The 72,089-nt window shown below is 25.1% G+C and overlaps 2 protein-coding genes across 2 annotated transcripts; one reads left to right on the forward strand and one right to left on the reverse strand.

Annotated features, from left to right (window-relative positions):
• Nucleotides 1-28,226: 28,226 nt before the first annotated feature.
• LOC145841198 (beta-2-glycoprotein 1-like) lies at nt 28,227-30,363 on the reverse strand. The gene is made up of 5 exons (XM_082948566.1): nt 30,126-30,363; nt 29,686-29,820; nt 29,150-29,323; nt 28,531-28,723; nt 28,227-28,302 (listed from the first exon to the last, which is right to left on the reverse strand). The coding sequence occupies exons 1-5, from the start codon at nt 30,361-30,363 to the stop codon at nt 28,227-28,229; spliced, it is 816 nt and encodes a 271-aa protein (XP_082804692.1).
• Nucleotides 30,364-39,978: 9,615 nt separating this feature from the next.
• LOC145841199 (beta-2-glycoprotein 1-like) lies at nt 39,979-44,500 on the forward strand. Its single transcript, XM_082948567.1, has 5 exons — nt 39,979-40,021; nt 42,548-42,682; nt 42,913-43,086; nt 43,987-44,170; nt 44,422-44,500. The coding sequence occupies exons 1-5, from the start codon at nt 39,979-39,981 to the stop codon at nt 44,498-44,500; spliced, it is 615 nt and encodes a 204-aa protein (XP_082804693.1).
• Nucleotides 44,501-72,089: the final 27,589 nt, after the last annotated feature.

The raw sequence follows: 72,089 nt of genomic DNA on the forward strand, positions 1-72,089 counted from the left end.
GTATAAAAGAACTGTTAAGCATATTAATTCTCAATATGAATTACTATACTTTTTTAGAAGTAATTATAAATTAAACATGGACAACTCGAGCAATTCATCTGAAGGAAATGAGAGCAAATATCGGTTATAAATTAGTTTTGATCATTTAAATCAGAAAAAGTTAAAATGAATATTGCGTGCTAACTGATGCAACGATTCGAGAGATGCATAACAAGACACGTGACCTAAGCAAACTCATTCGTAAAGCCGACAAGTGTTTGTCGAGCCCGCAGTTTAAACTGGAAAATAGAAGTAGCTATCGATTGCTATCGAAAGCTAATTTTCGTCTTTTTACTGTGCTTAAAATTGCTGAAGCTAGCAGTAAGATGTTACAAGAGAGAGAGTATGAAAATATACAGACAAAACTAAAGATACTAGTGTCCTTTAAATTTATTGACAGCAGGTTTATGTTTGGATTTTAGATATTAGAAAACACTGTATATAATATACATTAACAATCCTGTAGACTTAAACCTTGGCTTAAATGGCACTACAAAAATTGTTATTTAAAACAACTCAAATATAACTTCAAATTAGAACGGTAGTTAGTTGTTTTAACGTTATTTGATTTAATTTATCAAAAGTACAGAACTTGTACCTGCCATTAATTATTTATTTTAACACACACATTGTTAAATAAAGTTATATATAATGGTTGAATTTAAAAGAAACCTCTAAACTCATAAAGGCTATAAATGGGTTCTTTATTTGAGCTGTAATTACTACTTGAAAGTTTAATGTTTTAAATTTATAGTTAAATACATATGTTGTTTTTGATATAAAACGAAAACATTCCAAACGCTAAAAGAAAAAATAACATACTAAAAGAATGTGCGTAGCTACTCGTACATCAAACAAAAATCTAATTAGGTTCCTACCAGCATAAGGACGTGGCCTAAAGGACGGCTTTTGTTATTTGTGCAAAAGTCCTTCAAAAAATTTTTTTCATTATCTCAAAAATTTCCCAACAACTTTTCACTTTAGGGAAATACCCTAATGTATTTGCGTACATTAATGCGATCTTTATAATTTAAAGCGTACCTTATGCGGGTGCGTACTTCTTAAATCGTGTACCTTATAGAAATCCTGTTAATACATTGTTACAAACTAAATCATACTACTTCATGCAAATAACAAATCATTATTTGTTCAAAATTTGTTAACTACTTGTATTTAAGTAGTTCTAAGGTCCGGCTGCAGTTATAACGTCGCTTCTGATTGGCTAATATATTACAATTTTTATTAATTTTAAGTTTGGAGTAATTAGACTTGATTTAAATTTTATTTTTATGTATTTTAGTAATTGTTCTTAATATTATGCTGCATTTTCACTGCACCTCATAATGTTATGAATGAAAACATATATAAAGCCTTACAACTGCAGCCGACCCACTTAAAATATGGCTTAACTTACCTTATCTAATTACTAACATATTTAAATTTAAATAACCACTGTCTAAAAGTATATTGTTTAACTAATAAAATACAGTACCAATTGAGTTACTACACAGTCTTATGAAATATCCAAAAGGAATATTAGTGATTTTATTTTTTAAACAGTTTTTGACAGAGTTTATTTAAATAAAATAGTTAACATGCTTGTATAGTGTATTTATTAATTATCAAAATATTCTTTGTTTAAAGTCTTTATTGTGACACTATCTACAAGTATGATTGATGAAACTACCAAAAAACACTTGGAAATAATGCTGCACAATACATAGTATCAAGTTTGAGATAAAATAAACACCTATGTTAATTTATAATGTCACAATAGAAATTCCAGACAAAGGCTACTTTAAACTATTAGTAGTGTTCCAAAATAAAGTTTAGCATGTCTATATAACAATCATGTGTAATCAGATAAAAGTCTGGTTTTGTCAGCTAGTCACAGTTTATTTATCATAACTCTGATAAACACTATAGGGTTATCCACAATTGTTTCTAAATATTAATTCAATATATTTTTCGTTTTTTTAGCTTTTTAATACACTCTATGAAAATCGTCACCAACAAGTATGTCAGCGAAACCTCGTCCATTTTCATCGACACGAAAAAATTGAAATCGATCACTGGCGAGTAGTAACAAAACGAGATGGAAATAGCTGAAATCTTATCAAGGCTATTTACAAACGATGGAGATGATATTCAAAGAGCGTTTAAAAAGCTTTTGTGCAAAGTATTGGTGAAAGTCAGATCTCCTTATTTGGAATACAACAAAAGGATTGTTAAGCTGATGAAACTATGAAGGCGCACCGGCCGACACAAAAGAAGTGGACAAGATAATAAAATAAATTTAAAGATTCCAGAACGTTTAACAAAACTTTTATGAAAAAGCAAATCGTGGCAACGGTGTTCAGTCGAACAGTAGTGAACTCTCGTACATGGACTGCTGCTAAAAAAATTGACGCTAACCTTATACCTTCGGTTGTAAGTAAAGGCCTTAAAAGATTCTAACAGTTCTACCGAAAAACCGAAGAGAACAAAAGAGAAAAGCAGTTGTGGAGCTTTTTAACCAGCAATTAAATTCATTTTCGAATAGTTGTTGAACGAGACTAAGTTGTCGGTGAAGGATTTAACAAATTACTTCGTTCTCTAACACATAAGTAGTCCAAAGTTCTTTTGAACGCTCCGAGAAAATTTTTTCATTGATTTACAGCTTTGCAGTGAACTAAGGTTTCGATCAGGAATCAGACAAGAATAAGGTCCAAATGGCTCCGAAATCCTAAATTTAGCTGAAAGTATGTTTAGGATATTCAAGGTTTATTTAGTAATAGGTCAAATTACTTATGAATAAACTTCTTCATATTTATATAAATTATGTTTTTTATACATACATAACTTCTGTCAAAAAAGTATTTCGTAAGTATAGAAGTATATTAACTAACAACTTAAGTTATTTTCACTGTCGTGACACAAATATTTATAGTAGTAGCAAGTTTTTGAGAATACTATACTAACTTTATATATAATTTATTTGTAGTACTAAAAAAATTAATTTAGTTACTAACTTAAACTATCATCTTGTTAACAAGTAAAGAAATACTACAAAAAATAATTAAAAAGTAGACTATAATGTTAAACGCTAGAAACATTTTAAAACTATATAATTTTAGATTAATTAGTTCTAAGTTTATTTGTTTTTGTGGAAAAAACTTTTTTACTTGGTTAAAAATATCAAATCAGTTTATGTATATTTTTAGTATATAATATAACTTTTTTACATATAATATCTACTACTTTTTTGATTTTAAAACATTCATTTTTTACCTTTTTGATGAATCGTTTAAGTTTTTTTTTACAAATTAGATAAAATAATTTACACTTTGTTTGTTTTAGAATTTGTTAGCTTGAACTAACTAAATGCTCAATGAATTATAATCATACTGAGTGCATTTATTTTGCTACTTAAACACTAAATGCGTTGTAGATCTTATTACCGAACATTTCAACAAACAATTTTAATAGTAAACAAGTATAGCAGACTATAAAACTTTGAAGTAAACAAGTACTTTGTAGAAATAAGAGCAAAAATATTTTATTTATTTAATTCTAAGTACTAAGTTTGTATTATGTCTGTTTATTTCAGTAATGTGTTTAACAACTTTAATATTTTAAATTTTGTAGTAAAAAAATAACTTCAGCAGGGTTCGGCAAACGAAATTATATAAGTATTATTCGATATGTATTGATATAAAATTTTGTTTTAATATTGCTAAGAACACGTGCTGGACAAAATTCAAATGAAATAAATTACTTTTAGGTTTAAAATATTTTTAAACATTAATAATTTATCAATTCGTTTATTAAAACTGAAACTGAATGAAACAGAAAGTAAAGTTTTGCAACTAAAAGTGATGACCTCAAACATATTTTAGAAAACTTCACTACTGTATATTAATACATTTTACAGTTAAAAAAAAATTTCAAGATATTAGGTCAATATTATTGGCTTCATTGAATTTAAAACAAACAATTTACGTAATCGAATCTTATTTACTTTTTTTTTGAACAAGCTGTGTTAGAACTGTTTATTAATGGCTGAAGTTTTACAAAAATAAGTATTCTTTTTTTTTAATTCGCTTACAAGTTTTTAATTACGTCGAAAAACGCTTGCTAAATACATAAATAAAATTAAATACAACATTAAAACAAAATATTTAACTTTATATTGCTCCCAAAACATCTATTTCGGTTAAGTATTCTAACGGTTGAAATTTTTTTAACAAACCTAACTAAATATAACATTAAGTTTATGATTTGCAAAAGGCATTGACTTTTATTTTTGATGTTAACAGTTGGGTCTTGTAAAAATGTCAACTTTTTGTTTTTCCACTTAAATTAAAAGCTTAAGTTTAATAGTTACTTTTAGACTTACTATAGATGTTCTTGTTGAAAAACTTATATAAATAGTTTCTTTGTTTTTATTATAAGTTTACAACAGTTATCTTTTGTTTATTAGTAAAATATTAAACCTTTTTAATCATAGTAAATTAAAAATTAAGACAAAGTAGAAAATCATATTGATCATCAAAATATTTATCTAAAGTTTCTTTAAAAAAAACTGTTTTAAGCGTTAAGTTGTTTAAAATCTACAGAAAACATAAATGTAAAAATGTATAATAAATAAAAAATAGTATATTTATTATAATTGTTATGTAAGGACTTCTTATATAAATAGTTCAATTTCAAATAGTAAAATATAACTCAAAAATTAATGTTAAAACAAACTAATATTTATCTCGAGTATGCCCGATAAAGCCTAAAATATATCTTTTTATATGACGTCATTAATAAAAAAAAATTCTTAAGGTTTTTGTTCATATGTAGACAAACTACAAAGTAGTACTTATATTTTAATGCAAAATATAATAATATCTACTAATATTTTCACCACGTTTAATGCGTGGTTAAAAAACAAAGCTTAAAGGCTGATTAGTTTCGTTTACTTAGAACAAAGAATTAATGCTTTATGAAAAGTTATAATAAAAAGTAAACGATACCAAAAAGATAATGAAATTTGAAGATATGTCAATTAACACACTCAATTTCATTATTTAATACATTATAATATTTTTTTTAATTAGTCGCTGTGAAACAAAGGTTTATACGTTCTTAAATGGCAATCGATTAAAATTTTAAAACCTTTCGAGGCTGAAAGTTTTACTTATAGTCACGTTTTTTTTTTAGTTTTAATGACACTTTTACTTTTTTTTAGTTTTAGTTAAGGCTATGATTTTTTATAACTTTAGTTTTAGTTACACTAATAGTTTAATATGTTTTAGTAACAACGGTCTAATATAAAAATAATTAACATTTTAGTACAAAATTAACCTTGAATAAAATATTTATGTTTAACTTAACGTACTCTCCATCATTGTCTAACTTTTTTTAATCCATCACTTAAAGGTTATCATTTTAAAATAGAACCATATAAAACAAAAGTAGGTTTTAGCCTTTTTTTGAAATCAGCCCACATATTTTGTTAGTTTACAAAAATGTAATTATTTTTTTATTTTTTTTATAAAACTTGAGTAGGTTCATATAGGTACTTATGATAGTTCTTTGCTTTAAGTTTTTTTTTTTTAATTTCCAAATTTTACTAAATATTTTTTTAAACCTGTTAAAACTTGGGAAAAATTTGTAAAACTAGGCAGTACAGTTATCTGAAAAACTTAGAAAAGCTTTTACAAGTACTCTTGGTGACTTAGAAATACTATTTTGAAAAGAGTTACATAAAGAGCAGTTATACAATTGTATATCATAAATATGATACTAAAATAAACTACAACAGAAAAACATATAGAGTATACTATTTATGAAGTACGCACTTGCGTAAGTTAAGCACTAAATTTCTAAAATGAATTGATTTATACTAGTTTACTAGAAGAGCAATTATATAATTTTAATTAAATAATGATTATTGTAACTATAACATAACTATTATCGAACATATCAAGAACCTCTAAAATAGAGTGAAATAGACTGTAATTCAGTTTGTTATGACAGCGCCTTAAAGTATTAGGCTGCATTAGCAATAGAAGAAGCCAAAAAATATATAGTGAAATTGACATGTCTGACGAAATATTATTTTTAAGCAAATGTAATTTAAATTTTTAATTAAAATTTTTTGATAAAACCTAAAATAATATGACCCGTAAGTTTGTTAAATGAGTTAAGTTCCTAAAAGTATTGTTTTAAATTTTTATTAATTATTAGTTCAAACATTTAAATTATTTAAAATTTCAAATTTAATGTTTATTATTGAATTATTATAATAATAAGATAAGTTTTGCTGAATGATTTGTTTACAAAATGTTAGCATTTTTCCTTGTAAAAAATCAATCATAACTGTTATACCATTGCGGTGCACTACAACAGCTGCGTTCTTTTTGAGTCTAAATTCTTATGAAGTTTATGAATTTAAAAAAAGATTCTTATTGAGTTTTTCATCAAAGCCGGTACAAAATGATCTCTATGTACAGGAACCTGGCTATGTGTATTTGGTACTAAAAAATTTGTTTAAATTTTCGAATACTACATAAGCATAGTTTAAAAACAAACAAATTAAGCAAGGAAACTAAGTATTTAAAGTATAAAGATAATACATTCTTTGTTTCTTCTTCTTTTCTTTTTATTTCAGGTGGTACACATGCACCAGTGTTCCTCCCCAAGCTACAACCCTGGTTTTAACGATTGTATTTTGAGCACTATTTGAAGATATGAAAGAACAGAAGTGCAAAATATAATCTATTTTTAAAGTATTCTTTTTTAATTAAAACAATATTTGCCAACTTTTTATAAAATTCTCCACTAGTATGGTTTTAAAGTGTTAAAGTCACTAGCTTAGGTATAAAAAAAAGTTATCATTAGCTGTATTTTATTATATAAGTATTGATTTAAAATAATTTTGTTTATTTAAGCTAAGAACATGTGCTCGATAAAATCTAAATCAGAGAGCTTACTTATAGGTTAAATCTATTTTTGAGTTTGAAAAATTTTTCCATTGATTGTTAAACGTCCATTAATATACATAAAAACTCATTGAGTTTCTATGTTTCCTTATTTCATTAAATTTAAAAAATTACATCTTATTTTAATTAAAATAATAAAATTATTTTACCTATTGTAGACTAAAATACTGTAGTCAGTTGCAAAAAATTTAAAATCTATTTTTCATAATATGTATCTTAATCTTAACCTGATTGTTAATGAATTTTATTTATAGGATTATTAATGTTTGTTCCTTCACAATAGCAGAAATAGTAAATAATGAAACATTTTTTGTAACATATTTTCTGAATAAAAGTTAAAATACAGTGATTTACATAAATCAAGAATCTAGTTGTAATTTTCCGCGTTAAAAAAATTAATGTAGATAAACAAAAATAACTTTATTGTAAATTAACTAAAATAATTAAGCAATTTAAATTATTCAATGTTTGTAACTACTTGGTTATTTGAATAAAAAATAAATCAAAATATACTATTTTTATCTGAAGGCTCTTAATAAAATCAGTTGTATCTAGAAGAGCTATTAGTAAGAGATTAGAATTAATTTGTATTTAGGGTAGAGTGTTGTTTTTACTTCAAAAAAGATTTAAGTTTTAACTAAATGTTTTGATCTTAATTTCTAGTAATTTTGTATCAACTTTGTCAAGTATATTAAGGTGACTAAAGGAGAACTTAATTAATATCACTGTTTAGTATTATTTTTTTATAAACTTTCTACAAAATTGTTTTTATGTTTAAGATTTGACACTGAAGAAATTTGTCAAAAGTTATTATAAAATACATGGTTAAACTTTTGCTTTCTAATAGCTCAGAATCTAAATAGTAAAGCCTTTTTATAGTAATTATGTGCTTAAAAAATGTTGAACTTTAATATACTTAATAAAATAAAATGGGATGAAGGTATACTGCCTCTTTTGATTACAAAAACCAGACATGATTTGACTAAACCGAAATTGTAAAACGGTTTAAACTACCAAAAAAATAAATCTCAGTCTTTTACTATAGTCTTTATTTTATTGAATAAAAATTGAAAATGTTTGATTTTTTAATAAACCAGAGATCTTTTTGAAGTGTTTGTAAAATACTGAGACTAACTTTTTTTATGGTTCTTACTGTTTTTTATATTTGTTTATTTAATATACTTTATATTTTGAATTTTACTTTAACGCAGGCTAACAAATATATCGTTTTAGCATTAAATAGTGTAAATTTTGTTCAGATGTAATAAAGTTTTTACTAATACAGTCAAGCAAGTTTACGATTTTAGTAGTTAGAACTCGTTAAGAATCAGAAATAATCTGAAAATGAACATTAGCTGTATACTATTAGTGATATCAGTTTTATCTAAATTAGATTTGTACAAGCTGTTGGTTAAAATATATTAGGTTTGCCCCTCCCATGGATTCAAAATGCGTTTCATAATTTCAAATTTTAATGTTTGTATTTTAAGTATGTTAGGAAAATATATATGTAAAGCAGATCTGTGTTCAGTTGGCAATTTTTTTTTTTTGAAATTCAATGTATTAAAACAATTTTATTATATATTTTTTTTAATAACTTATTTCTACCTATACCAAATTCAAGTCTTAAAATCTGTTGTAAAGACTAAAAAAGTTCATTGAAATCATCAGCTTTATTTTTGTAGTCTAATGCTTGTTAAAAATTTTGCTTTATTATAGGTAAAATTCAATGCTATAAATATACAATAATGAATAAAACTTTTTTTTATAAAAACTAATGAGAAAAATAATTGCCTCATTATAGGGTAAAATTCAATGCTATAAATATACAATAGTGAATGAAAATCTTTTTAATAACAACTAATGTGGAAAATAAAAAATATACTATTTTTATATTATGCTAGTTTGAGTCAGTTCTTTTCTTGTTCTCAATTAAAACGAGAGACAAAAAAAGGTGAGAGAACATTTTTATCACTAGTGGGCGCTCTTATTTTTTTCTAGCCGAGGTTCGTAACTTTAGGATATAATGAGACACATCTTCAAAATGTTATTCATAGACAGTGGCAGCATCCAAAGGTAGCTAGAAAGTAGTAAAGGACGTCCCAGCTAACATAGCTAAAGAAAAGTGCAAGCTTCATTGTAAGGAAAGCTTAAGAATCTACGTGTACAAAGTATTCAAGCAAGTACACCCTGATACTGGAATCCTAGGCAAAGCCATGAACACCATAGATTATTTAGAGGTAGGAGCTGATATTAATGTGAAGCAGAATTGTGTTTATTAAGCAAAGATTTTCTTTATTTAGTGAGTTTATGAATTTTTATTAAATATTTGTTTTATAGTTTTACACCTGTATTAAATTTTTGGACTAAAATATTTTGTAAAGATAGAAAAAGTTTATTTCATCATTAGTTCTATTTTATTTATTTTGTGGAGTTGGCATTTTTTTTTTAAATCAATGTATTAGAAAAATTTTATTACATTTTTTTTAATAAGTTTATTATTTAAACATATTAATGCTGAAGCTTTCCTATATAAAATTTTTGTACTAAAGTCTTTTGTAATAAACAAAAAAGTTCATTCTAACCATTAGCTTAAACTTAGTAGTCTAATACTTAATAAACTGGTATCAGTTATTTTCTAGTTTTGACTTAAAACGAGAGAAAATTGAAGATGAGAGAACATTTTTATCACTAGAAGGCGCTCTTATTTTGTTCTAGCCGAGGTTCGTAACTTTAGAATATATTGAGACACATCTTCAAAATCTTATTCATAGACAATAGCAGCATCCAAGGGTAGCAAGAAAGTAGTAAATGACGTCCGAGCAAAGGTAGCTAAAAAAAGTGCAGGTTTCATTGTAAGGGAAGCTTCAGCATCTAGGTGTACAAAGTGCTCAAGCAAGTACACCCTGATACTAAATTTCAGCAAAGTCATGAGCACCATAGAATATTTTGAGATAGGAGCTGAAGATTAAAAATATTTAGAGCAGCACTGTGTGTTAAATTAGCAAAGATCTATTTTATTTAGTGAGTTAATGAATGTTTATTAAACTTTTTTATAACTGTTTTTCATCTATATCAAATTTAGGTACTAAAATTTGTCGTCAAGATAGAATAAAATCATTTTCATCATTAGCTTTATTTTATACAGTTTTTAATTTAAAAAAATTGCCCCTTTGTAACTAAACATAGTACAATAAATATTTAAAAAAATTTTTAATTATAACTAAAGTAGTTTAAGCCATATTTTAACGAGACAACAAATTTTATCACTTGTGGGCGTTCTTATTTTTATCAGCTGAGGTTCGTAAATATTTAATATAATGAGACAAATCTTGCAAAACTTGTTCATTTACAATGGCAGCATCCAAAGGTAGCAAGAAAGTAGTTAAGGACGTCCCAGCTTAAGGTAACTAAAACAAAATGTAGGTCTCATTGTAAGAAAAGCTTCAGCATCTACGTGTACAACTTAATTACTTGAATTTCAAGGAAGGCCTTGAACATCATAGAGTCTTTTGTCAACGATATCTTCGAGCGCATTGCCACCAAAGCTACGCATTTGGCTCACTACAACAAGCGTTCAACCATCAGCAGTCGTAAAAATTAAATCTGGTGTTCGTCTAAGAAAGCTGTGTGTTTTTTACCTGATTCAAAAATTCAAAACTTTAGGGTGTCATTTTTCCATTCAAAAATAGGTTACTTTGATAAAACAGGATAAATGAATTTTAAGTTAAATAACCAATGATATTTGCTGTAGGCAGTTGGTAATATCAATTGGTTGTAGATGAGCTAGCAATAAGAACCTAGTTTTAATTAACTATTAAGGGTAGATTTTTATTTATTTAAAGTCAAGTTAGACAGTTTAAAATGTTTTACCTCCTATGCCTTTTTTTTCATTGTTAAGTTTTTGTCAAACGACTAAAATCCTATGTTTTAACTGCTATTTAATTAAATTTTCTTCTATATCTTATTGCATTTAGTGTTTATTTGTATTGTAACTAGTTTAATATTTCAGATACTTAAATAAAACAAAATATGGAAAACGTTTTGAGACTAACCATTGGAAAGAATAACATTGATGAAGGTTTATTAAAGGCACTTCTAATAAGCATGTGGCCTAAAATCGAAAAAGTTCACATTACTCAAAAAGCCAGTTATGTGGTATTCTCAACTGTTGAAGAAGCAAAACTAATGCTGGAGTCAAAATCAATGAATCTTGAGGGTTACTTTATAAAAGTGGAGAAGCTGGATAGAAAGACAAAAAAACATTTTAAAATTTTAAGTAATGTTGCCCCTTCTAACAATAAATGTGACACGCTATCAAATGAACTTACCTGTTTACAAACGCAGAATGAAACAGAGACTGCTCCTGACAAAAGTAACCAAAAAAATAATAAAAAGAAACGTACGTACTCATCGGTAAGCATTTATATGATAAATTAAAGTATAACAAAGTAAGATAAAACATCATAAAATTGTTTGTAATCTTAATTCTTTACAGTTTTTTAAGTCTATATAGTCTATGACTTTGGTTAAAATATTAGAAACAGACTAAAATATTATAATATTATATTTAGCATTTAGTAACGCTTAACACTGTCTTATATACAATAGAAATAAAAGTATAATTAACTTTAATTTATTAAACTATTTATCTTTACAGATGTTACAAAACAATACTAAAATAATGACAACACCAAAAATAAAGAATAGACGTATAAGTAAAAACTATACTCAGTTGTTTTCAAAATTAAAAACAAACAAGTACCTTGAAGAAATCGAAACATCAAAATGGTTGAAATGTTTAAACAACTCAATGAAACAACATACTTGGCACCAAAATGTTATGCAAAGTTTTGTTAAAAAAGACCAATTTGCTTCGATTCAAATGAGTTGCAGTGATCTTTGGTCAATAGCAAACGAACAAAGCTACATAGAAGATCCTGTTTTAGACGCAGTCCTCAACGAAAGTTTTAAGGATCACAAACAAATAGGGTTTATTGAAACAAGTGTTTTCAATGCAATTGAAAACCCTTACTTCAGTGAAACGACTGTGACTCCTTTCAAAAATGATAAAGACGCGTACGTTGCCGTCAAGAACATAAACAACAATCACTGGATATTTGTTTTCCTCAACTTTTTAAACAAAACACTTTATGTTGTGGATCCAAGGCGGAGTGATGAGCAGATAGAAACAGCAAGAAAAGTTATAAAAGCTTTTAAACAAGTGCACCATAACGAAATCAATGCAAGTGAAACATCGAAATGGAACTTTATGAGCGATGAATGGAACTTTGATTGTATTCAGCACAATATTCAGAAAGATTTTGTTAACTGCGGTATTTATTGCATGGAATACGCTTTGAAAGTTAAAAATGATTTTCCTATTAAACCTTCGTACTTACTCGTTGAAAGTAACTTTAATGATAAAAGGCAGTTTTATACCGCAATGTTACTAAACGTTTCAAAACCAAAGCTTAAAGTCGATAATGAAACAATAAAAGAAGAAGAAAAAGATTTTATTGAACATCCTTATTATGTGAGTAAAAGTTTAGATGAAGACGGATTAGGATTGGTTATAACATTAAGAAGAAAAAAAACTTGAAAAAAGAAAGTAGAATCTGAAAGAGATATTTTTTAACTGGTTTATTTTGTTATGTTTTATGAAACTTAATTTTTACTCATTTTGGCTACAATAAACAAAACAATTTACCAAAATAAACAATACTTGTTTTTTTATACTTGTATAGTTTTTTACAGTAAGACAAAGAATTGCACGACATAAAGTTTTTTGTTTGGGTTTATTAAACGGGTAGTCAAATTTTTTAGAAAAAAAAAGAGATTAAACTTAAAACTAGAGCTATAGCTATACTTAATCTAGCTAATTTTTAAATGTACTAGATACCAGTAGCGACGCGGGGTAGTTTTGATAGGGTCGCGGAAATACTTTCAAAGAAAAGTTATAACAAAAGCTAGAAGTTCAACAGCTTTAAAAATGATTGGCCCTCAGAAGTGTCCAGTATACTTAAAACTTCCTTACCTTGGAAATATTTCTGAGAGGTTTTCTAAGAAAAATTCAGTAAAAATAAGCCAAGTTTTCAGCTCTGTCCATTTTTGAACAGTTTTTATACTGATCGACCTCTAAATGGAACTTACAAAGATGTTTCTCCCACCCATTATAAAAGTAACATCATCTATAAATTAAGATTTCACTGTGGTAGTGACTACGTGGGAAAAACATCTCAAAGGTTTCATGTAAGAATTGATCAACATGTTCCGAAAGTCTTGAAAAAGTGGTTTGATGGCCGTTCTGAGAAACCAAGTAAAAAATACTTTTCGGCGATTGGGCAAAATTTGTTGGACAATCCTGAGTGTGTTAAAAATTATAAAAAGGACAATTTTTCAGTTTTAGTGAGAGCGGAGAACTCTTTTCAATTGCATATTCTGGAAGCCTTGTGTATTCAATCTTTAAGGCCCAGTTTATGTAAGCAGAAAATGTTTGTTTACCAAACTAGACTTTTTAAATCCTTATATTAGTAATTTCAAAGTAATTAGTCTCTTGTTAAACTTTATTCTTAAGCATAGTTTTAATCTAAAATTTTTATCGCTTCTTTATTTAGATTGTTTTAATTCTACTGAGTTTTATTAGTATACCAAATATGTTTAGCATTAGCACTTATTTAATTTTTAACATTTAATTATTACGTCATTCTATATCTTAAAACTTTAAACTGCAGTATAATTTTATTTGAATTTTTATTCATTCCAATTCAGTAGGAAACTATTTCTGACGTGTCCTACTTGAAAGTACTTAAATAAAATTTAAGAAAATGAAATGTATTTTGTTATATATTTTTAGTAAGTTACTGAACAAAAAATAATGTTTAAAAAATATGCAAAAAATTGTTTTCTAAAAATTCCTACGTATTGCATGTAAGATACTGTTGGCTCCTGTTGTATTATTTTTTATTAATTTTTGAAATTTAATATTTAGTCCAAATAATTCGACGTATTTAAAAGTTTAGATTTTAAATTCATCAGCAGACAATTTCTTAGAAAAGTTTATTTTAAGTGCTTTTTTGTTAGTAAAATTTAAAATCAGAAAGCCATATCTAAAAAAAGAAACAATAAAATAAACTTGAAAAAAGTATAGAAATAATAGTTTTATAAGAAAATAAAGTTAAGTAGTAGCTTTTAAGAAGATTATAGTGTTTCAATATCTTTAGTGTATTAAAATTCGTCAAAATAAAAAACTCTAGTTATATTTGATACTAAAATTAAATATAAAAATCAAAGAAACAAAAGCACTCAATAGCTTTAAAATAACTAAGTAACTTACATAGTAGTTAATGACTAACTAAAATATTTACAGTTTTGTTTTCAAGTTGACTCATATACTTTCTAAAAATTTCTAAAACAAAACAAAAACTAAATTATCACGGTATTGCGTTTTATAATAGTAAAGAAAAAAAAAAGTTTTGCAAAATGGTTTAAATTTCAGTTATTTTACAATAAACAACTCAAAGTCAAATAAGAAGAAGTTTTTAGTTCAAATTTTATTTATAAAACTTAAGGAATCTTATTAAATAACATAATCTGTTATAAATTAAAAAAAATTTGGTTAAAAACAATTTAAGCTAGCAGAATATATTTAAGTATACATTTAGGCAACTGTCTGTCATTACTATTTAGTGTTGCTTATTGGTGTGATTTTTCAAGGACAAAGTTAGTGAAGAAGTAAGTACTAACTAGTCTAGTTAGTGTAATCTAACAAAATTATAATTTTTTATAATAATATTTTAAACCTCCGGACCTTTCAAACTTTTCACAGGCCTCTTTGAGCTTACCAGCGAGATATGCGTCCATTTTCATCAATTTGTTCATTGGAAGCGTTTAACAACAGTAAAGTGCTTTTTAAAAATTATTGGTTAATTACCATTTGAAAGTTGTACCAAAATAAAAACTAATAATTATTGAGACTAAAAGTGAAATGATTTAATGCTTCAGTAGTCGTGTATTAATAAATAGTATACTGTTTAAGTCAATATAAAGTTATTGTATATTTTAACTCACATTTTAAAGATACCATTTAAACTAATATCAAACATTAATTAACCTAAAAATAATAATTTAATCAGACTAAAAACACACAATAAAAATTGAGTTTGAAAAGTAGCCAGTTTACACAACTAGCTAGTTTTTATTTTGTTTTTTAATAAGAAGACTACATTTAGTAAAATTTTTAGTTTTATTAAACGTGCATTTTTTTCAACTTTCGCCCAACCAGTATTTTAAAAACTCATAAAAATTTCTTGCCATTATACTTTGAAGAAACTTTTTTTTTTTCACAAACTTGATATTTAAAACATATAAATAAAACTGATGAGAATAATTTTTAATCAACAAGAATAACATTTTGAAACTAAATAATCTTTTAAAAGAGATAAGACTAAAGCAAACTAAGAAATAGCATACAATGGTATTTAGACTGTTGTTTTAGAGACTAAGGTGATTCGGTACTAATATTATTTTAGAATACAACTACATTCAACCTTAAACTATTAAATATAATGTTGGAATAACAAAAAAATCCTGATAGTTAAAGTTTAGAAGGCGTCATTTTACTTCACTCTAGCTTTTGTTTTTAGCAGGGCTTTCCAAGTTCGTCAAATTAGTCGATGAAATCGCCCATTTAAAAAACTTCATTTTTAATCGAATGTATACTTAACTATATATTTCAAAAACTTTGTATAAATATTTAAAATTATCTTTTTTTTATCACTTTAAAAACACACAAACAAAATTAAGTATACTGAATTTCGTTCGTGACTTAAAAAAAAAACAAAATATGATGTTTCACTATATATATATATATATATATATATATATATATAAACACGGGTAATACCCGTTCACTTAAAAAAACCGTTGATTTAGTGACCAGGACTTCATAAATAAGCTGCCAACAATACAGTAAAAAATATAAAGCATTCACCCATAATGGTCGAACTTGAATTTAACTTATGTTTTAAATGTAACTTGCTTCTTACACTTGTCTAGTTGAAATGTTATAAACGTTAGTAGTAACATTAAATTATAATGCTCAATTCTACAGCTAGTAGAAAGTTATTGAAAATATAAGACTGAAAGCTTAATGAAATTTAGAATAAAAAGTATAAGTAAACTTCAATTATTTCCTTTGAAAAAATAAAAGTTTTCTATGCAGAATACTGAATTAGAGTAAATAATATTAATTACAAGAATATCTGGATAGATAAAAGTACCTTATAAGGATTAAATTATTTAAAATAAGTTATCCATAAAAAAAATATCAAAAAATTTTTATATAAAACTTGTTACAGATGTATTGATTTCCATTTTTAAATCAGCATTTTTTAAAGTACTTGCAAACTAATTAATTTTATGTGTCTTAGTAGTGAATCATCTTTTTGTAATGCCCTATTTGTGGTACCCTGTGACAAACCCTGCTTTATACCTGCTTGCAAACTTCTTTTACTAAAGTAGATTTTATGTCTTGTTTATTGGTTAGGCTTAAATAATAAAAAAGTAAATTTTTAAGATAACTTCTATAAAAGTGTTTCTTTCAAGTTTTACACATTTTCAAACTAAATTCTAAAAAATAAAACGTTTATTATTCTACAATAATGCCTATTCGTGGCTAAGCAAAAAGTAGTTGTTTCTTTTTAGTTTAAAAATAACACCATCCGCTAAGTGGAGCATGCAAATAAAAAAAGTTTTCAATTTTCTCACTTTTTTAAAGCGTTGAAGTTGTTATAACTCAAATATTTTGTTGTCTATTTTAAATGATAACATTTTTAGTTTTATAAATAGCAAAAAAGTCATAGCACAATCATTAAACAAAAGATATTTTATTTGTTTAGCTAAAATTTTACAATTTTGTAGGAAGTTTTGAATTGTTATTTCCTAGTATCTTTCATTTGTTGTTCTGTTTTTGAAAACTTTACATACTTTTGTATTAATAATATATTTTTCATAAATTATGCAAGTTTACAGCTAAACATTACAGGGAAAAACACAATTTCATTTAATTTCAATATAGCTATAAAATGAGGTTTAAACCGAAAACCAATTGTTATTTAATGATTCATATCAGGTATCAGCAGCTATTTATAAGTCGCAAGCCAATTTATATATAAAAAAATCCTTTCGGGCTACAATATATATGACATATTCTTTCGTTGGCCAAATTTGTTTGAAATAGTTTTACTAATCTATATAAAAGCAATATTAAAAACCAAAAATGTGATAAAATAAGCAATAAAACTGGTTGTAATTAATGATAATTGGTAAGGATCCGGCAGGTACAGTGCACGTTTTGAAAACTACTGATAAAAGCAACCAAATTTACCCAAGTAATATTAAAGTTTATGCTGTTGTTGTGGTGTTTAATAAATTGTAACGCACAATGAAATAGTTAAGTTTAAGTCAAATAAGAACCGTTATTGTCAAAAAACTTTTTTTTTTAGAACAAATAACTTTTCAATTTGGGAGATATATAAATATTTCTATATGTACTGTACTTAAACTCAAGCAAAATATTTTGCAATAAGTCTAATGTCGACCAGCTTGATTCACATGCGCGCGAGCTGCAGTTAAACCTTTAGTGTGCTGGATTCTACTAGTAAACATTATACGCTACCCAATCTTATTTTAAGCATACAGAGCATTTATCTTCAGTTAGAATTTAAATACACGGAAGCCATAACATGCCAATTTCTATTTTCTAGCAGTTAAACAAATTTTAATTGACTAGATAAATATAAATTGGTTTCTAAAATTTAAAAGTTTTGTTTCTACAATAAAAAAACCAATGTGTCGTGTTTTGGTGTATTGGATCTATGCCTAGCCGGGATTTTTATGATTTTTATTTATAGCTCGACTCGATCCCAATCTTTGCAAAAAAAATGGCCGGATCCTGGACCCGGTAGGTAACTGGTGTAACAAAGCTTTATTTAAATTTTTATTGAAAGTAATGAAAGAATCTAAAATACTTAAAGTAAGTTATACTTTATTAAAAAACCGAAATTAAAAATTACATGTGTTCGTGTCATTTAAATCAAAAAGTGAAAAAATAAATCTAGTCTAAATTTTTATGTTTAGCATAAGTTATCAAGTTTCTAAAGTAACAAAAATATTTTTTTTTATCATAACTTTAAAAATAACTCGTTAAATACAGAATTTAAAAGAGTGGAATTTAATAGATATATATAAACTATAAATTTTGTTAAACATAGTTTCATAAACCTAAAATAAAAAAAAAAGAAGTGAAAATTTAAACTTTTGTGAGAAAAACAGCAACAAGAAGTTGCAACATTAAAACAATCATAATCTAAATTTAGTTGCTGTTTAAAAAAGTGTACACACTAAACAAGTACGAATAAAACAGAGTTGTAGTACTGATAAAAAACAACTACACAAATCATATGCTGTTAAGTAAGTTACTCAACAAAGTTGTAGTACATTTACATACTCTATTCGTAAAATAGTTCAAAATCTATTTACACAAGTTTGTAGTACTGACAGATAAAGTATGCTGACTTCTTGTAATCGTACACTGTTCCGTACTGCGAACAGTTCTTCTTGCAGCTCATCTGCATCCACAGGTAACTCTTAGGGTATCCCTTGTACCAATCATAAATGAACTTTGTGGACATTGGCAGGTCGTCCGCCCTGGTCCACGCGGATTGCGGGTTGTCACGTGAGAACCCGATCCACACGTAAGAGTTGGATATTCCCACAAGTTCGCACATTATTCTGTTATAATGAGATTTGTAGTGGTGTTAACTTACTTAGTAGGTTATAAAATTGCAAACTGTTACATCTAAAAGTATACTGCGATAAATTTTTATAGTTTAAAAACAGTATTTATTTATGCTAGTATTAAACAGTATTTAATAATAGTAAATAACAAACAGTTTTTAAAGTATTTCATTGCTTCCTTATAAAAGTAGTCAATCAATTGAAAAGTTCTTAAAACAAATTGAATATATTAAACTTTTTATGTAATATTATCTTTTAAACAACTTAAACCCATTATACAAACAAAAAGTTTAAATCAGTTTAAGAAGTAAAATTTACAAACGCTTTTTATAGGTTAATATAGGTTATATAAGAGTTGGGCTAAAACAAAGTTATCAGAGATATTTATTTATTTAAGATAATAAAACATCTACATTATTGTCATATTTACATTCTGAACAAAAGAAAACTAAAACTAAGAACAAACAAGGCGAAACAAAACATAACTTAACTTTTATAAAAGTTGTTTTATTAAGATTAGGTAACTAAAATCATTTAAATTTCTTTGACCCGTCATAATGTGTTTTTTTTTGGTTCTTTAAGATTATTTTGCTGTTTGCTTTATTATTGTTTTGATGTAACGAGTGACGCTTAGAAACTATTATAAACAATACTAACATTAGTTGTTTTTTGTATTATTAATACATTATATTTACATTTGTCCCTTTAAAAATTTATATAGTTTTTAAAACCCGTTTTGTGGTGAAACCGATTGAATAACAAGACATTTGTATATAGTTTTTATAGTTTTAAATAATTAATATGGTTAATTTTTTCTACTTACTTTCTATCAACCCTTGTACTTATTCCGTCCATGACCAGGTTCCCATTATACGTGGACACACAATACGCCTGGGCCGCGTTCCAATTCGTCCATTTCTTAACAAACACGTAACTCAACTGTTCTGAAAATAATAGTTTGATCGTTTTATAATGCAGAAATAAAGATAAAACTGAAAGTATACGATGTAAAACATTTTTAACAATATATTTGAAAAGATACAAACTGTTTTTTATCCAATAATTTTCAAACACATGATGTTTGTTAACTTACTGTACAGTAGAAAATTAAAAATGTATATTTTCAAATACTTTTTAATAAAAATCGTCTAACATAAGAGGTTAATCATACTAATTCGATCATTAGACCGCGAGCTTTCGATAGACTGATTCCGTTCCTAATTATCGTCAGTCGGCTGGAAGTTTTAATGAGGACAAAAACCGAGTCTACGTTTACCTAAAGCTTGTGGTCTGATAATCGAATTGGTATGATCAAATTATTTATGTAAGCTCAAGCTTTTCTCACAACATACAAAGTTTTAGGCTTGGGCTGTTCAGACTTTCGCTAATTTTTCTTTGAAAAAGATCTAATTAAATTTGTTGTATATTTAGAAGACTTAACTTATTAAGTAAACAGTTTAAACAGACTATTTTAGTACTAAACAAAAGCTTAAAAAAACTAATAAAACGTATTTTTAAAAGTTATAGTTGTAAAAATAATTTGTTTCTTTGAATAAGATTTAAATGCGAACGAAACTATTTTGAGTAAAAGAGTATTGTATTTAAAAAGTTTGTATTTTTTCTGTGTGGAACTACATTACAGTTAAACATTATAAATGTTTTTGTGGTTTTTTGTTGTATACTACCAAAAAATATTTTTAACTTTTGTTTTTAATCTAATAAAATTTAAATTAGACTAATAAATAAAAATTAAGCTCCAGAAAAATTTAAAAAGATTTGTTACTAAATCACCAAGAAAATATTCTTTTGTAAAATAGTTCAATTAAAAAGTATGCATAGAAAACTAACGGCTTCTACACACAAAAGGACTTGCAATCAAACTGGGTGTCAATTGTCCAAGCAAACATTGCCTTACAGCAACACCTTGTGGTTGAAGTAAACCGTCACAAGTGAACATTACAAACTCATTATTACGTAACAATAAACTGGTGTTAGTACTCACATTTTCGATCACTGGTATTCTACAACCTTAAATAAAGAAAATCTTAAAACTTTTGAACCAAAAGTAGTTAAAAAACTTACAACTAAACACCCTTAGTGAGTTTAATTTTTAAAACAATTATAACAACTCTAGTTTTATAGCGATTTTATCAGTAATTAACTTGAATATCTTTAAAATAGACATTTTAAATACTTTATATAAATAAAAATTTTGCATAGAAAAAAATGATAATATTTTGATAAAATACAAAATAGATAATAATAAATATTTTGTTGTGCTTATCTTCTTGTACAAGACTTTGCAAAATTTAAACTAGTTTTTAAAATAAAATGTTTAGCGCAAATATACTAAAATTCAAATTTTAAAACGTTTTACTAATTTTTTACAGACATTAAAGTCTATGAAAAAAATTCGTTTATCAAAGTACATTATTATGTTTAGCTATTTTTTTTACTTTACATAAGTCAAATAGTTGTATTTTTATGTTAAAATTACTGTAACAGCTTTTGTCTCTACTTTAACTAAGACAATATATTCAAGAATTTATAGTTTCTAAATTAATGAGAATTTTTAAAAGTTTGTTTAAAAGTTTGTTGAAATCGTTCTTACCTGTTAGAAGCGCAATGATTCTTTCCAGTTGTTCGATTCTGGCTATCAGTTGAGCGGTTGTGACTGTCGATGTACCAGGTATGATTTTACTGCTTATAACTACGTCCTGACCATTTATTTGTACCGTACGTGTTAGAACGAACACTAGTAGGATGAACAAAACTGCAAACTTTGTCATAATGACTTTCTATTTGTTAAATTATAAACAAGGCTGTTGAAAAAGTTGTTTGATTAGTTTTTTTTTTTTTTTTTATGAAATTTAAATTTTGGGCCAAAGCTATAATACTGTAAAACACAAGTAAATCCAACAATCAAGCAATGAACAATGTTTTAAAATATCTTGAAAAATAAAGCTTTTGAAAGAACTTTCTTTAATAGAAAAGTATTTACAACAATAAGGTAACCTAACAGTATTAAAAAAAAATAAAAAAAGAAAGTAAAAAAAATGCTTTTGATTAATTAAAATTAAAATAATTTACAAAAATAAATTAAGCCACAGATTCTTTACATTATATTGTAATTTTTCACTTTTATATGATAAATTAGCTAACTCATCTTTTTTAAATATAACTTTACAAGAAGACACAATACTTTTTATTACAACCTTTAGTAAAATATTATTAATGGAAAACTTATCGAATTTAATGAATATATAAAAGTACATTTTTACTTTAAAAACTCTTTCAATTTAATTTAATTGAATACATGGAAAACAACAGAGAAAAAAAAGTTTGTATGTAACAATTTAGCAATTTACAATAAAGTTTATTGAGTTGCATACTTTGATTACAAAATGAAAATAACTGATAATGTTTATTGTACGGTTTTACTCGACAGCAGCAATATTTTTGTTTAATATGTAAATGAGTACTTTTTTGAAACTAGTTATACTGAACGATAAATAGTCAATAATCTTCAAAAACGTAAGAAAAATATCTAGTGGTCAATCTAAAAAATGAAAAAAAAGTGACAATTTAGAAGTAAACAGTACAACAAAGACTAAATACAAAAATACTACTTTAAAGTTTTATTTGTGAAAAGTGTCATAAACTATAAGTACTTAAATATATTCAGGTTTAGTAATAAATCAGTCAACATAAAGCATAAATGTGGTATTGACAGATTAAGTATTCAACTTTCTAATATTTATAAACAGTGCCGTTTTAAATTTACAAGTTAACAGTACAGCAAAGATTAAACCACACACTAGTACCTACCATACTATACAATACATACACATTATCTTACAATAAATCAACATTATTCATAGTCCTGATATTGGCAGATAAAATATTTAGCTTTCTCGTAATCGTAAACAGTCCCATACGAGTCCCACTTCTTGCAACTCAACTGCAGGTACTTGTACTTTTTAGGGTAGTTTTGGTACCAGTCAAATTCGAAATTGCTCATGTCCCCATTGTCGATTCTCTTCCACTCGAATGATGGGTTGTCTCTTGATATTCCGATGTGAACGTACGACCTCGATATTCCAACTTGTTTGCAAATTTTTCTGGTAGTAAATTAGATAAAGCTTACTTTTTTTAATGTTTTGTTTCCTAAAAAAAACATATAATAGAAATTATACATAAAGTTGTTGATAAAATAAATTAATGAAATTATAAATCAGAACAATTTTTTGTATTATAATGCTTATTTTCTGAAAATTGAAATCGAAACAACGTTTATAAGTCTTATTTCATGTCCTTCTATGTGACGAAGCGGTTAAACTGCTACAGATTAAAATAAAAGTATTAATTTTTTTGTAGTCAATATCGTTTGTAATGCAACTAGAAAAATATAAACTTAAGATAAAAAAAACTCTTCTTAAAGTATCTTTTAACTTGTCTGCATTAATGATAGTTTAAAATTAAGCTTTATGTGTTATAAAACAAGATCAAAACGTATGTTTGGCACATTTTTTGTGTTTTTAGTTAAGATACGAAAATATCAGATTTAAAAATAAATCTGTTAAGTCCTGGAAAATAACTGTATCCAAGTGATGTACGACTCGAAAACCGATACGTTATTCGTACACCAGATCCTTAGACCAAGTTTTTTGAGCGCTTTTTTGTTATTCAAAAACAAAAAAGTAGGTTTTAAATTTTAAAACTTAGATTTTACATTGTAGTCAGCTGAGTTTATTTAGTAATTTTTTGTTTCCTGTTAAGGTGTCTACTGTTAACGTGTTGTTTTAAAAAGTGATTAATTATTTTTCTTTCAGTTTATATAAAAACAAGATATTCGTGATCATACTAATAAAAACGTACGAAACTAAACTACTACAGACTAAGAATGTTTAGTGTCTATAAAGGCTTTAAGCTGCTTGTGGTTCAGACTAATGTCTGTAAAATTTGATTGTTAAAAAGTCTTTAACTTTAATTTATATACACAAAGTTGTCTAAAGCTACTAAATATTTTTTTAAAGCAAACAAAAAAGGAACTAACATTTTCAAAAAAAGTATTGTAAAGTCCGTCATAAAGTTTTTTTCAGTTTTTAAAAAACTCGTCTGGTTTAATACATACAATTTTAATGAAAAAGTATTATCTTAAAAAAAACTTTATTCTTGTTAATGAAAAACTAAAATTATAACATACCATTTTACATTAAATTTCGAGGCAAAAAAATTCAACTTTTTCATTTTTGATATGTTAAAAATATATTAATACAATGTCACTTACTTTCTGCCTTCTTTCGTGTCTATTCCGTCCATGAGTAAATTTCCATTATATTCAGAAACACAGTAGGCCTGAGCGTCATTCCAATTCAACCATTTTTTGACAAACACATAGTTCAGTTGTTCTGAAAAAAAATATTGTATAACAAGACTTCAATATAAAAATTTATACAAATAGAAAGTTAAAAAAATTGCTCGACTAATGTAATATAAAATACTAATTAATTTTAAACTAAAATTTTGATAAGCTCTATTAATTGTAATACGTTATACGTATAGTAACAAAAATAATATAATATTTTCTAATAATTACAATAAGTCTTACATATGTTTAAAAGGAGTATCAAAATTAATTTTCCTTGATTCAAGTTATTAATGTTTACAAGTTTATTTTTGCTAGAAAAATTTGAATCGTTTAAAAATTTTTGTAAAAACACTTTGTGACCTACGAAAACACTACAAAAAACAAGAAAAAAATTAAGTAAAATGTTTTAATAACTATAAGTTTATATCTTAGCCTTGACCTTAAAACAATCTACAATTTTATTTTATGGGTTATAATTGTAAATAATTTTTGAGGTTTTTTAAGAATTTAACATTTTTTTTTGTGTAATATCGCGATGCCTCCTTGAAAAACAAAGTAGAATATTTACTTTTAATCAACATGAAAACCACGAAGACTAAATTCATAATAACAAGTGCTAAATTATTCTATTTTTAAAAATAATTTCACAACAAAAAGTCGTAACATCAATTTTTCTTTAAGAGCCTTTTACATTTTTTAAGAAAAATCTATACAATTTAATATCAAATTTTCAAAACAATATTAATTAACAAACTAACGGCTTCTACACACAAAAGGACTTGCAATCAAACTGGGTGTCAATTGTCCAAGTAAACATTGTCTTATAGCGACACCTTGTGGTTGAAGTAAACCGTCACAAGTGAACATTACAAACTCGTTGTTACGTAATAACAAGCTGGTGTTTGTACTTACATTTTCGATCACTGGTATTCTACAACCTTGAATTGAAAAAATATTTTAATGATTAATCGTGAATGAATAATGATAATGAATTTTGTGTAAAGGTTAAATATTACAGTACACTTAATCATAAGTTGATTTATCACAATACACGAACTTAACAAAACTAAAAAAACCTGAGTGTAATTATAATTAACGTTTTTAAGTATTTCCGTATGGTATAGGTCAAAAACCTTAGTTGAATAATTAAGTTTTGTTTGTTTTCTTACTAATCACAAAATATTTCATTTTAATATGTTAAAAGCTCAAATAAAACTGAAAATATTGCTTGTTTTTTAACTTACCTGTAAGTAGCCTAACAGTTCTTTCCATCTCTCCGACCCTAGCAACTAAACTGTTACTTACAAACTGACCATAACTCGGTACTATACTTATTTGAAAGCAAATGGTAAAAATAAACAGTATAGAATGTTTTGTCATTTAACTTCTTCTGGTTAATGAATATGGAAACGTTGACAAAATGGTCTAGCTGTAGTTGTTAAACTAAAATATTATTAAACTAAAAAATTTAAACATTTTTTTTTAATTTAAAAACTCTACTTTATAATGAGTAGTTAGAAAAAAGAAGTTTATTTTTAAGTCTTATCATTTGTTTGATTGAAACAAAGCTGCAATAAACAAAATAAAACTTTAAGTTTACGGTAGCTTAAAAGTTAAAAATACTTATAATATTTAGTTATTTATCTTAATTCCTAATTTAAAAACTCTAATTCGTATTTTAAATCTTTACTGTATAATTTTTACACAGTGACTTCGTACAAAATCAAAAATAATATTATAAAATTTATTTTGGTTACTTAAGTATGTTAAAAAATTAAAAAAATATATATTTTAGTCAATACTCTTCAAGACACTAGCTACAAATTAATGAACTAAGTTCTTATATTTTGCAAACCTACTAGACCGCCAAGGGCTATATCAAAGTGCTGTTGTGCTGATTGATTTCTAAACCTAAGTTATTTAAGTTATAAAACATATTGCAGTTGAAACTTTAATCTCTAAATTTAAACTATATAATGTCAACGGGTTTTTAATTTCTTTTCAAAATAAAAAATGTCCAATGAGCTCATTAAAAAAACTTTATTCAGGAAAACCTTTCGTTTATTTAAAGTTATTTTTTAGTTTTACATACTTATTCATATGATTAACTTTATGTATTAGAATTTTTTTAAATTAAACATAACTAACTTTATTCCAGAATTTGATAGTTTAAAGCTATGTCAACATTTATATAGCAAAACGGTTTGTGGCTACTAAAATCTTATAGCAAAACTTATAGCACTTAATGTTTAAGCTACTTTCAAATCAGCTACCAGCTACCGTTTGAATATACCATCTTCATTTGAACGTTAATCCGTATTGATTAAACACAAGCCCAAATTAAAGCTGATTTATATTTGCAAGCCAGCGTACTAAGTGACACAGCTACCTTAAACATCATTAGTGTATGTTATGCGTTATAAATATATTATGTAAAATATTTTCTAATGTTGATTAAAGAGAGGATTGTTTGCGTTTTATGTAAACTCGAATACAACATCTTCATATACTATTTTTCACATAAGTTTATCATGAGTTGTTTGATTTGCATGTTAGTTTTCGATAAACGTTAGTTTAAATTATTTTAGAAGTACTACTAGTTTATTTAATTTTTGTACATAGTTAAGTTAAACTAGCAATGTTCTATTCAAAGGTATTTTTTAGCCTAACATATTTTTTTTCACTTCTGTTAAACCTTTTTTTTTTGTATACATGTTGGTACTTACACTTGTTTATAGATTTATAGTTTATTATCTTTATTAATTATATTAACTATATACTTTGTAACACTTCAACAGTGTTTTTTTTTTCTTTCTTTTCTCTTAAAGTATTCAAACCACTTAAATTCAGTAACGTGCTTGTTTTGATGAGTTAGTTTTTAGTGTCTTAGTGATAACGCTATTGCTTGTAAGTGTTGTGTTCGCATCGTACACTTGTACGATGGCGACTGTTTTTTATATGAACTTTTGAATTGAACTAGTTTATTTATACATCTTGTTATTGTGTTTATCGCATTTTCTATTCATCGTAATACAGCTTTTTGTTTCTAAGACTTGATTTCTTTATATACTATTAGTTTAAGCATTCTAACAATCTTATTACTTAATTAGGCTAAGCTTATATGATAGTTTAAGTTTAAATTCGCGTTTTATTAATCGACTTAGCTAAGTCAACTCTAAACATTTAGATAACCGTCACCGATATTGTTATAACGCGTTAAGTCATTTAATATCCAGGTTCGTGTAACTAAATAACAACTAAGCATCGTGTGATCGGCAAACGGTGACCCGGATGTGATTCAAACTTCAAAGCTTTAATTGTAAAGCGCTATTTTGATAACAGATACAATAATGTAAACATTTTTGGCAAAATGCTAAATATAATAAAATTATCAATTGAGTTAAGCTAAATTTTAAAATATTTGTGAAAATAATAATTTTGAAATTGTTACTTCATAAGATAATGACAACTATTTATTATTTTCGAAATTAATTCCATATTTTTCGTCTCATTCACAAAAGTTTATTCATAAAACTTAACGTGTAAACCTTGTATTTGTTCAAGATTTTTTTTTGCGTTAAAAATATTTTTTATAACTTTTGACAATTAAGTTTAGAAACTAAAACAATAATTTAAAAAGGTTTAGTCAAAAAGATTTTAACCTTAACATAAGGAAACCTTAATACTTGCTCTACGATTAAGAACTTAGTAAAGTAATACTTGTAGTAAGTATATTATTGTTTTATAACAAATACGAAATTATTACTGTAAAAATATATCAAAATTATTTTAAAAATGTAAGTTAACTCAAACTTCAAATTTTTTTTTACTTAATTTTACTACACTTTTTAGCACATGAGATTCTAGATAATTTTCTACAGTTTATGAGTTTTATACTTTTTTTATACTTTAACATTTAACATTCAAATTTAATTCTATCTAGTTAGGTGAAATAACTACTTTAGCCATCAATATTAAGAACACATAAAGTTTATTCTAAAAATGACAAAAACAAAAAAAGACAAATAAAACTAATTAATCTATTATAATTCCTCAACACATTTCGGCATTGCAGACCACTTTCCATCAGATTGACATTTAATCACCTGAGGGCCGGCTCTGTTTGAAATAGATGTTATTGCTTTTTTGTAAAATAAAAAGATAAATCTTTGATTTCTAAAGAATTTACGTTTTAGTTGATACTTTGTAAAGTTTGAAAGTATTCGAAAACCCTTTAAACCAAACTTTCTATTAACTAAACAAGATAGGTAGATGTAATTGCGCACAATAAACGCGTAACTAAAAGCCAATTTAATAACAATCATAAGTTTAACACTTAAAAAAAACCTTTTAAATCCCGACTTGCAGAACACAGTGAGTTCCTCATTGTATCGGTAGGGTCTCGGCTCTTCGAGTATTGGCTGGTAGGGTCCCTCTAAAATCATGGTCTTCACGTTAAGGATGTCGTGGGGTTCTTGGCTGCATACTATCGGTTTGCATTCGGGTATTTCACCTACCCATTGACCATTTTCGCCGCAAACTGTTGTTTTGAGTTTTGCTTTGTTGATTTGTTATTTTTTGATAAATAAAACTATAGACTGTTTTATGATAATCTCCAAAATAGTCTTTTTAAAACTAAAACTTGTGCTTTACATATATAAACTAAAATAAATTAACTAATGAATGTTGTTTAATAATATAGGGATTGCAAGAACATTTGACGGTAAATTTTAAAACAATCTTTTTTTATACTTCAATTTCACAGGTTTAAAAAGAAGTAAACTTTAAGACTTAAGTTTTTGAACAACTTAATTAAACTATTTTGGTGTATTTGTAACAAATTTATCAGATTTTTAAAATAATTTTTAGGATGGCTTTTTCCAAACTTAACTTTTGAGTTGTATAGTATAATAACTGTAATTTAATTTCAATATTCAAAATAAACATCTACTTTTTTTTTACTAACCAACAGTGTTTGTTTCGCTAATAATTTCGAACCCACTCTCACAAGAGTAAGTGGCAACGCTGCCTATCTTTTTTTCATCTGAATTGCCAACATTCACTTTTCCGTATTTTGGCAAAACTGGGGAATTTTTGCATTTTATCTCTTCGCATGTAGGTGTGGGATTTGACCACTTTCCTGCAATAAAATTATAATGAACATTAATTTTTTAGCTTTATCAAAAAATTGATACCTATGTTTTTTTGGTTGAAAATGAAGACTTATTTGAAACTATATATAAGTGTGTCTATTGTCAAAGCATTTATATGTGTTTAAAATGAGTATCTTTACAACATTCTTTGAGCATTCAGGCTCTATTTACAAAGATGAAAAACTAAGTAGTTTTTATTGTGGAAGAGACAGTGTTAACACAGAAAATTACTAATTAGTCATGCTTTTGTGAATTTTTTAGAATTTGGTATATAAAAAGATAAAAAAAAGCAACTTATTGCATAAAACGATTAATTTTATCAAGTGTTTTCGAATTATTGAAAACTAACCATATTTCAAACAAGTTGCTTCGCTTTCGCCATTCAACTTGAATCCTTTTTCGCAGGAATACTTCATAACACCTCCTTGTTTAAAGCTCTGACCTTCTATCGTTCCATCCACTATGTAACCAGGTGAAGGGCAATCTTTTAAAATAAAGTTTTAGTGAATAGCTGTAAGTTATGTTTGTTGTAAAAAGAAACATTGTAACTAAGTTTATAACGTATTACTACGTATGGATATTTAATTAAAATCTTCTTTTGGTAGTCATTTCAACTTTTCAGTGTTGATAAATAGTTTCAACAACTGTTAATAAATAGTTATTGGTAGTAGGTATTGTCTGTTATTCATTAAAACTAGTTAATTAAAGACTGTTCTTCATAAGATATAAATCAATAACTAAAAAAATACATTATTAATTTTTTTTTAAATTCACGTATATAACTCAAACCTTTATTCATTAAACGCTTATCTTCTTCTAACTTTCTACAGTTTTCTCTCCTTTGAATTTTTCTGCATCCTGTAGTAAAAAAACCAAGGGCCGCACAAGACTGCAGTTGTTTTTTGAATCTCGGCTTGTCGGTTCCTATTAAGTCTTTCGCAGTGCATTGCTTCTCACGTACAGCACTGACCGAACTCAACAGAACGAAGAAAAGAATAATACTCAACAAACAAAAATTTACTCGCATTTTTTATTCCAAAATATTAATACTTTTTTAAATCTAAAAGAGTAGTTTTTATATAAAAGAATTTTTATATTAGAAATACTTATTTTTATAGGTATTAAGTAGGTTAAACAGCAGTTTAAGAGCTTAAGTACTTATAACATAATTCAAAGTTTATCAAGTTTATTGAGACATAGCTTTATTACCATTAAAAGTAATTAGCTTCTACAAAACTTAGTTATATTGACACTATATACTAATTTCAATACATATGCCTAGTACAACTATTCTTTTATTAAGTAATTAAGATCATCAAGCTCATTGTGAAGTAGAGTACTATGGATATGACATAATAAACTGTTTTTAGTACACTAAAGACAGAAAAGTTGTTTAAAAACAATACTAAATATTCATTGAATGTTTTCAAAATTATATAACTCCAATTAATACGTTTTACTGTCGTTGTTAATATTTTTAACTAAGCTTACTTAAAATTATGATCTTAACATATTAGTGAGAGTAGTTTGCTAAAAACGTAGTTATAGTTTTAGAAGTCAATAGAGTAACAAACTTCACTATGAAAATAATTCAAATTTAAAATTAAACAATAAAAATTTTTTCCAGGTGTGTAAGTCAAAAAAATATTGTTCAGGTATTGTAGTTTACTTAAAATATTTACGTCCGATTCTCACTGTAAATATTTTTACATGCAAACGTTGTCAGCGATTACAAATATGATGTGCTCACTAACCTGGATTCTAATGGTAAATGTTAAGGTATATATAAAACTAGCATGACAATAAAAGGACATGTTGTATTAAAGTTGCAAACACTAACAAATAAATAAAGAACATCAAATTTAAAAATTACTCTAAATGAGGTCAAAAATTTTACACAAGAATTAAATCTAACAGTAATTATACTTTGAGAATGTTTCAATTAGAATGACAACTAACTGTTTAAAACTAAAACTATAAAAAAATATGAGAAGAAAACAATGTTAAATAAAAACTTTACACAAAACAATCAAACAATATAAATGTCTACCCTTGAATATGCATGGTTGCCACTGATCAAGCTGAGAAAAATTTCCTGACTTTTTCTTGACTTTTTACCAACATTTTCTAAATCAGTTATACTTATATAAATTGTTCACTTAGTTTAATAAAGTACTACCCAAACTATTTAATATAAAATCCTTAAATTAAAAATCAATTAAAAAATAATATACTTAAGTAACTATGAAAAAAAGATTTGAAAAAGTAAGCTATATATCTGTTGTATAAAATATTTCCTCTTATCATTTAGTAAAAATTTGTAACAAATAATATACTCTTATTTACTTTAAAAACCTAGTTACTTTACAAAAAATACAAATAATAAGTAAACTTAATCTTAGCATATACCTCTCTTATAACTTAATTTATAAATTTAAACAGCTTTGAAAAAATTATAAAGATGTAAAGTATACACATTAACTTGTTACATAAAATACTAAACTAGCTGCTTAGTTATAAAGAACTCAATTATTTAAACAAAAACATTTTGATTCTAAAATTATGCTAGATAAACTTTTGTGTATACATCACAGTTTCACTATGGAAGTGTTCTTGCTACAGATCATCAATACTAAAAAGCTTACAAAATCTAATTGTTCAAGTAATGTACTTGTTCAATATGTTAATAGAAAATTTTTGCAGTTTTTTAAAGGATATTTTACTAATTTATACTAGGTGAAAGCATTGAAAATAAAATTAAATATTTTTGTAAATTTCTAGGAAAATTTTGGAATTTTTTTTCTTACTTTAAAGGACTTTTAATTAATTTTTACCATTTGAAGGCTTTGGAAAACAAAGAATTTTGTAAATTTAAACTGAAAAAATCTGACTTTTTTTTTTAATTTTATCAAATTTCATGACTTTTCCTGACTTTTTTTCAAAACCCCCAATTTTTCCTGACTTTTCCTGACTTTTGTCATTTAAAAAAATTTTTCTGACTTTTCCTGATTTCCTGACTTTTTCTGACCGAGTAGCAACCCTAAACATGTTTACTGCAGCAGGCTGTGGCTAGAATGCCCTGACCAACTCTATGGCTGGTTTATATAACAATGTTCTTAACTCTATTCTATATAACATCAGGAATTTCTTATCTGCTCTTTATTTTCTCCTTATCTTAACTTGCATCAGTAAAACACTTGACCTTGCGAGCTTTCTCTTAAACGCTTGGATGGACAAGGATTTTAGCTAAAAATTTTTCATACGTTTGAACAGTTATTAAGTACATTTTGATATCCTCTTACAAAGTAAATTTAAATTTCTATAAGTAAATTTTTCCTAATAAAAAAAAAAACATATACTTTGATATGATTAATCTTATTTTCTAATGTAGAACTTTTTTTAGCCTATCAGCAAACACCAGACAAGTATTTTTCGCCTTGAACTCATACTTTTAAGTGCCCAAAGTGCGTACTAAACTCAAACTGTTACACTTTCTCATCTTTCACTTTTTAAATAAAATATTCACTCTGCATTTTTTCTGCATTTTTTATGAAAACAAACACTAACCTTCCTTCATAAACTAGAAAAAAATGAATCATTTCAAAAAAGTTATTTGTGTCAAAATTACTATTAAGATTTAAAAAAAAAGGCTAAAAAAAAAATTAAATTAAACATTTATTTTACAAAAGGCTACTAGCTCTAAACAGTTTTCAATTACTAATAATCCAAAAAAAAGATGTGTTTACCAAGCTTTAACAATTCACTTTAACTTTTAAGTAATGTTAAACATGTGTCACAACCCACTTTATAAATTAGAGAAATTGAAAAACAGATACAAAATAAAAACACAAAAAAGTCAGTCAAATGTCATACCTATGCAAAATCCTATGATATAAATTCCTAAACATTATAGCAAGTTACTGGTCTTTGCTGCCTTAGTTACTTATAGTTGTTGTCTTGTTCTATTAAGATTTAAGAGCCTCACATAAATTTAATATTATTCACTTTTAGGACTAAATTTTGTCAGATCTACTTTGAATTTATGGACTAAACTTTGTCAGTTCTACTGTGAGTTTTTGGACTAAATTTTTACAGTTCAATTTTGACTTTGTGGACTTTAAATTTTCCAGTCCCTCTTTGACTTTTTTGAGTAATTTTGTCAGATCTATTTTGACTATGTGGTCTAAAACTGGGGCAAATTCTTTGTAATTTATTTGACCTAAACTTTGTCACTTACTTTCTGTTGCTTAAGGACTTATATTGTGTCTTTGTACCTTTTTGGTTTAATTGTCACCTACTTGTGTGACTTGAATACTTAAACTGAGTCAATACCCTTTGTGGTTTACCTTTTAATTTTACTGTGGCATGTTTACCAATATGACCCATTATTGCCTGATGTTATTTTCAAGCCCCTATGTTTTTATAGTTATGGTTAAACCTAAAGGGCTTCTAACAGAGCAGATAATAAATGTAAGTATAGTTTCTTAAAAATTAAATTCATGCTTTATTGTAATTTTCTCCTCTACTGTTAAATAAATTGCACTGAATAGTAAAAAAAGACAAAATATAATAAACATGTGATGAATACTACCTTAAAATTAAAGCTTATACACTAGTAAACTTTAATTGGGTAAAATTTGTCTTGGTCTTTTTTAACTCTTACCTGAAAAGTAATTATTTACCTGATGACGCCAATTGTAACCCATAGGTGTAGATTATTTAATTATTCAACTTGCACTATTATGCTAGATGCTTATATTAAACAATACATAGGGCTACTTTATATAAACTATAAGTGACATGAAAGAGCATATCGTAGTAAAGAACAATTGCAAACACTAACAAATATACAAAGAACTTAAAGTTTAGAAAGTACTTTAAATGTGGTTAAAACTTTTTCACAAGAATTAAATCTTACAGTAATTATACTTTGAAAATGTTTAAATTAAACGAGAACTAACTGCTTGAAACTAAAACTATAAAAAAAATTATGAGAAGAAAACAATGTTAAGTAAATACTTTACACAAAACAATCAAACAATATAAATGTCTATTCTTGATTAACATGTTTATGGCCGCAGGCTGTGGCTAGAATGCCCCAACCACTCTAAGTGGATGGTTTATATGTTCTTAACTTTATTCAATATTTCATCAGTAATTTCTTATCTGCTCTTTATTTTCTCCTTATCTTTACTTGCATCAGTATAGCACATGACCTAGCGAGCTTTCTACTAAATGCTTGGATCAACAAGGATTTTAGCTAAAAACTTTCCATAACATTTAAACAGTTATTAAGTGCAATTTGATATCCTCTTAAAATTAAATTTAAATTTACAAAAGTAAATTTTTCCTTATAAAAATTAAAAAAAAGAAATATTTTGATATGATTAATCTTATTTTCTAATTTAGAACTTTTTTAGCGTATCAGCAAACACCAGACAAGTATTTTTCGCCTTGAACTCATACTTTAAGTGCCTAAAGTGCATACTAAATAACCCTGTATTGCGATTACTAAATTGAGTTCAATTATAAACATTTTATTTAGTATAATCAACATTATTTTGAAGTTTATAAACTAAAATATGTTGATTGGGTGTAGGTAAAGCTGCATGCAAAAGTCAAACTCCGTGTTAAAGCGTCGCTGTACAATTTTAAGACACACCCGAAATTTCACTTCCAGTTTTGGATCTTACTAGACGTTTGTACAACTCTAAGAATCAAATACTGTGTATGAATTTTCATATTTGTCAGTTAACATATCCTTTTTTTCAAGTTTCATGGGGCCCGGTAAACCCAAAATAAATAATAATTGTATGACATTCTAGTATGATTAAAAACTATGTGTATATTTCATAACTATATACTGTACTAATAACTATATACTGTTGTACCTTTACTAAAAACAAATCTATAGGTATAAGACATACGTAGGCATAAAGGTACAAGGATTACATTATTTCCAAACAAAATTATTATTTACATTTGCTAAACAGTTTAAAGCAAGATACCAGTTGTAAATTAAACGGTTTCACAGCTATTGAAAAAAACATTAGCTTGACATTTAATGTAAATCAAAAAAAAATTGTAGTACTCAGAAGTCAGCTAACACAGCAACACTGGCATTCTGACGACCTTGGTTTGAAGTACATGATATAAGAAACCTTTTATAAGAATAAAAATTCGAGTTAGATTTATAGTTAAAGTCAATTTTCTAGAAACATATATTAAAGTACAAACATATTGATCTACTTTTTTTCTTTATCAAATCTATTAGTAAGTAAAAAAAAATCATTAAACTTTAGTCTAAGTATTTTTTTAGCGAGAGACCTTTAGTTTTTAAAAAATATTTTTATCAGTATTTTTAATTAAAACAAAAGTACTTTAAACTTAAAAAAATTCTAAAGGTGTTAAGCGTATCTAAGAGATTTTTTTTGTTTTATTAAAGGAAGGTATCGCTTTTTTAAATACTTAAAAGGGTGTTATACACATTTTTAGGAAACCCTGATACAGTGTAACCCAGTTTCCTTTAAAAAAAAGTTACATAAGCGACAGATTTAAAAGTAATTTTTTACTTATATTTCATTGATATTCTACAATTCAAATTAACTTGCTAAAATAAGATATTTTACTTCGTTTAAAAGCTCTTTTTTTCATTGATAAAAAAGTTAAAAATCTTAATTGTAAAATTTTGCATCAATTATAAATATTAATTTTAGAATTCTTTAACTCAAAAGCTGTAAATTTAGACTTACATAAGTAAAAAATGTCAGTTCAGTTTTTGTTAATAAAAAGTAAAACTAGACAACTAAACTTAGTCTTAGATTAAGCTTAAACTATATATTCTATTATTAGTTAGAACATAGTACGGGATTTAAAGTGATTATTAAATTTTAAACAAATATTACTTAAAAAATTCAAAAAATGTTATATTTGCGAATAACTTCATTCATTAAATAAAATGTCACATAAATTGCATTAAAGTATCTTCCTTTAGATCCCAAAAATTTTTGTGTTGCTTACCTAACGTTGATGCGTACATTATATGTAACTACCAGTTAAGTTTACAAAATTATAACTTTACACTAACTTTGACAAAATAACTGTTAAAAGTTTACTAACAAAGTTAATTTATTAAGCCATTTTTGTTGCAAAAATTAAAATTATTAATTTTTTTTTTGCAAAACAAAACATATTCTAACGTTAAAAAACTTTGTTCTATAAAGTAAATTAAAAACTTCTAATAATGGGTTTTACACTTTTGTACACTTTTTTACATTAATATACACAAAAAATAACTATTTTAAGTTATTACTTAAATTTCCTTATCAAAGTAGTTCAAATTTATTTTACAATTATGCTTTAAAAGTTTAAAGATGTTTAAGTTTTGTGAACATAGACTCATTTAATCTATTATATATATATTTTTTGTAACACAATTTATTACATTATATAAAGAGTAAAACTTACAAACAACTTTAAGTAGTTTATTCGGATAACTCCATTAACTTTTAAATTTCTAAACAGTTTATTATTATGATTTTCAATCGCTTCTTAGGTTTTGCAAATTGAGTATTTTACAACTGGGCTGCTTTTTATGGAGCAAGCCACAACTTTGAGTTGATTTTTCTTTTATCTGGTTGTTTTATAATAGTTAATAAAAAAACTGTAATAAAAAAGTACAGTTTATTATAAAAAAAAATATTGATAAAATCATTTATAAGATTAGTTTTAGCAACAAGACATTTTTAAGCATATAAACAATGAGTTTTTGTTTGATTTGTGCAAAAATTAGGAAGTACATTTAAGGGTGAAATATTTCTTAATAAATATTATTATTATTATTATTATATCGTTTATTGTGCAATGTTGGACTCAGGCATCAAAACCTGAGCCACTTAAACAGGCCACACAAAAAGAGAAAAAGAAAATAAACTTATATTGAAAACTTTAAGATAAATTATATATATATATATATATAATTTATTCAAATGGCGATTTTAAAAATTCTGGAACATATGTTTCACAAAGCTTTATGAAAAATTAAAGCTTTGTGAAACATATGTTCCAGAATTTTTAAAATCGCCATTTGAATAAATTATTTAAAAGCCCTTCAAGTGGGCTCAGTTGAAAGTGTTTACGTTTAAACATTAACCTTATTTTATATATATATATATATATATATATAAACATAATTTAAATAAAAACACAAAGTTAAACACAATATGATATACAAATGAACTAAATTAAATATTCAATTCAAAAAATTCAAACTTATATATTACTTAGTACATACAATAAAAAAGTTTGTCTAAATCATCGCTTATAAAACAAAATTCATAATTACAAAATAAATAAGTAAACTCAAAGTTTGTAGGGGGGAGGCGTAGGGAAACGAATATTTTTTCTTTTTTTTTTATAGTGGAAAATTAGAGAATTTTACTAGTATTTATTGTATTTAAATCAAATCTTCTTAGCTTTAAACAAAATTGTTCTACCCTCTAACAAGATGGTATATCCTGAGGTAGTCTGTTCCACATAGCTTTTGCTCTGTGAAAAAATGCGCCTTGCCACTGACTGTTTTTAAAATCGTGTTAACATTTTATTTTAAAAATATTTCCTCTTAGTTGATATTTATTTTGGAAAAAATTAAAAAACTGGTTAAAAAAACTTTTATATTTGCCATTAATAATTTTGTAAAGAGTTAATAAATCAAATTCCCATCTTCTATATTCCATTGATTTCAAGCCAAATTTAATCATTCTTACATTATATGATGTGTAAGATATGTTGCAACGACTACAAATATGACGGGTAAAACTCCTTTGCACAGATTCAATTTTGTTAATAACCTTTTTTAAATGGGGTGACCAAATTTGGGTACTAAACTCAAGTTTAGGGCGAACGTATGTTTTAAGTAGTTTTGTCAGAATTGAAGCAGAATTAGTTTTAAAACTTTTTAATATTTGATAACATGTAGTTTTTGCAATCTTATATAAATAGTTTATATGTTCATTCCATTTCAAATCTTTGGAAATATAAATTCCCAAACCTTTAAAAACTTTAATTTCTGGTAACTTGATGTTATTGATTAAGAGGTCAGTTGGAGAAGATTTTTTTTGTTAATGGTTAGAATTTTACATTTGCTAGGATTTAAGTTTAGTTTTCTTGTTTTTAACCATATGTAAATATTATCTAAAGACAGTTGTAATGAAGTATTTGACTGACTAAAGATTTTGGCATCATCTGCAAATAAGCTTAACTCACTTTTAATATCAATGTTTGAACAAATATCATTAATATAAATTAAAAAGAGAAGGGGACCAACTACACCACCTTGTGGTACTCCACTGTAGATTGTTAAAGAGTCAGAAAGCGTATTATTGATGAGTACTCTTTGTGATCTGTTATTTAAAAAGTTATCAAACCAATCAATCAAGCTTTCATGTAGCCCATACTGATTTAAAATTTTTAATAATCTTTTGTGTGATACTGAGTCAAAGGCTTTTTGAATATCCGTATAAACTACTTTAGTAAATTTATTTTTGAGATAAGGAACTAACCAAGAATGTAAGCATGTTAACAGTTGAATGGTTGATGAACGGTTTGGGACAAAACCAAACTGTTTGTTAGTTAATAGTTTGTTATCAAAGAGGTGATTGAGAATTTTAACAGATACAACGTGTTCATAAATTCTTGAGAAGCCACTTGTGAGAGACATTGGTCTGTAATTTAATGCATCGTGTATATTACCTTTCTTGTGCACAGGAATGATAAAAGATGTTTTCCATTGTTTAGGAACATCAGATAGTTCTAGAGAGCAATTAAATATTAATGATAGTGGAAAAATTGTTGATTGGATAACATGCTTGATATAAAAAGGAGTAATGTTTTCAGGCGTTCTTATGATTTTATCTTTTAAGTAGTTAATTGAACTTATAATGTCTTCATAGGTTATGAAAAAATTTTGCATTTTACTACAATTCTTTTGGGGTAGCTTAAAAGACTGGTGACTCTCGTCTTTTTTAAAAACTTTTTGAAAATTTATGTTAAAAAGTGTGGCTATTTCAAAATCTGAGGTTACTGTTTTGTTTTTATCATTATTATATAAGAGATGTATAGAATTATTTAAGTTAAGTTTAGATTTCACGTAGCTATAAAACTTTTTTAAATTTTGGTTTTTGCAGAATTTGTTTTCATATTTAAAGTTGTATTTTTTAACAGCTAATTGATATTCTTTAGACTTGTTTTTGTATTTTATCAAAAGTGATTTATTTGTCTTTCTTTTTTTGTATAGATTCGCTTTTTTTTTTAATAACTTTTTAATATGAGATGGATATTTTTTACTTTTGTTATTTTTAGAATAAATTGGAACAAAACTTTTGATTGAGATTTGGATTAAGCTAATAAATTGATCGTAGAAATGCTGGAGATTTTCTGCATTTTTAGATAAAGAGGTCCAATTACTTTTTGACAGGAAATTATTGATGCTTTCAAAATCTGCTTTTTTATAGTCATATGAGACTTTTATAGCAATAGGTACTATTTTATTTTTAATTTTAATTTTTAGTGAAAGCAAGTTATGGTCACAAGTGTTTGATAATGGAAAATTAGTTGAGTGTGATATGATTCTATTTAGACCAAAATGATTTCATATTATGAGGTCGAGAATGTTACCATTCTGATGGGTTGGATTTTCAATTACTTGGGTTAAAAAATTGTCTGTACAAAAGTTAAGAAAACACTCATGGGGTTTATTGAAATCTGTACTAGGAATCCTCCAATCTATATTTGGCATATTAAAATCACCAAGAACATAAAAAAACATTCCTTTGGAAAAACCATTTTAATCATTTTAATTACATTTTGAACAGTCAGTGTAAATCTCGCAGACTATGGAGGAAGGTAGACACAACAAAATCTTAATTCATCTTTTTTAAAATTACATCTACACATAGGTATTCAAAATTGATGTTGCTAGTAGAGATAGAATCGTTTAACTTTAAAAACTTTAAGCGAATTTTTGAAAAGGATAGCAACACCTCCACCCCTACTACACCTATCACTTCGGTAAATGTTGTAGGTAAAAGGTAAATGTTATATTACAACTTTTTTTTCCTAACGATTTTGTCTAACAATATTATATGTTATTATAACTTTTGTTAGTTTTTTCAACCAAATAAATTTAGTTTTAAAAGAGTTTTCTAAGAAATATATTTTGAAAATGTTCAAAACTATCAAAGAAACTGTCTGAACCTTAGATATATTATTGTGCTGTTCCTTACAGTACTGTTAGTTTAATTAAGTTAATACGATTTACAACTTAAAGTTCAATACTTTCAAAAAGTTGATAGTACCATAGAAACATTCTTATGAAATTAAAATTAAAAACAAATAATTTGTGTTCTATTACTAAGCAACTACTTTGTTTTGATAAGTCAAACTTAAAATATATATGTTAAGTTTTATTTTGTTTTCATCAATAATTTTAAAAATAAATTACTAGTATGATTAGGTCAAAAGCCCTCTGAGAGAAATTCTAGTTGTAAAGTAATTTGTTGTTTTAATTGGTTTAAAAATTTTCTAAAGCCTGTATTTCAAAAGTTTTTTAACTATTATAAAAAGTCTTAAAAATTAACAATATTTAGGCATCATGTAATTTTAAGGTTGAAAGGCCTTGATAAAAATGAAAGCTTATACTGCATTGTCTTTTAATTATATACAACTTTTTAAGCAATACACCTCCTTTAATCTAAAAAGATTATAATTTAAACAAAGCGTACTTTTAAGTAAAAATCATACAGTAGTACTAATTAAATAAAGTTTATTTAATTACTTAATTGCTATTACAACATTAAAAACTCGAAACAGTTAGCCATTTATTTCTTATTTTCATTATACAGCTTATCTAATTTTTAGTGCTATGTATAATGTTTTATTAATCTTTCACGTGCTTTTAATGTACTCAATCAGTTGAACCACTTTATAAAGTTGTGCTGTGCTATATAACATTTGTATAAAACTGTATTTATTATAATTACTATTAGTATAATAAATTTACTAACCAGGTTACCACTTTTACTAAGCTAGAAAGAAATCAGCGTTTTACACGACTGTTATTTGATTAAAAAAAGCTCATTTTTGATATAACAATACAGATTTTTAAGTAAGTTTTGAATAAATTTCATAAGTCCATAAGTTTATGAACTGCTTATAAGCTTGCACAGAGCAAAGTAAGATAATAGTTTCATAACAAACTTTGGTTATACACTTAAAATTAGTTTTTTTTTTACTACAGACATAATTTTATTATTATACAAAAATGCGAGTGAAATTTTATTTATTGAATATTATTCTTGTGTTGGTTCTTTTGAATTTAGTTAGTGCTAGACGAAAGAAACAATGCACTGTAAAAGACTTAAAAGGAACCAACAAAAAGAGATTCAGAAACAGACTGCATGCCTGTTTTGTAGTTGACTTTATAAGTAAAAAATGCAGGAGAATTCAAAGGAAAGAAAACTGTAGAAAACTGTTAAAAGGTGAACGTTTAATGAACTAAGATTTGTGTTTTTATATATAAGATACAACGTTAAAAGACGTTAAATCCTGGAGATCCTGATTAAATAAGCTTATCGGAATACATACCACAGATGTTTTTGTGTCAAAACTTTATTCCGACTAACGACGTTTCAATGCTCTCAAATAAATTTAAGAACAGATCTACGGAGTCTATAAAGTATTAACACACATTAGAAAAAAAACATGTATATTTATGTATAATTTTTATGTGAGTAGTAACTATAAACGAACTTTATGGTTAAAAACACAGTTTGGAATAAAAACATAGAAAAAAAAAGTTGTCTACAAAAATTACAAATTTAATAAAATCATATACTAACCTCAAAACAGCTCTGAGAATAGGCAAGTTTATAAAAGTGAAAATAAAATTATTCTGTTTTACGTAACTTGTTTAATTTGTTTTTATTTGTTTTTATTTAGAAAAAAAAGTTCTACGGAGGCCGCGTGCCAAGGTTCAGCTTTTAAATCAAACGATCCGGGTTTAATTCCCCGTAAAAAATAAAGTGGTGTAAAACTCGATAACCGAAAGGTTTTTCGTATACCAGGCCCTTAAGTCAAACATTTTAAGCGTTTTTTTGTTCAAAAAACAATGTATATGTTACAAGCGATTTCTAGTTAACATTTAATTTTTAAAGATTGTCCTTCACCTGGTTACATAGTGAATGGAATTATAGAAGGTCAGAGCTTTAAACAGGGAGGTGTTATGAAATATTCTTGCGAAAAAGGACTTAAGTTGAGTGGTGAAAGCGGAGCCGTTTGTCTGAAATATGGTTGGTTTTAGTAAATTTTTTTGAACAAGTTTTGAACAATCACTTAGTCAGAATACTAAATAAATGTTGTTTAGAATATGATGTGTATAAATATGTACATAAACATTAAGTGTAACCGATTCAAAAAATTAAACTGTTTTAAAAAAATCTAGTTTTTCAACTAAAATATTCAAATACACTGAATTATCGATGAAATTGATAACTTAAATAAAACTCTACTCTTTATTAAGGTAAATGGTCGAATCCCACGCCAACATGTGAAGAGATAAAGTGCAAGGGTATGCCAGTTATACCAGAACATGCAACTGCGAATCTTCGGAACTTAGTTGAGAACAAAGTTGGTAGTGTTGCTACTTACTCATGTCATAGTGGGTACGAAATTAGAGGTGAAACAAACACTGTTGGTTAGTTAAAAAAATTGGATGTTCTATTGCTAAGATTAGTGTTGAGAAAGGCATTTAAAGTTTACAAGTGTCAAAGATGAAATGCTCTTTAGTTTTTGATATGCATAGGGGTAAGAAAAAAAGAAAAACAATTTCAACTTTAATTAACTTTTAATATGTTTTTGAAATTATTGTAAACTGATTTTTTTTCTAACAGCTTATATAAATTTTGTTTGTTACTTTAAACATCAAAAAAGTTTATAAAAGTAACTTTATCACTACATGCCTTAGAATAAGTAAAAATAGTTTTTTAGATAAAAATAGTAAACTAGAAATCGATAATTCGTAGTAAAGCATTAGTTTTAAGTTTTAGGTTGGTTAAAAATGAAGTATAACAAAATAGTTTTCAAACAAAGAATAACTTTCCTATAGTTATTTTTTCTTCTTTACTTAGCATTTGTATGATAATTTAAAAAAAAGAAACTTACTTTAACTAAAAAATATTTATTTAGAAAATTTTTTATATAAATAGTCGTTGTTTTTTATCACGTTTTACAAGTAGACCAAAGTTAACAACAAAACAAACAAACGTGCAACCTTTAAAGTCTCTTATATTTTTATATAATTACCATTAAACAAAGGAAGTAGCCTAATTACTATTTATTATTTGTTAAATTTATATCTTACACCTCAGAAATGAAGCTTGGAATGTTAACGTTCATAAAAATAGTCTTGATAGTCTTTTTACTAGTACATAAAAATATAGTTTTTCTATAAACTGCGAAACAAAACATACTGAAACCAACAACTTTATATCTTTAACATAGAAATTAGTTTAACTCTTTTTTATTGCACATCATTCTTGCAACCCTTGTATTAACTAAATAAACTAAACAAAATAATTGAAAAATCTGTAAACAGTTTGCGGTGATAGCGGAGAGTGGGTAGGTGAAGTCCCTGAATGCAAACCAATAAGATGCAGCGGTGAACCCAGCGACATCGAAAACCTGGGATTCATAAGTCTTGAGACCCTGTACGAGCCAATAATTCACGGGCCGATTCCCTTCCGCTACAAGGATAAACTAAACTTGTTCTGTGAAAGAGGGTTTGAAAGGTTGCAGTTGTTATTTGACTGTTTAGTTTTAAGCTAAGTATTATAACAGTTTTGTTTGTATTGCATGGAGCACTTAAACTTGACTTGTGCCACTGTTTTAACTAACTTTTAAAACTGTAATAGAGATTTTTTTCCAAAGTATTTTGTTAGGCTTTCAAGTTTCTAAAACTTTTAAATAGTAAACAATGAATAATATGTTAACTATTAAACTTTTAATAATTATAAAAAATTTGTTTTAACAGAGTCGGACCTCAAGTAATTAAATGTCAATCTGATGGAAAATGGTCTGCAATGCCGAAATGTGTTCCAAAGCTAGTATAGATACTTCTCAGCGTCTTTATATTTAATAAACTATCATTTTCGAGATAAAGTATTTAAAGTTTGTGCTAAAGTAAAAAGGAAGTTTCTTAAAATAATTAACGATAAAATTGGTGTGTTAGAGCACAAATAACAAAAAAAAAATAAAGAAGAAAATAAAATGACGTTAAAAAGTAGTACCCACATAAAATTCATTAGACATTTTTAAAGCTGGCTTATAGTATTTTAAGGGTTAAAATAAGTATAACGTTGTTTTATTTTTGTTATAGTTTAGTATAATAATGTTGTTCTAAGTATTACAAAACTACTTAAAACAACTATCTCAGATTTACTTACAGTATTTTTATACATTTTACTAAATATTTTGCTGTTTTAAAATTGAAGTATTTTTCATTTTTGTGAATGTATAATATAACTATTAAAAATAGCTTTAAAAAACATAATTCATTATACGTTTTAGTCTAAACCTATATACATACAAGTTCTTATAATTCAGTTTCATAAGAAGTACACTTTTATAGAAAGGTATGAAACTTGAATATTTTATTGTAAAACGTTGGTGTGAAAAAGTAAGTTTTGTAATGTCTTGTGATAGTTTAGTACCATTAAATTGTTAAGAAAATAAGCTTCGCAAATATTTGATTCATTTTACATTTTATTTTACTCTTAAATTTTCTCTAAATATTTTGTTTTAATTTTCATTTAGCAACATTTTGAGAGTTGTGATTTTTATTCTTGAAATAAACTAGAACTATACTAAACTTTATTGGTAAAAAACTTAAAATAAAATATTACAAAATTGTAAGCACTTATCTAAGTTTAGTCAAATACCCTGCAGAATTATTAGCTTTAGCGGGAAATCTCTTATAACAAATGTATATTTATTCTTATAAAAAATTATAAGTTACTCCATAACATTAGTGACTTATGGAAGTCTATATTTTTTCGAAGATAACTAGACTAGGACATCATGATTTATCCATAACTGTTAAAGTTGGCTGAAAAAGAGTGCAAAGAGGAAGATTTCTTTACTTTAATCTTACTTTAGATATTTGTAATTAAAGTACAAACTTCCTTGTACTAAATGTTACTTTCTTTTCTGCTAAAAAAATTTAACGATAGTTGATCTTGAATATTTTATATTCTACTAGATAATACACTTATTTGTCTTTGTGTTTAAATCCGTTCCATTATAATTAAAAAAGGCAATAAGCATTATTAAAAAAATTAAAAGGAGAGTTTATTATTTCTGTTTATTGTTCCTAATATTGTATAGCAAAACTTTATAAACAGGGATTTCTTTAAGTATGCGATATCGCCCCTTTGGAGTGATTACTAGTAATTTCGCGATAAACTAAACAGTTATTTAATTAGAAAAAAATTTTATTTCAAATATCCGTCAGTGGGCGGTATTAAGAAGGAGCTTGAAGTTGAAATTCTTGCTATAAGCAAACGTGGGCATTGGGTAAAATTATTAATAAAAAAAAAAATGCAGTTACCTTCTGGTCTTATAAATGAATAAAACAATTAAAACCTTCATTTTAAAAGTTTACAGAACAAAACTTAAAATATTGTTGTTTTATCTTACAACGAATTAAAAAATTACTTAGTTGTTACATTTGAAAATAAAAGCATACAAGATCTTTTTTAGCAGCGTAAAACCATATTGAGCCAAGTTTCACCTTACAAGGTAAAGTTAACGGCAAACTAAAAGTTAGTTAAGTTATCCACAATATTCATAAACTTTAATAATTAAAAAACGTGAACCAGTTTTATATTTAAAAATGTTTTTAATAAAGATTTCCAAAAGTATTTTGTTTAAAAATTCGGTTATTAGAAACATATTTAAATTGATACTCTAATTCCAGCTTACACTTATTACTTTTTTGATATCTTAGAATTATTTTTGAGTTTAATGACTAATCAAGCTCTGTTCTAACAAAGTATGTTAGTTCAGTAATAATCTAGCGTTTCTGACTGTTTATTCTTTCGTAGATGTTGGGTCTTTTAAAAGAATCCTTTATAAACTTTAAAAAAATTGAAACTGTTTACCATAAAATATAAGATTTAAACTTCATTTAAATTAAGTAAACTAGAGAGTAACACTTTAAGCCTTTGTTTTTTTGCTAAACTTACTGCTTTAAGTATGCCATATTAAAGTTGGCTTTGATTTTATATACAAGTCAGACTTGTAATAATAATCATAATGTTATATTTGCACATAGAGCTTAATTAGGTTTTATCAGTTGTAGCTTAATAGACAAAGTGTTTACTAAAAAAAAACAGGCATCAGTTATAAATGATAAATTTCAAATCCCAAAAAATAAAACAAAACAATTTTTTTTAATTTTAGATTTTTTTCTTTGACTTGCTAGCGTCTTCAAAGCTTTTTTTTGAATCAGACTAGTATATTCTGCAAAAATAATTAAATAAATGTTTTATTTTCAGTTTTAATTTTATTCGACTTTATATTCATACAATGGAAGTTTGTTTCGGAGTCACTCCAATGGAGACTTTTCCTATTTTCACTCCCAACGAAGAAGATTTTGAAGAGATGCTGGAAATCTTTCGCCAGATGAGGATAACTGAAGACAAACAAATGGAAGTCAGCGAAGATTCTGATGAGGTGAAATCAACTTTGCTGAACAGGAAAGTTTGTATCAAAGTGACGGCATCAGCTAGAAAAAGGTTGAGTGAGTTTTCACGTCTCACCACGTGCAAAAAACACAAAAAGGATCCTGCAGACAAAATGCTTCAAGATGCACGAAACAAAATGATTAGTTTTGCGCCGAGGAAAAAGGTGGTACGAAAATTGAAGATGTAAGAAATATGACTAATAATTACATTTCTTTAAGTTTTTTGTAAACTATATTTCGTTTTTATGTTCGTACTTTGTTTTCTCATTTTCAGGCTTTGTGTTCAGTTGACAACTTTGTTTATTACTTAAATTATTATTATTCTAAAGGTCTTTAGCAAAGCTCGTATTCAATATTCAACCTTTAAAAACCTTTTTACATATTTTTCAATAAATGATAAAACGTAAATGCAATATCTTGTATTTGTTTTGATTTATAACTTTGTTAGATTAAAAAAAAACAGTACTAGAATAGAAGATCATTGCTAAGATAAAAATTTACAGCCATGAAATTCTAAATCTACTCATCTGATTATTTTTTTAAAGATTTCAAACCTAATCATATTTAAACCACAAAGTCTCCAATTTCTGCTTTAATTTTTATTCAGATCTAACATAAAACATAGTATTAGTTTAGACTAAATTTCAAAAGTATTGAAACAATTAAGGCTCATAAGCATTAAGCAAGCAATTCTGAACTTATCAAAAAAACTGCTGTTGAACTCTTATTGTTAAGAGCTATACTTTATTTGATTGTGGCGATATATAATGTTCTATAAGTAAAAAACTCCTGACGTTATAAACAGTTATGTGATAAATTTTCAAAAATTATACTATGCATCATGTATTGTTATATAATAACATTGAATTCTGTTCTGTATTAAATCATTTTACAATTTGAATTGCAGAATAAAATTACTTTCAAATTCTAAGACACTTGTTTTAGAACAAAGTCGATAGTTAGCATAAGCATGTTACAACGAGTTTCTAACAACTTCCAAAACTACTTCAGCTGTATGAAAATAGTTTTGTGTAACAAAAATACTTAATAAAACGTGCAGGATTTAGTGAGAAAAAATTGATTTTGATATATTTTTATACTTGCTAATTTTAGAAGTCGTAAAAATGTGCCAACGCGATTGTTTGGTTTTATTTTTTACAACGTTAATTTTATTTAAAATCGTATTTTTTTAGATAACTGTTAAAGAAACTATTTAAAACATAGTTCTTATAAAATGCATGTGTATTGTGTATGCATGGAAATAACAAAAGGTTTCTTATGGGAGGCGAAAACTAAAACAGCGAATAAGTAGAAACTATTAAAATCTATCTCCTCTTTTTTTGATATAACTACCTCAAATTTTGGGGAAATGTTCCTTAAAATATTTAGAAAATTTATTCGGAATAACATTTAAAAAAATTAAAAAATGCAATTTTATAAAAAAATTTTTTTTTGTTCATTTTTATACAAAATTTGAATTTTTAAATTTCTTTTTAATTTCTTGCAACAGAACTTATAAATATTGCAAGGAACATTTTCTGAGAGTTTTAGGTAGTTATTTCAAAAATCGTAGGAGAATATAGATTTTTAGTAAAATAGTCTATTTTTTGCTGTTTTAGTTTGCGTCTCCCATAAGGAACCTATTGTTGCCTCAGACTTTGACCAGCTATGTCTTAAAAATTATTTTGAATTTTTAAAGTCTGTAAAAAGCAACTAGTAGCTTAGTAAAAACTAGATAAATTAAGGTGAAATTGTAAAAAAAAAGTGTTTTATCTAACCTATGCCCTTAAGTTAATAATTGTACATTTTTGCACTACTTTGAACTTAAATACAAAATTTTATTATTTCTATTAAATGCAAGATTATATATAAAGAGTTTATTTTCAAAAGTAAAAACATTACTTACAATCAAAAGGTTGGCTGTATTTTAAATATATTACAAAAGTTTAAGAATATTAAAGCAGTATGCTAAAATTATTTTATAGTTTTAAAACTTAAAAAAAAATCTCTATAAGTCAAATCGCGCAAAGTTACATAATTATATATAAGTCTAAACTGAGATTTTGTTGTAGCAAAAACATTTTGTATTACCTTGTACCAATAAAACACTGTTAAATTTTTCCAAGCTTAATAGTAAAACTAGACAAAAGTGTAAGAAATTACTGTATTACAAATGCAAACCTTTTTAATGAAACGACCTATACATGCACTTGATTTTTGTAAATATTAGCTAACAGATAAGGTTTTTATCATGTTTATGGCTGACTTCAATTTTTTTATACAGACTATTTAATTTAAAACAGTTAATCAAACTCACTAAAGTTAGTTTTAACAAAGGGGTCATATTAAATAGTTTAATTAAAATTTGTTTTAAACATTTTATAAATAATGTAGTTAATAAACTATTTTTGAACTTATTACAGTAATGTAGATTTTAATTTTATTTTTATTCCTAGGTTATGTGACATACACAAATGAGTGAGATACTGTTATTTAAAATCAGTTATTAAAAGTTGCTAAATAGAAAATAAGTATTTATAAGATATATACAGCTATTAAAAAAAAAACTGAGTTTTTAAAGTTTAAAAAGTATTGTTTTTATACGAAAGTTACACACAAACACCAGTAGACTGTAAAAACCTTTAATTAATGCTTTAGATTTTATAAACATTTTTTTTAGTTTTTGTTTAATCTTTTTACCATTTGTTGTAACAATTTCTCCTTACATCTTACAATCACTTCGCTTGTTCATTGAAATAAGTTTTTGTAGAATAATGCGACTTTTTTATTATTAACGTAGATACTTGTTTTTAAAACATTGAAATAACTAATTTGTTTTAAACATTGATATGAAACACGCTTTTGTTCCAAAATATAAGGTAACAGAAAATAGTATATTATGTGTTAATAGTATAACATTTAAAGAACTTGTCATTAATTAATGTAAAACTATACACTGTATTTCAAGCCAGTTTATATAACAATTAACGAAAACAGCACTGAAGTAACAACATTATATCAATTGTAAGACTTAATACAAATAACAAACAAAAATTCAAAAGCATTTATTTTTAAGTAATAAGTAAATACTTTTACATGACACCTAGCTCCAATTTGATCGCAAAATTTTGAAATTTGTTCCTTTCTTAAAAAAAAAAATACTTACAAAAGTATTTTCAAGTGAAAACCAGTAATCAATTTAAAATTCGTTCTGTTTTATAACAAAAAGTACGATGTTTAAAATTATTAACATAATGATTAATTTTAACAGTTGTTAAAATAATGTATTTAAAATTATAAAAAACTAATTAATTACAAAATTGAACTCAATAGTGTATATTATATGATTTTGTTTAATTTCTTTGTTTTATTTCGTAAAAGAACAAAAGCTTATTATTTTGTTTATCTTAACAAGAAACAAGTAAAGTTGTGGTTAGTAGACAAAAAATAATCATTTTGTAATTTTTTCTTTGTTTAAAAATTTTAGTAAATTTTAATCTAACATTTAATAGTAACAAGGGAATATAAAATTCTAAATCCTTTCTAAGTATTATTGTGTTTTGTTCAAAGATTTTTGTCAATGTTTCCTTGTTAAAACAGTATATAAACCAACATGAAAATATAATTAATATTCATTCATGTAAAAATGATAGATAGTTTATTTTCAATTATGAAAAAGTACGTTAACTTTTTCTAGTAATTAATTTACAAATCAGTGATATTACGTTTGATATTTTTGGCAAAGTATAATAAAATTACCAACTTGTAGTAACAAAAATTACTAGTATGTACTATAGAATATATTTTACTAAACCATATTTTTTATAAGTTTTAAATATTTATATTGTTTATTTCAGGGGCGTGTTTTGACTGGTTTCCTGTTTCCTATGAACTCCCTGATAAAAAAAAAAAAGATTATTAAAATATCACTAAAAACGTTGTTTATTGACTTTGTTTTGGTTTTTTGATAAACTTTGAATAATGAATGTTGAATTTATAACACTGAAATATTAAAAAGTTGCAGTAAAAAAAATGCTCGTTTTTACCCAGCTGAAATAGATTTTTAATAGAATTTTAACTGTGACGTCATAATAGGTAAAAGTTTTTAAGTAGCATTTTTTCTAGGAAACTTTTTACTAAGATGCTCTTTTTCCCATTATAAATTGTTACTTAGTAAAATATCTTTTGATTATTTTTTTTCAACTTATAACTACAATTTTACTTTTTAAATGTCCAATATAATCAGTAAAGTTTTATTTTACTTAGTTAATGGTATATAATAAAGTTATGTTGTTATACAATAATGTTGTGTTTGTACTTAAACATTAATATTTTTGTTTGTGTGTCAACCAGCTGGGCTTAAACGAAAAAAATTTCAATTGAGAGAGTTTTCAAAATCATCTTTAAACAACTACACCACCTGGCAATTCATTCTTTTAAAATTAAATGGTATTTTAATATTTTTATTAAAGTTATTTTTTTTTAAATATTTGTTGGCCACAAAGTTGAATTTTGATTTTTAAATTTTAAATTTAAAGAGATTTCAAAACCATCATTAAAATCCTTGCACTATCAGGCAAAAATTTAAATAAAACTTATAAATATTTCAATTTAATTGTATAAGTCTAAATTTTTTTTATAGTGAAGTATAAATTTTTATAGACTAAATTATTTGAAAAAAAAATTTCTACGGTAAATAGATATACAAATGTAAAAAGTTTAAATTCTAAACGAAAAAAATTGTAAGAACTCCATCTATACTAACATTTAAAACAAAATTGAAACTCTCTTTATAAAAATTAATTCTAGTTTTGATTATTTTATAATACTGTTTCCTAATCAAAAGGTGAAATATTTATTGAGTAAGTTAGTTATGTCTGTATTATTTTTGTTTTAATAACAGATTTGAATTTTGATACACAATTTGTAAGTTCTTAACTTTTTTCTGGTTCTTTTTGTTTTGATTTATCTAAATCTAATACCGTATAATAAATAAAAAATATAATATTTTTCTACGACTACTTATATGTTTTTTTGTATTTATGAGCAGAAAAAGAAAAATTTAAACACAGAGTTTTTCGGCTAAATATTGCGTACTTAACTGGCAGTGCATACCTAAGAAATGCGTACTTAAGCGGCAAATTAAGAACAAAAAAAAATGTGAACCCCCTATGAAAAAAGTTTAGACACGCCCCTGGTTTAGTTAAACTAGAAAAATTGATGCAACATCTCACTTTACAATAATTTTTAAAAGAATAAAAAAAGGCAGTAAAAAAGTCTTAAAAAATTAAAAAACAATAACTTTAAATGTAAAAAAGTTTGATTTTAATATAAAAACAGTTGCAGTTTTGCCATATTAAACATTTAAAATAAGATATTACTATGATGTTTAAAACCGGGAAGTCTTCTACTTTGTTTTTTATTGGCTCAATTCTGGTTTTTCTTTTGGTTGTACAGAATTACGAAGTTGAAGCTAGAAGGTTTGTTTAATTACTTACATGTACAGCACAATACTTAAGCATAAAACTAAAAAAACTATGTTTCTAAAATTTATATAAATCGTACAAGATCTGAAGTTTTTATAAACTATCTACCGATAAACCTTTAAAAAAATATTTTACTATGTTATAGTGTTTTTTTTTTAATTGGAAATGTTAAACGTTTGTCAAAAACTATCTCTGTAAAGTTAAAAAATAAAGTAAAAACAGTATCAAAATAGTCAATAAAGCTATATGTTATTAGTTTTTTTAGTTGTTTAACAACCACGAAACAATTAATATGATTCGTAGACTAACATTGAGAATGTTGAGAAACATAAGTGTTGAACAACTACGCAATGTGGAATGTGAGGGTAGAATGTTAGACTATTGCAATTACATTGGATCATATTGCACTGCAGAAATATTAACCGTTCGCAGAAAAAGAGATACTGGTAACTTTTGTTTGTTATGTGTAAATGATAGAAACATTAGGTTTACTTTAAGGTATCTTGACTAAGAAAATGTATATACTTTTATTAAACGATAAAAAAGCGCTTAAAAATTTTGTTCCAATGACTCGGTGTACAGAAAAAAAATTCGGTTATCGAGTCGTACACCACACTTTTTTACATATTCAGATGAGCTAGTTTAGAATGAATTTTTTGAATTTTATTTTAATCCTTAAAAAATAAAACAATGAATAAAATTAAAGAGAAGAAAAAAAAAGTATGGCTTATTTAACAAAACGTTTTAAACCTTGAAAGTAAAAATAAAAACAATAACATTTTTTGTGAAATAAAATAAATTGAAACATATTTATTAAAAATCCTAAGAAAATGTTTTTATAACTAGTTTAAAGTTAAAAAAACACTACATTATTTTACAACAATGTAATGTTTCAGTTGGCAAAAAGAAAAACAGAATTTGCAAAATATGCAGAGAAATTTGTTACAACAAAGATTATTATATTTTTAGCAAGTTGAAAACAACTTCTGTAGCATCAACTATTAAGTGTTGTTTATAAATGTTTATATTTTTGTTTAAAAAATACTTTGATCAGTAGCTATATTGTTTTATTTACATATAAATATAAGTGACTTTTTTTTTGTAAAATAAACTGTAAATGTTGACCAATTGTTACCAAATATACGTCTTTATTTATGTTCATACTTTGCTTATAAGTGAAATAATTTGAACATTCAGATAACAACTATATCAAAATACTTATCTGTTTTTAATTTACTTTTCAGCTGTAAAAATAATATTTTTTAAAAGTTTCAGTAATTTAAACTAGCTCTAAAAGTTGTTGTAATGTTATCTTACTAAACTATTTAGTTTTAACTGAAAAAAAAGTACGTTCTAAATTAAATCTTTTCTTTTTGCCTATTCGTAGTAAGACATAAACATTTACATTCCATAACAAAAAGCGTACTTACTAGATACTGTTACGAAACTACAAGAAAAAAAATTTAAACAACTTTTAAGTAAATTATTTTTATTCGTTATATAAAGTAGTACTCTATCGTTTAGTTGTACTACCTAAAGCAGGCAAAAAAATCTTTTTGAATAAAAGAATTTAACCACGACGTAATATAAGATAGTTTAGCTACATAGACTTTTCATGCGTAGTTTACTTTTGTTTCTATACTTGAGCTAACAAAAGGTTTGTTGTTTAGTTTTTGTCCGTAACAAAGTACTATTTGTGTTAGATTAAAACAACTTTAAGCCAATTTGGTACTCCTGTTTGAGTTTGAATAATATTTGTAACTAATGTAGATAAACTCATATGCTTTTCAATAGTAAAAATAAAGGTATTAAGGACTAAGCTTTATAACTATTATATGTAAATAAAAATAAATTCATATATATATAAGTTATTTAACTTCACTTATAATCTAACTAACATATAATAAATTTTTAGTTACCTGTCTTAAATTGTTGTACTAAAACTTAATTAAAGCAAAATAATGATTTAAATTACTTATTAAAAAACATTAAACTTTTACAAATGTAAGGTAACAGAAAAAGGTTGTTGTAACTACAACTATTTTTTTTTATATACATATTTAAATGCTTTAATTTAACAGTTGCTAATAACTATACTAAACTAAATGCTGTAGATATTCTTAATAAAAGTCTTATTTTTTATTATGACATTTGGTGCAGCTAAGCAACATTATTTAATAACTATTTTTTTAATATAATTATAGTAGCTACATGAAGAACTCTCAATAAATTCAAAACAGAACATTATCTTACTTTTGTGTAAAACTAATTTGATAACACTTTTATAAGCATTAAACTAGTGTAGAACCAAGTAAAAATTAATATGTTAATAATTTTTTGTAAGAAAATGTTTATAATCGTATTCTTCTAAAAAAACTAATTTTCAGTTAGTAAAGATTTTTATTAAAAAAAAACCTTTAAATTCGTGTTAAAAAAAACTAATGTTTTGGAAAGTACCACTTCATATATAAACAAAAAACACATTAGTACTTGTATCCCATAGTTTTTTATACAATTCTTACAAATATTTTATTCACGCTACATGCGAAGTTTAAAAACAAATTTTAATAAGGCTAATTAATTTTGTTTGCTAAGAGTTATTGAAACTTTTCAACTTAGTGGTACTGTAATTATAAAAAACACTTCAAACTTAATTAAAAGACATATAATTTGTTTAACAAATGATTTCAACATTTAAGATTTTAATGATTTTCGCTTTTATTAAGTACTTATAAAAAAATTAAAATGCAAAGTTTTAGAGAACATTATCTAAAGAAAACTTTAAAATTAACATGACATAGTTTTTGAAAAGTGTTTTTACTTAAACTATACTAACTTTCTGAAAATTATTTTTACTATAGTTTTATAAGGTATGTCTACTAATATATGTTTCTAAATTCTAAGTAACTAAAATATATTAGCGTTATGCAAGATAAAAGAATACTTTTACAATTCTGAATTTTAAATACCTTTCACTCTAGAAATTAATTTTTAGGCTTTCCAAAAAAATATACCTAAGCCTTTGTGTACAACAAACACTCAAATAATATACAATTCTTTAAAGAGTTTACTTAATAAGCTTTTAAGGTTTGTATATTCTTTTTTATTGCAAATAAAGATAGTATTCCTAAGTACTAAGACATAATAGCTATAATGCATCTAGTGGTCGAATATAATAAAACAAATAAAAATTCAGATTGAATTCGGGAACATTCTTCATTATTAAGGTAATAACTTATAAAAAGATACAAATTAAAAATAATGTTTTAAAGTAAGTTAGATTTTAAATTTAAGCAAGATTTTTTTTGTTGTTTAGGTCTCTAAGTTTAAAAAAAAAATAAACTAAACACAACATACTTTTATTTTACACAAAATAATACTAAGACTGTTTATGTTTTTTATGTATGTAACAAACAGTTGAGTAAAATATACATAAAGTTCTGTCAAACAAAGTTTTTCGTAAGTTTAGAAGTATTATAACTAACAACTTAAGTTATTTTCACTGTCGTGACACAAATATTTGTAGTAGTAGCAAGTTTTTAAGAATATTATACTAATTTTTCATACAATTTATTTGTAGTACTAAAAAATTAATTTATTTATTTACTTAAACTATCATCTTGTTAACAACTTAGGAAATACTACAAAAAATTAATTGAAATGTAAACTATAAAGCAGAGATGCCATAATTCGAGTACTATAAGCTCGTCATGCTTGAAGAAAGCAAAAATTGCTAGAGTAAATTGAGTAAGGAGAAAGTAGTCAAATAAAGCTTAAATAAAATACTAGAATAGAAGTTCTATCTACATTTAAATTACTGATTTTAGGAAACAAAAAAAAAATAGTTTTGACGTGTTAAGCAGTGATTTAATAAAAAGAAAGATGAAATTGTTTAATTCTTTTCATTACATGACATATTTAACTTTAAAATAAAGTGAAATATAAAAAACTTATTGCAAATAAAGTGATTAATTTTTATTATTTTAGTAAACGATTTGTTAAAAATGTTTATTAACAATTTAAAAAATATGTTTATTTTTGAGTATTTTTTTTTTGAACACAACACAAATAGACACGTAGAAATTTCTACTTAAAGGAAACAGTTTTACGAAGTTTTATAGTATATTTTTAATATCAAAAATATCAAATTAAGCTCAAAAGTCTTAGCAAAATAATTAAAACTTATTGCTTAGCTTAATTAAAAACTACAAATTTAAGATGCAGATGAAATCATTTAGAATTATTCTAGTTAATTAAGTGAAATTTGATATGAAATACTTTGGATGTAAAAAATGGCAATAATTTAAAAAAATTGTTTTAAGCCTAAATAATTTTTGTTCAAGTATTACAAATATGTCTAATAGTTTGAAACAATGTTATAAAAAGAAAGAAGCTTAGTAAACATAGAGATAAAGAATGTTATAGATGTTTGTATTAACAGAAAAAAAATAAACAGTTCAACATTTGAAAAATTCAGTTTTAAAAAAAATTTATACAGATTATTATTTAGATAGCCTAAAAAAAACCTAATAAAAGCAGAATTTTAATTTTTTGCTAAGTTTTGTAATGTGTTTTGTTTATCATATAAATGAAAAACATGAACATTACAGCTTTTAAAATTTTATGCTTTTTTCATACTTCTAAATAAAATTTAAACTGTAGAACAACATTTTTAAGGTACAAAATTTAAAAAGCTTCATTAAACAAACAAGTTTAAAAAGTCAAAAATTGTTAAACTGTAATTTTATTATCAAACTTAATCAACGTAAGTAAAAAAGAATTTAAAGTTGTTATTGGTGAAAAAATTTGTTGTGTATAAACTACTGATGTGCAAAATTAAAATACAGCTTGATTTTCAAATGAAAAAAAAATTGAACATAAAACAGCATACTTATGAAAAAAAAACAGTTTATATCTAATTCTCTCAGTTTGAAAACAACTGTTTTGTTCTATTAAAAACAATGGCGACGCGTGTCTTTTTGTATGGGATTGGCATGGTAAAGTAAAAAATATCCTAGTTTAAAACATTAAGATGAAACTCATAATAGTTTTATAAAGAAAAAGCCAATAAAGAAATAAACTATTTTTAGCTTTTAAACAAAAATGTCTTGAACATACTAAATTGAATACATTTTACATGAAACATAAACAAAAAAATACATTGAAAAAGTTTTTCATGACTTTATATACAATTTTTAAATAATAAACTAAATTTATTTAAAAGTATTCCAATACACATAAGATTAATAAATGTATTCAAATGAAGCAAATTTGTTATCAGCTACTAAACACTGTTATGATCATACAGCTTGTAAAATTAAAACATATCATAAATTAAGAAAAAAATTGTAGGAATAAACATAACTTAAACTCAAGATCAAAATAAGTATGATTGTACAAAAATTAAGACTAAAATACTTTTTTACAAACAAACTAAAATGAGTACATGTTTCTAAAACCCAAAAAATTTTCAATTTACTACACAACATTTTTGTTCATATAGTATGTTTAAATTCTTTTTTTTTAGTATTTTTTCTGAGGTAGAAAAAATAAAATTACATGTTGTAAACAATTTACTATCATCCAGCTTTAGAAAAAAAACAAAAACTAAGCTTTTATTTTAAAAGAATTTTTTAACTATAAATTAGTTGGAAATTTTTTGTTCTACATAATTATGAAAATCAATCAAAGTTGAGCATTTAGAAGTCAATGAACTTTTAAATAAGCAAAATTTAAGCAGCTGTAGTTTGGCAAAATTAAAAAGAAAAACAAACATCAATAATAACTTTTTGTAGATATCAAAGTTGACTTAAAATGTAAAGATACTTTTAAAGCAATTAAAAAAAACTGCTTTAAACAGTAACTTTTATTATAAGACACTAAATTAGTTTTCAGAAGTAACAAACAACATCCAAAATTAATAAAAATAACACAAGAAGGAATTTTTGATTGAGACTTTCACCCCCTCAACATAAAAATCTTTAAAAGTTAATAATACAGTAGAACTTTTTTATATATTTGATCTTTTTATAAACATGACCATAAAAAAAACACCAAAAATCTACTTCTTTGTTCAAAATTAAAATAAATTTAACAAAGACGACCTAATAAAACAAAAAATAAAGGTCTTACTAATACATTTAAACTTAAAAACAAAAATAGTTATATTTTTTTAAATTCTTTGATAAAATATAACTCTTAAAACCAGATAAAAAAGAACAACATTTTCTTAACATTTTAAACACTATAAAATATCTTTAAAAATTATTTTATTTAAATGAATAAGTTGTTACAAAAACAATTATTTGATAAAAATATAAATATGTGCTAAACTATATAAGTACAAAAATTATTTTATAATTACTCTTTTTCTAAAAAATTATCTGAAAAAACATTAAGAATAAATGACTTTAGTACTTCAAGTATACTCTGGCTTAGAAGAATGTTTATTTACAATTAACATTATAATTAAAATTACATTAATTTTAGAAAATATAATAACTTGGGTAAAACAATTATTTTTATAAGCAACAAGACATGCGTAAAACCTTGAAATTTTTCGTCTAAATAAAACTTTTAGCTTAAACTTATAAAATACTTTTTTAAATTAAGAAATTGCAAACCTCTTGCTTTACACCTTTGTGTAATTGTAAAATCTAGTGTGATTCAAATTTTTTGAACTTGAACTTTTCAACAGCTGTGTAAGTAAAATTTTTCTGTAAACTTGAATGTGATTAATTGAAAAATGAAGATGGTAAGTTTTTTTCAGTTGGTCATTTTTTATTTCCTCTCTCTTAAAAAAATTATTGTATTCTCCATCTTGTACCATCTATCTGTCAAAATTCAGTTTATAGAACAATTAAAAAACAACTTATTGTTTATTTAAAAGTCTACAAAGTAAGATTAAACTTAAAAAGTTTATTTTAATGATTTCTTTATATAAATTTTTACTTCAATTAACCCATTCATTGAGTAGAACAAAAGTTCTTAAAAATTTTTTTTTCAGTATTATCAATCTCTACTAATTTTTAGTAATTTTTTTAAGTAATCAATTCGAATTTAAAATTTATATATAAAACTTAAAATTTTTGATAAATATTGATTTAGTGGTTATACTAAAAAATCAAACCATTTTAAGCTATAGTTCAATTTTTTGAAACTTTTAAAACTTTATTTTAGTGTTCTTAGTAAAAAATCTGGAACAAAATTAAGTAAACATTATTTTCACTTTAAAAAAATAGTTACAATCAGTGTTATCAGTACATTTCTGAAAACTTGGAGAAAAAAAATAATTTCTTTAGTTGTAAGAAAAACATCGTTTTAATTTTTAGAAAAATATTTATTGTTTTAAATTTTAATAGGTTCATTTTTCATTGAGTTTTTCGTTTTAGAGTTTAGATTTTGACTGTAAAGTTTTTTTTTTTAATTTGTAGCTCATTATAATTTTAATTAAGTTGGGTATGCAACTCGCTGACTGAGAGGTACTTTTGTGTATCCAAGTCCTTGAACCAAAAAACTTTTGAACAATTTTTTGTTTTTGTTTAATAAACCATTGTATTAGCTAAATCAAATATATTAAAAGTTTTACAATGCTGAAAAGTATTATTATTTTATTAGATATCAATTACTAACTTTCTGTAAGGTGGTAATACTTGTAACTGAATTCGAGAATCAACATCCCATATTTGTATTGTTTGAAAAAAAAACTCATAGAAGGGTTGCCAATTTTTTTTGAGATATTTATTCTAGCTTTTCTGAATTTCTTAAAGTTTTTTAAAAGTACACATTTTTGGGTCTATTTTTACTGTACAGCTAAGATTATAATTGAAAACTGTGCTGCGTTGTATAACAACATTGAAAAGATACTGTAAAGCTACTTTTAGTCTATTTTATAATAAAAAACTTTTTGATGATGACAAAATATTTTTATCAATATGGTAGATTTTTCGTGTCAAATTAAGGGCATAGGGGGTCAGACATTTACTTTTACTAAAAATAACACTAGATTTTATATGAAAGCTTTAAGTACAAACTACAAGCCAGTTTTTATAGAACTGTAAAATCTTAATTTATTATTGAGCTATTGTAGTTTTTATAAATATTTTGCATTACAAATGTATAGACCGCATATTTTTTGGGGTCAATTTTCTCCAAAGTTTAAAAAATCATTAAAAATCTCCCTTCTCCTTTATTATTTGAGCTAGAGACCTCAAACTTTCAGGAAACATTCCTTTTATAGTTTGAAAAGACGTTGAATTTTGGAATTATAAAAATATAAAAAATCAAAAATTTTAGATAAAAAACAAAAAAAAATAAATGTTTTTTTATTATTTTTTTTTTCAATTTAAAATATTTCTGCATTCAATATTTTCAAAATTTATCAATATACTTTCTGAGTGAATTTGAAGAAGATTGCAAAAATGAAGGAGGAGATAGATTTCTAGTGAAATGGTCTTTTTCCACTTTTACTTCATATACTACATTATTTGTATTACAGTTTTAGGTATTTAGTTAAACTGTATTAAGCAAAGTTATTAATAACCATGGAATTTGCAATAATGATTTATTATTTTTTCATGATAGTGCATACACCCAGCTGTAAAACTTAAAATTTTAATTCAAAAAATATAACACTATATTTTTATTCACAAAATACTTCTTAAAAATACAAAAAGCACATTACAAATGTTCTGTAAATTAAAAATAACTTTTAAACTAACCAGAAAAACTTAAAACTTACCATAATAATCTATTTTTTGTCATTTTTTCCAGGTGTTCCTTTTTCCTGCAGCTTTTAAGCTATTGTACAAAAAGAGGGAGTGACTTTGTTTTATATTTAAAACTAACAAAAATATAAAGATATAAATCTAGAAATATAAAGGTGCACAAATATTACTAACTAGGTAGCTAGTTTGTTAATGGGAAGTAGTAGATTATAAATTTACAAAAAGTGAAAAAATATTTGAAAACAATTTATACTATTTTTTAAGAAGGGAAAGTTGAGATAAAAATTAAGGTCTAGAAGCAAGGTGATTATTTCAGAAAAAAAAAGACTGTAACTTAGAAAGCAAAAGTCAAAACTTTTGTTGTTTTAGGTTTGTTTTAGGCAGATGTCAGCAAATTAGTACCTGTCAAATAAATAGTTAGAGGTTTTTAAAGTGTTTTATTCACTTGTATTTCAAAACTTACTTTGAATTTTTTAAACAGTAAGGAGTAGCTTATTTGTAAGTGTAAAAAATGTTACTAACTTTTGAAAAAAATGATTACTCAATAACACTTAAAGAATTCAAAGTAAATTTATAACTAATGTTTATTTATTTAAGCTAAAATAAAGAAGAAAATAAAGTCAGATTTACTAAAAAAAAGGTTTGTAGGAAATCTTTTGTCATTGAAATAATACTATTTCATTAATAGTATTGAAATCTTTGTAGAAAAGTAAAAAAAAAAATACTAATTATCTTTTCTAAATATCAGTCTTTTTTTTTTGTTTTTTTTTACCCTAATGTATTTTCTTTGAGTAGTTTTAGAATTTTACTTTTAAGAAAATATTAAACTTTATAACTAAGGTTGCTTAACATTTGAGGTAGATAATTTTAAGAAAACATTTAAAATTATGAGAATATTTAAAAAAATAAAAGTTTGTTTCATGTACTTGTATATGCATATATATAATATATCAAAGGTTAATTAAATATTTAGTGGTTTATGAAAACTTACTAATACTTTTTATTTAGGTTTTATATAAGATCTTATGTTGAGGTGACAAAAAAAAAAGGGGTTCAATACTCTTTTGCAACAAAAAATAATATTAACTCTTAAAAGAAAACTCAAATTATATATTATAAAATGTTTTTGATTGAACACTTGAGTTGTACTTAGGCATAACTTTGAGGTTTAGTTCAGTAAAAAGTTTTTGATACAAACTTACAATGAAGAAGTTTTTTATCTCTAATTTTCAAATATTTTAATCACATTTAGTTTAGATCAAATAAATGAAATAAAATGTATTTCTTTTCTTATTTATTAAGAAAATTTTCCTTTCATTATAGCAAAAGTTAAATTATGAAAACTACAAAACATTTAAAATATAAAAATGTTATAACCAACAAGTAAAAAGTATTCATATGGTTTTTTTAATTAATTTACTCATTTTTTTAAAGCTTTTTATTGATAAGTCAAGTTAGACTGAGAATGTTTAAGAATGATTGCTTATAAACTTTGTGAGGAAAAATATTTTCAATGTATTAGTCTACTTTAGTTATTTTAATATTAAAAAGAACTGAATGATCTCTCTGACTTTGTTCCCTTAAATGATAAAAACTAATTTATGCACAAATTAACTGTAAAAACTAACTTGTAGCCAAACTAAAATTCTTAAAATCAAACAACTTTTTTTAATATCTTACCCCTCTTTGGCCTTAACTATTGTGTAAAATAGTTTCATATTACCTTAATTGCTTTTTATGAAACTTGTTAAAAATTTAACTATATCTTTATAATGTTTAATCTGCTTTTTAGTTTTGATTAATTTTCTTAAATATAAAATATAAGTTAAAATAAAAGTAAGTTTTTTTAATTAAAACATCATTACCGTTTTTTTACTTCAATAAATACTTAAGATTGTTTTTTCATTGGACAAAATTAGATGGCATAAATCTAAACACTGCTACAACACAAACAATTATTTGTAAAATCATTTAAAATTTTTGGGATATGTTGTTATACTTACAGTCAAGATTTCATTTGTTTTTTATTTCTCTTAATAATGTATAGAAATTTTACAAGTTTTAAAACTTTAACTTAAAAATAGTACACCTATTTGTGTTTACAAAGTATAGGTCATTACTAAAAGCACTTTTATACATACATTTCTTCAAATAAAAAGTTTATATTTTCAGACATGTTGATAAATGAAGAGTTATGAAGCTATAGTTTTTTTTTGTTCAACTAATGTATTAAAAATATTATGACTACCTGAACTTTACCTTAAGAAAAACCTATACTTGTCCGGATTTATTTCTAAAACAAAACTATGTAAAAAAAACCTTAACAAAATAGTTGAACTATACTTGTAATAAAACAGTGAAAAACAAATTTGTAATGATAATTTAACTTATTTAATAAGATTCACTGTTTATGTGCTCCTGGAGTAAATGTGGTGAAGTTGAAAATCCTAAACTTAAATTTTAACATTAATAATGGTATTTCTTAAAATGTTTTTTTTTACTTTTATAAGTTTTTGGCAACATAATTTTGAAAAAAATAAATATTTTAATATAAACCTATCTTATCTGATTCTAAGTTGTTTATTGTATAACATTTTTTATACAAGTCTATTGAAATTTGTGATGTTTCTGATAATTAAGCAGTTATATTAGTTAAAATGAAATTTTGTTATTAAAACAATAAAAACTATTTAAGAAACTCTTACACACAACTTTAGTCAGTTAAAAATAATTCTAAGGTAACTTAAGAAAAAAAAATCATATACAAAAGTTTAAAACATACATTTAATTTTTATAACCCAATTGGAAAAAAAACAAGGTTTATTCTTAACTTATGTTTTAGTAAAATTTTACTGTTAAAACAAGATACATCAATATAAGCTTTAAAAATCTAATTATTGATGAATAACTTACATGTTTTACTTACTTCAGCTGAACTCTTTTTCAATACAAAGTGTGTTTTTATAGGATTCTGTATATAAAAGTGTACTGTATTCAAATATTTGAAGTCATGTGCATTTTGAAGACAGATTTTTAATTCCTTTGGTAAATCCCCTTTTTCATTGATCTTAGTTTTGGCCTTGAATCTAAAGTCGGATCCCATCTATGCTATAAAGTTAAATGCTAGAAAATTTTTAAGACTATATTATTTTAGATTAATGAGTTTTAAGTATATTTGTTTTTTTTTTTAAAACTTTTTTACTTGGCTCTAAATATCAAAATTTATTTTTGTATAGTTTTAGTATATAATTTAACTTTTTTAACAATTTATAAATGATACTACTTTTTTATTTTAAAAAATACATTTTTTACCTTGTTCATATATTGTTTAAGTTTTTTTTTCAAAAGATAAAAGAATTTACACAATGTTTGTTTTAGAATTTGTTAGCTTAAACTAACTAAATGCTCACTGAATTATAATTAATACTGAGTGCATTTATTTTGCTACTTAACCACTAAATGCGTTGTAAATCTCGTTCGCGAACACTTGAACAAAGAATTTTAATAATAAACAAGTATAGTAGACTCTAGAAATTTGAAATAAACAGCTTGATACTATTTAAAAATATTATTCTTGTAGGTTTAGAAAACATTTTTAATATAACTTTATCTGCAAAAATTTTAGACTGTACAAATGCTATTTTTTATAAACACTATAATGTAGAAGTTTTTCAGTCATTAAACATAACTAATATAGTTTAAGTAGATACAGTAGTTTATAGAAAATTAGAGCAAAAATATTTATTATTTAATATTCTCTTCATTTAATTCTAAGTACTAACTTTATATTATGTCTGTTTTTTTCAGTAATGTCTTTAACAACTTTAAGATTTGTAGTAAAAAATAATTTGAGCAGGGTTCGGCAAACGACTTTGCTAAATAGTTAATACGATCATTTAAATGTGAGCTGCTGAAGATATTATAAAAAAGTTAATTATTTAGGTAGAACTTTTTTAATTTGACTAATTCAATTCTAATTTACTTATTTTAATTTACTTGATAATATTACAGCTTAAGTTTAGAATGAAAAGAAATTTATGTTAAAATTTTCTTATACTGATTTTAAGTTTAAAATATTAGCCTTTAGTTTAGCTGGTAACTTAAATTTAAATTTTTCTTTGTATATCTGCTCCTTAGATTATTTTAAATTTAGTATTAAAATAATATTTTCTAAATAAATTAATTTAATGCTGTTGTTTCCAATGTATGCAAAAGTATACACAGTAAAAGGCTAAAAGAAAACATTTTATTTGTTTATAAGTATTTAATTAAGCATAAAATTTTCAGATAAAAACAACTAACATTATTTTTTCTTAGAATAATTTTAAGTAATATTTGAAATAAAGCAAAAGAAAAAACATAACAATATTAAATAAGACGAAATAATTTATGAGTATTATTTACTCTAAGGTTTAATGAGTTTGTTTTTACACAGTTTATTAAATATTATGAACATAATTATATATAGATGATCATTTTGAAAAAAACACTTAATGCATACAAATCAGGAATTTTAAAATGTTTAAGTCTTATTGTTCAAGTAGTTTTAATTTATTGCAAATAAATATTCAAAAGTAGTTAATACTTATGATACTTTTTTGGGACAAAAATAATTAACTTGAACCTACTTGAAAAGGCGCATATTGTAATTTTGATATAAGTTTAACCAAAAAATAGCTAATGTTTGCTTGTTTTTTACAAAATTACAGTCTTTTAGATTTTATCTTAGAAGTACTTGATTTGTTCAAAAATAACTGTGTTTTAGTTACATTAATCATAATTAATTAAAATCATGTAACTCTTCTAGTTTAAATTAACTTATTTTAGAAATTTAGTGCTTAACTTATTTAATGAATGTACCCTATAGATGTCTCTGCTATAGATTATATTAAAATTACATTTATGATATACACTTGTGCTCTTATGTAAAACATTTTAGAATAGTACTTTTAAATCATCAAGAGTACTCGTAAAAACTTTTGTAAGTTTTTCTGGTAGCTGTACTGTCTATATCAGGGTTTCCCAAACTTTTTTTCTAATGGCCCCCTTCGAGTAAATTTAAAAGGCCATGGCCCCCCTACAATATGGCTTCACAAAATTATTTTGTTCACTCTTTTTATTCGTTTAAAAACGAATAGGTGCATTCTAATAAGTTCAGCGTAATACCACTGTTACTAAAAGACTCTATTTTTGAATTTTTAAGGTGACTCATTCAAATTCTTAATTCGCTTCTAACGCTGACATTACATCTGGTTGTAATAAATAATTTTCATAGTAACAAAAATGTTGTTTAAATAAAAGCTACTCTATCACAATAAAAACTTGGAATAAATACAATTTATTAATTTGAAATGTCTTTGTAAATGTTAGTTGCAACAAATTAAATAATTTAGTTCGTACCTTATATATCAAATTTAGAAAATGAAATGTTAATCAAAAACATTTTGATATTTTTAATGGTTGTAACATAAAAATTGCAAAGAAATTAATATTCTGTGGAATGAAAAAAAAGAACTCAAAAATACTTAGTTCAATGTACTAGTATTTGAAAAAACCTTTCGGTAATCGCGTTATACACTACTTGGATACAGTTTAACGTCTTGTCCAGGACAATGAAATTATTAGTTTATTTAACAAACATAAAACATAATTGAGTTATAAAATTAGATGACACTTTTCTCTGGATAGGCAAACTGCTTGTTAGGGTGTTGATTGCTGGATTGTCTAGTTACGTTGCTGTAGACTAGTTGATGTGGCTAGTTCGCTTGCTAAAGACTGTTGAATTTGTACTTAGTTTATAAATCTAGCTATTTTAAATACCTAATTAAGATAACTTAACAAGAAAAAAACTGGTCTTAATTAAGTGAGGGTTGCCACTCTTGAAAATAAAGTAAAATCATCACGACTGATTAAAAACTGACCTGGTCATTATTTGAAAAAAAACTAACAGCCAAAATTTGAAAAAGAAATGCTTAAAAGTATAAAAATAAGAAAAAATGTGACAAATAAGAAAATTTAAAATAAAACTTTTAAGTTCAAACCAGCTGGAGTTAATTTTTTAATTTCAAAACATTTGAGGTGGTCTGATTGTGTGGCAACCATACTAGTTAAATAAAAGCTGAACTAAAACTGTAAAAAAACAATTCTATTTAAATTCATAAGTAAACATTCTAAGTGGTCTTATATATGCATAGTACTATAATTATATAAAATCAATATAAAAATTATTTCTAGAATAAGTCAAAAAACAATTAAAATCTGATTTAATTTGTACTTGAAAATAAATAATCAAAAAAAAAAACTCTTGAAATTTCAACCAGTAAACTAAGTAATGTGTTATAAAATCAAAAAAATGTTTGCTTGATTAGAATACTTTAATCAATGTTATATATATAATGACAAATCTCTCTGTATATCATAACATTTTTATAATTTTTAGACAACTATGCTGTAACTTTTTTCTAACTTTTTTAAACCAGATTGAAATATTTTAAGCTAATAAAAAAAAGGAACTCATATAGTTAATTCTTTTTGTTCATAGGTATATTGGAAAAGCTTATTTTAAATACTATAAATATAACAATATCAAACTGCAAAATTATATGTAAAACTTTTTTATAAATGTACACTAGAAACATCTATTTCGAATAAAAACATTTACTAAATCTTGTATTAAAAAAAACTTACAGTAAGTTTGGTCTGCTCCTACCATTCAATGTGAAGGATGAGCTTGATGACTACTGGCTAACTTCTCTATGTTAGGTTTTAATTCAGTTAGATACAACCTCAAGTCTCCTCCTTTAGATATGTCTAAGTTTGATCTTTTATTTAAGACATTTATAACTGAGCTAAAAGGTTTTTCAACTACATAGCTAGAAGGAAATGCAATGAATAAAAGACTTATTTCCTCCCAAATATCTGGATATTCTTGTCTAACTTTTTCTTGCAACCAAAAACTTTCATACCCAAATCGCAAAAACTTTACTTTAAGCTCAGGACCAGCAACTAGTTCGATGAACTTTTCTTGTAATTCAACTTTTACTTCATCAAGACTTGCTTCAAAGGGGCTTACTATCCAATTTGGAACATTTAATTGAAATATATCTTTAAATCTGTGAACTATATCAAGTTTTAGCTCTTTTAAGTGTGATGTATAAATTTCTACCTCATCTTTACTTAGCTGATGTTTTAAGTTTTTTAAGCTTGAAAACTGGCAGAATTGATCTTTTTTAAAGTGTCTTTCAAACAGTTCCAGTTTGTTTGTAAAGCTGGTTAGACTAGCCTCGACTTTTATGATATTTAAATTTTTTCCTTGTAGGAGTTTGTTCAGAACATTAAATTTTCCTTAGAGGTCAGACAAGTATGCTATGTCAATTTTTCTTTCTTGCAGTTTAATTGATAACTCACTGTTTTTTGTAGAAAAAAATTCAATTACTGTATCAAAAACTGCTAAGAACCTTTCCAAGCAGTTTCCTTTTGATAACCATCGGACTTCAGTGTGTATGATTAAGTTGTCAAACTCCTCCTCATTGACATTGCAAAGCTCTTTAAACAAACGAGTTTGCAAACCATGTCTTTTAATTTTGTTCACAGCTTTAATAACTAAATTCAATGAGGTGTGTAGATGATTACTTAATTTTTTAGCAAATAAATGTTGCCTATGGAATACACAATGAATTGTAAATAAATTAGGATTAACCTTTTTAAAAAACGTGATTAATCCAACATGCCTACCAACCATGGAGGGAGCACCATCTGTTGCAATACCTATGATGTTTTCTAAAGGTATTTTATTAGATTCAAAATAGTTTTTGATCTTATTAAAAACAAGTTGGCCTGTGCTGTGGGTTTCCATTAGCTGAGATATAGCTAATTCTTCATAGGTTTTGTCACCAACTACCATTCGTACACATAAAAGAAGTAGACAATTATTTCCAGACAAAGTAGACTCGTCAACTTGTATGGAAAATAAGTTGGTACACATCAATGTAATTAGTTTTTTTTCTACACATTCTCCCATTTCATCAATGCGTCGTTTAACTGTGTTGTTACTCAATGGGATTATGCGTAGAACATTGCTGATGTTTTTGAGATGTAGAACTTTTTCAAGTACTGTTCTTATGGCTGGAATAAATGCTTTTTCCCCAATGGTGTGAGGTAACCCTTGTTTTGCAATTATTAAAGACAGGTAATATAAAGTTAATACACCGTCATCAATGTTTTGTGTACACTTCTTTTGAACATACTTGTTATTTGGGTCTGGTTCTTTTTTTTTAACTATTTTTAAAAAATACTATAATTTAAAATTAATTTTAGCCATATCTTGAAAAGTTTTAAACAATTTTGTATGAAGAATAAAAAGAGCAATCCATGGGTAATTTATAAGTTTAAAGAGCAACTTTACTTTTCCAAAAAATATTATAATTTGAGAATGGCATCTTAAATCTTTTTCAATAACTCAAAATAATAGTTCAGTCTATTATTCTATTTAAACTTATCCTAAGTCAGTCTGAGTTAGAAAAAACCCTGAGTTATCCTAAGCTTTCCTGAGTCATTCTTAGATTTTCAAAAGTTTCAAAATATCCTGATTTATTCTGAGTGTACCAAGTATTTAGCAACCCTGTATGTAAAATGTTAAGTGTAATGTAAAGTAAACTGAGAAGTAATTAAAAAACATTCAATTTCACCATATGACTTGTTTAAAAAAAATGTATATACTTATTTGACTAAACTTTAAAATATTGCTCAAATTTACTGTAATGTAAAGAGATTAATTAAATAAAAAAAAGGTGAAAATAAACTCTTATATTTCTTACAAGGTTTCAGTGATAAAAAATTTAAACCTTTTCAAATATTATTAAGTTTTTTTTATTATATTATTTCATATATACTTTAAATAATTTGAAAAAATCTCATTTATAACTGGTAATAGATAAAATAGGTTATTAGCACTTTTAACATTACTAACAAGTATATACAAAGTTTATTGTAAAGATTTAAAAAATAGATGAAGATTAGTAAGAAAGAAAAATGTGAACACTTACAACTAAGGTCAATGGATTAGTGTGGAGAAAAACATTTTGGTAATGAACTTCACACCATTAATTTTGTAAACAACTTTTGACTTTTTTTTTAAGTCTTAATTATCTTAAATTTAAATTGTACAAAAAATAAGCTCAAGGCAACATGTGTAAGAATAATAAATGGTTCATACTAACCAAAAAAAGAGTTAGTCAGAGTTTATTGGAAATATTTAATAAGAGTGGTAGTTAAGAATGGTACCCTACTACTTAATTTTTAAGGTAACTAAAAATTATTTTTTAAATGTGGTTTGGTTTAAAATAAAAGTTAAACCAACGTACACAACATTTATTTATAAAAATATAATAGTTTTACTAGCAATATGCTAGAAAGTTACAATTTTATAACTTATAGGGTCAACCATAAAAAAAAAAATCTATATTAATTTAAGTAAGAATCTACATTAAAAAAAAAAAATGTTTACATTATTGAATTTTGAAAAGTTATGTTTTATGTTAGTTATTAAAAATTCTAAGAACTTACAATTTAAAATTTAATGAATAGTATACTTAAAGGTCAGTCTGATATGCATATTTACAGAATCGATACACTTTTTTAAAGCTTTATTGTTTTTTTACCCTTATCCCTATCCCACTTTACCCATAAATATTAGAAATTAATCAAAGAATAAAGCTTTAATAAATAAAATAAAAAATAAGATGAAAAACAACTTTTTTTTTTTTGCTGATTCATCATATTGTAAATTTAAAATAACTTTAAATACAACTAGTTTTAATAAAATATTGTTTGCTAAAACATGAGTATAAATATTTGAAAACATACTTGAAATACATTTGATGAGATTGCCTGGTTGGCATGTTAAATCAAGTAGGAGTTGCAGTTTTGATACACAAATAACTATCTCTCTATATAAGATAAGCTAATAATCTATTAATTCACATTACCTTATAAAACTGAACTGTTTTAAATTACTTAAAAACTGAGCTGCTGATGTTTAACTTTGTTTTAAGCAACATCTTTAGACTGTAAATTTCACAATTTAATTGGTTGAAACTGTAAAGTAAACATATACTGTAAATAAAATTGGCAAAAGATTGAACTTTACATTGAGTTATCTGACCTAAGCACTAAAGCTATTTCTAGAATAAACTTACACAAATTGGATTTTAAATCTAAACTCAGGGCCAAAAACTAAAATTCTAAAATTGCTGTTGCAAAAATTTACGCAATTTTCAAAGACGGCCAAAAATTGAAAAGGCTCCCTTATGGCCCCTTTTCTAGTCATGGCCCCCCCTTTGGCCCCTTTACGGCTTATGGCCACCTGACTTGCTCAAATGGCCCCCAAGGGGGCCACTTGGCCCACTTTGGGAAACCCTGGTCTATATTGTATAGAGGTTTTAACACTTTCTAAAAAATTATTTGGTTTAGTTTTGTAAATTGTTGTCAATTAAAAGAATAAATATTATCATAATTTATTCAAGTTTAACACTGGAAATAACAAACTAATGAACATACTAACAAATTATGTTACTATAAGGAGGTTGATAAGAAAGAATAGGGTTATTATACTGACCTATAACTGACTTCTATAGTTGTCTTTTTGAGATGCTAAGTGATAAAATTATGAATTCAAAAAAAAAAAAAAAGACCCTGGTTGAGAGTACGTTTAGTTAGACATAAGTATTTTAGCCAAGTTTAATAT

The sequence above is a fragment of the Thalia democratica genome, chromosome 7, assembly GCF_965202585.1.
Source record: "Thalia democratica chromosome 7, ktThaDemo2.hap1.1, whole genome shotgun sequence".
NCBI classification, from domain to species: domain Eukaryota; kingdom Metazoa; phylum Chordata; class Thaliacea; order Salpida; family Salpidae; genus Thalia; species Thalia democratica.

What these genes read in the sequence shown, in the direction of transcription:
- LOC145841198 (XM_082948566.1), bottom strand. Translation starts at nt 30,363, where the DNA reads ATGCGAGTAAATTTTTGTTTGTTGAGTATTATTCTTTTCTTCGTTCTG. An exon ending in TAAGCGTTTAATGAATAAAG is followed by an intron (nt 29,821 to 30,125) that starts GTTTGAGTTATA and finishes TTATTTTAAAAG; the next exon opens with ATTGCCCTTCACCTGGTTAC. An exon ending in AGCAACTTGTTTGAAATATG is followed by an intron (nt 29,324 to 29,685) that starts GTTAGTTTTCAA and finishes ATTTTATTGCAG; the next exon opens with GAAAGTGGTCAAATCCCACA.
- LOC145841199 (XM_082948567.1), top strand. Translation starts at nt 39,979, where the DNA reads ATGATTTCATATTATGAGGTCGAGAATGTTACCATTCTGATGG. An exon ending in GAATGTTACCATTCTGATGG is followed by an intron (nt 40,022 to 42,547) that starts GTTGGATTTTCA and finishes TAATTTTTAAAG; the next exon opens with ATTGTCCTTCACCTGGTTAC. An exon ending in AACTTGTTCTGTGAAAGAGG is followed by an intron (nt 44,171 to 44,421) that starts GTTTGAAAGGTT and finishes TTGTTTTAACAG; the next exon opens with AGTCGGACCTCAAGTAATTA.